Source organism: Sapajus apella, unplaced genomic scaffold, assembly GCF_009761245.1.
Source record: "Sapajus apella isolate SASKATOON/1434 unplaced genomic scaffold, GSC_monkey_1.0 scaffold70, whole genome shotgun sequence".
Taxonomy (NCBI): domain Eukaryota; kingdom Metazoa; phylum Chordata; class Mammalia; order Primates; family Cebidae; genus Sapajus; species Sapajus apella.
The window spans coordinates 3,039,924-3,112,012 of NW_022437010.1; the positions used below are offsets into that span (position 1 = coordinate 3,039,924).

Genomic DNA, 72,089 nt, shown 5'->3' on the forward strand with positions numbered 1-72,089 from the left:
AAGAACTTTACCCTTAAAGCTTAAGGAAGTAATTATGTCCTTAAATCTTACATTCAAATATCTTTTTTTTTTTTTTTTTTTTTTTTTTGAGACGGAGTTTCACTCTTGTTACCCAGGCTGGAGTGCAATGGTGCAATCTCAGCTCACCGCAACCTCCGCCTCCTGGGTTCAGGCAATTCTCCTGCCTCAGCCTCCTGAGTAGCTGGGATTACAGGCACGCGCCACCATGCCCAGCTAATTTTTTGTATTTTTAGTAGAGACGGGGTTTCACCATGTTGACCAGGATGGTCTCGATCTCTTGAACTCGTGATCCACCCGCCTCAGCCTCCCAAAGTGCTGAGATTACAGGCATGAGCCATCGCGCCCGGCCTTCAAATATCTTAAAAGATTAAAAGAAACAGCTGCAACAAATACCTCTTTGGACTTCATTTAATTGTATTTATTCAACTGTAGAAACTTTTTCTCTGGTGTACAGAGGACATAGAAATAGTTATTTCCACCTGTCTCTCTGTCATGAGTTAGTCCAGTATTAGTTATAAACAGAAATTGAACAAATTATTTACAAATTATTGGATCCTTTGTTTCTTTAAAGTGCAAAAATACAATATATTTTGAAAGCAGTTTTTATATTAATTATATATATATTATTTTATATGTTTATATATGTTATATATATTTAATGTATGTGTATGTTATGCTACTAATTTATTTGCAAAAACAATGAAATACATTTCATATGTTGATTTTAGATTTTTGCAAACTTTCTAGTATTAAATGTAGCAAACTACCTTTAACTGCAATTACAACTAACCAAAAATTTGTATGATTTCCACATATCAGGCTAATATTAAAATAAAATCTTTTACTTTATTGATTACTTAAGTCAATTTTTATAAGATTTAAAATAACAAATTTAACATATGATATAGCCAAATGAAATCTTTGAAAATAACTATAAATTTTACTTTATTCAATTACATAAATGAATTGAAATTTCCTTTCCGTAACAGCATCTTAGGCGAAATTTGCTGATGAAGATTTATTTTCTTTTAATACTTCTTCCCTTCAAATAGGTACCAGGCTGATTTGTCTAACCCTGGGTTCTGCTAAGCAGCAATTTTTTTTATTCCGAAGATGCAGAGAGGCTGTCTAATCTCTGCTGCAATATTGTCTCCTAAGACACCAACATGAAGCTTCTAGAATTTATGATACATTGTCCTGGATCAGCTACTATAATAAAAATTGAAAGCTCTTTATATCTCTGGAAGACTATGTCTATTGAATTCATTTGGAAACACAAAATCACTTTTAGACAGGAATTTACATTTCACTTGCTTTAAAATAATGTACTTCCAGTTGGCAAATGGTCATAATCTGTGTCCAGAAAATAGATGAACAACAACAAAACTCCAAAAGAGTAATTTTCATCTTTACTGTGTCCTGAGAAGCAGAACTCTCATTGGAAATAATGCAAGCAAGAGGAGAGTGCAGCAACATCATGAAAGTATTGAATGAAATACATCCATCATCCTAGAAGTTAAAATCCAACGAAAATAACTTTCAAAAACAAAGATGAACTAAAGACCTCAAAATATTGTGAAAATTAACTCAAAATCAATCACAGACCTAGATGTAGAGCCTAAAACTGAAAACTGCTAAAGTAAAAAAGGAACTACCTTTGTGACACTGAGGCAAAGATACATTATTAGGTTTGTGCAAAAGTAATTGCAGGTTTTCCCATAGAAAGTCATAGTCAAAACCACAATTACTTTTGCACCAACCTAACAGCTATGACACAAAAAGCAGAATCCATCAAAAATAAATAAATTAATACACATCAAAATTAAGAACTTCTCGTCAAAAGACATCATGAAAAGAATGATAAAACAAGCATCGGCATAAAGTAAAATATTTGCAAGCTGCATTTCTGATAAAATGGCTTGGATCTAGACTATACGAAGAATTCTCAAAATGTGATAATAAGAAAAGCTTACCATGTGAGGTTATGAATACATTAATTTGCTTGACTGTAGTAATCATTTCATTACATAAATATATATGAAAATATTAGGTTTTACATCTTAATTATAGAAAAATTTTTAAAAAGAAATAAAATAGTTGAAAAGTTTTGAAGAGAAAAAAAAATTTTATAAAATGGGCAAAATATTTTAGTAAATGCTGCACCAAAGAAGATCTACAGAAATCAATAAAGCATATGAAAAGATGCTCAATAAGTCAATAAGCATATGAAAAGTATTTAATATCATTAGACATTACAGAATTGCAAATTAAAACCACAGCATGATACTACTAAGCCTTTAAAATAGCTAAAATGAAAAAGACTGAACCAGTCTTTTGGTAAGGATGGGAAGCAAACTGAATTCTCATCTACTGCTGTTGGGAATGTAAAATGGCACAAACATTTTAGAAAATAGTTTAGCAGTTTCTTAAAAAGTTAAATACACAGCTATATGACAAAGCTAGTCCACTTCTAGGTATCAATGTTTACCTAAGAGAAATAGCAACATAGGTCCACACACACACTTGTAACATGAACACTCAATGGCATCCTGATGAGTAACAGCCAAAACCTGGAAATGGCCTAAATGTCCATTAACACATGAAACGATAAATAATATTTCATGCAATGGAATTTTACTTCAGCAATAAAAATAAATGCTTTGTTGATGAATGCAAAAACATGGATGACTCTTGAAATAATTAATCTGAGTTTTAAATGTGATATTATATGGCAAAAGAGATTTTTTCAACATCATTAAGGTTACTAATCAGTTGATTTGATTTAATCAAAAAGGAGATTGTCCTTGTAGGACTAACTTACTCTCATGAGCCCTTTAAATCTGGATCTAGCAGTCAGAGACACAGCAAATCAGAGTTTTGTAACACAAAACGGTTTTGACACACCTAACTTTGTACATGAAGCACTTGGTAAGAATCACAGGCAGCCTCCAGAAGTGGAGAGAGGCCCCTCAGCTGACAACCAGCAAGGAAACAGGGACTTCAGTCCAATAACTGCAAAGAACTGGATTCTGCTAACAACCTGAATGAGCTTGAAGAAAGACCCTATGCTCTAGATGAGATGACAGTCTTAGCCAACATCTTGATTCCAGTCTTATGAGACCCAGAGCAGAGACTCTAGTCAACCCATACGCAGACTTCTCATCTACAAAACCATGAGCTCGTAAATAGGTGTTATTTTAACCTGCTAAGTTTGCAGTAACTTGAAAACTAATACACATGGCAAGACTATGGCAAAAGAAATATTATAAAATATCAATACCCACCCACCAGCAATCTATAGAATGGAAGAAAGTGAAAAGTGGCAGATGCTGTTGGCATTTCACTTGTCTTGGCACTCATCATGCCAGTACAAAACCATAGCAATGAGAAAAAGAGAAACAGCCCCTGATAGCTGGGAGCTTGACAGGCGCTATCCAATAAGACACCGTCCTTCTGTTGAATATAATCAGTTTCACAGAACACCAACAGCGGACAAGTCCACTCCATGACAATGACGGATCAAAACAAACACAAGACCACTTGGTGATCATGTCTGAATCCAGAAAAAAACAAGAACATTGTCTAAACTCCCAAAATGAACAAACATCTATCTGGGCTAATATAAGTGAGAATGACTTCTTTACCAATTACAGTGTTAGCTTCCTTTTGTTCTTCTCTCCTTTAAGCTATGAATTCTAGTCTGGGCACAGTGGCTCATGCCTGTATAATCTCAGCACTTTGGGAGGCCAAGGTGGGCAGATCATGAGGTCAGAAGTTCGAGGCCAGCCTGGCCAATACCGTGAAACCCCATCTCTACTAAAAATACCAAAATTAGCCACGTGTGGTGGCAGGCACCTGAAATCCCAGCTACTCAGGAGGCTAAGGCAGGAGAATCACTTGAACACGGGAGGCAGAGGTGCAGTGAGCCGAGATCACGACACTGCCCTCCAGCATGGGTGACAGAGCAAGACTCTGTCTCAAAAACAAAAAGGAGAGAGTTCTAAAGATATCCAGACATAGGATGATCTATGTTTCCTGACGAGAGAAAATCCCAGAGCAAATCCCCACTTCCTAGAATCTCTTCCATGTTACCAGACATGAGACCAAATCTTGTAAATCCTTTCTAATACTTGCTTACTGAGATGCTCCACAGTTCCCCCACAGCATGCACTCTCACTCACTGTGATGAGTCAATCAACAGAGTGTTCCTCAACCACAGGAGGGCTCCTGGTATCCTACTGACCCTCTGCCTGGGTGCCTTCTCCTAGATTTGTTTGCTGGAATTGGGAAGGGTAGAAATAAACTGTGGAGAATTAACAGATTTACAAAAGGTCTTCATTCAATGGGAGGAGATAGAGGATAAATATCCAAGCTTCCTCACCCCTTAAGGGAAATAATTCAGAGGTCGTCAATGGAACGGGACCTCAAAATGTATGAATGGGCTTCAATCACCTTGTGGCAGGCCACGTCTTCCTAACGGCTGAACAGGCAGGCCTCTGTAACAACTGTTTCAGCACTGACTGAGTGGTGAAGTTAAACATTAAAGCCAAGAGAGCCGGTGCCCTTATACAAAGGCTGGAATAAAACAAAAGCCCACCAAGAGTTTTACCTAGGCTTCTTCTGGGCCTTGAAGCATGATGAGATAATGAGGAAATTCTTAACAGGACCCATTTCAGATTAAACAAGTTTTACTGGGGGTCTGAAGAAACTCTGCAGGCCTCCACAAACAAGTTTATTGGGGGTCTGAAGGAACTCCCCAAACCTCCATGATTTAGCAGGAGACAAGATAAGGGAATCATTCCAGCACCTGGACCCATTTGGATTAAGTAAATTTACTGAGGCTCCAGAGGAAGGTCTTCAGGACTCAGATCTTAGTTATAGATTAGAAGAAGTTAATCACTTATGACTTTAGATGAAGTCACACTTACACGTCGACATATAGCTTAGAAGGTAACCTCTGAAACACTTGATAATTTTGAGTTGGTCTGACAGTATTTTCTAGCCTTCTCCCTGTATCAGGTTACAGAAATAAACTCCCTTCTTTCCCAGTTCATCTACATCCATTATTGGGCCACAAGAATAGGCAGCCCAGCCCTCTGTTTGGTCCAGGAACAAACTGACCTTAAAATAAGAAGATTATCCTTGGTGAGCCCAGTGTAATCACAAGAGTCTTTAAAGTGTATAAGAGGAAGCAGAAGAGTCACTACACACTGAAGCCATGGAAGAAAGATTCAAATGGCTTTGCTAGCTTTGAAAATGGAAGGGGACAACAAGGCAAGGAATGGTGACAGCCTCTAGAAGATGGAGAAGGCAAGATATGAACTCTCCCCTGCAACCCCTAGCAAGTGATATAGGAATTAAGAAGATGTCACTTAGGCAGATAGCAGGGTATGGGAATCCTCAAGGGTAAGGCTTTTCTTTTTAATGAAAAGCAGCCCTAAATCATTTTGTAACAAAGAGCAGCCTGTAAAGTCGAGTTGCAGACATAGAATAGACAAGCAAGCTGGGAGCTTGTACAGGTGAATACTGGCAAGATGGCGGCTCCATTTTCCCTTCTCTGCCAGCTACATGTACAGTAAGGAACAGACAAGATACTCTATACTAGCTCTCATATACAAATCTGTTCAAGGGGAGACTTCATTTGCATAAGATTGAGTGGAGTGACCAGCCTTCCCCACATGCTATGTAAACACCATACCTGATTGAACCAATCTGTGAGCCCTATGTAAATCAGGCACCGCCTCCTCAAGCCAGACTACAAAATCTGTGCATTTGCTGCCAGCTGGTCTTAGACCCCTCCCTACAAGGAGAGCTGTTTTTCTTTCTCTTTTCTTCTGCCTATTAAGACCACTTCTAAACTCCTTGAGTATGTCTGTGTCCTAAATTTTCCTGGTGTGAGACAACAAACCCCAGGTACATACCCCAGACAACATAGCTGCTTCAAAACGAATGCAGCACTGTTGACCATTGGATTATATCCCAGTGAGGCTCATTATGTATGTATGTAAAGTATGTATGTACATATTTAGTAGAGATGGGGGTCTCTCTGTATGGCCCAGGCTGTTCTCAAACTCTTGTCCTCAAGCTATCCTCCTGCCTCAGCCTCCCAAAGTTCTAGGATTATAGGCATGAGCCACTGTACCTAGCCAAGACCCACCTTGAAATTCTGACCTGTAGAACTGTAAAATAAAAAAAAACTGTGTTGTTTTCAAGCCACTAAGCTTGCAGTAATTTCTTATTGCAGCAATAGAAAGCTGATACAGTTACTTATATACACAAGATGAACTAAAATGTACTAATACAAGTTAAACATCCCTAATCTGAAAATCTGAAATCGGAAAACGCTCCAAAATCCAAAACTTTTGAGCACTGACATGGTATCACAAGTGGGGCATTCCACACATAAGTACTTAACACAAACTTTGTTTCATGTACAAAATTATTAAAAATATTGTTGAAAATTACCTTCAGGCTATGTGTATAAGGTATTTATAAGGCATAAATGAATTTTGTGTTTAGACTTGGGCCCCATCCTCAAGATATCTTATGTATATGCAAATATTCCAAAATTTTTTAAATATCTAAAATCTGTGAAATGCTTCTGGTCCCAAGCATATTCAGATAAGGGATACTCAACCTCTAGTATGGATGGAGAAAAACAAATAGTGATAACAAATAATGAAAGTTTTATTGACAGGAAAAGAAAGAAGGAGGGAAAATGCTGTTTTGTGAAAGAAACTGAGTTCACACTTAGGATGACTACAGGGTTATATCACGACATCCAATGTCTACCAAGCAGTTTGAAAAAGGAGAATAAAGCAGAGGTAAGCAGTTAATTACATAGATATAAACATAGGAGACAAGTCTATAATCTTAAATTAAATTGATTTCCTGAAGAGGAGTTTATACAAAAGATCAGGAAAACAGAGGCTGAAACATGAACATTTTGAGGACAGGACAAGGAAGAAGTTAGGTAGGAGAACTGTAAAAAAAAAAAAACAAAAACTGTGTTGTCTTCAAACCACTAAGTTAGTGCAGTAGTAAAAAAGTCAAGAAACAACAAAGTTCCAAAATGCAGCTGGTTCTCAAAAGTTCTAATTGGAGCCATAAGATAAAGAACAGGCCTAACAAACATTTATTTAGGTTGAACAATTAATGTCATAAGCCCTTCAAGACTTCACAGTAAAGGAGTGAAGGAAGTTAAATGTTTATCTTATATAAAAAAGGGCTTTAGCAGTTCCCATCCACTTGCTCCTACAGCCCTGGGCGTCATTTTTATTTTCACTCTACACCCACCTGGCCACAGAATTTAGCCTTCTTTAACTTCATCTGAAATGCACCTATGCAGAGGCATTAATGAGCAATGCAGATTTACTGAAGCTTTTTAAGAATATGAAGTGGTAAAGTTATAAATCACAGTCTCCATAAAACAACTTAAGGACTCCAGTTAGATACAGAACCTATATTCTCCCAGAAGCTCCCTTCTTAGCCATACCACACTGGTGATTCTCTTTATTCTCTCCCTCCTTCTTCCTTTCTATTTTTTTTTTTTTTTTTTTTTGAGACGGTCTCACTCTGTCACCCAAACTGGAGTGCAGTGATGCAATCTGGGATCACTGCAACCTCTGCCTCCCAAGCTCAAGGGACTGTCACATGCTCAAGGGATCCTCCGAACTCAGCCTCCTGAGTAGCTGGTTCTACAGGCATGCATCACCATGCTCAGCTAATTTTTGTTTTGTTTGTTTGTCTAGAGGCAGGGTTTTGCCATGTTGCCCAGACTGGTCTTGAACTCCTGGACTCAAGAGATCTGCCTGCCTTGGCCTTCCAAAGTGCTGGGATTACAGGCAATGTGAGCCACTGTGCCCAGCCTGGATTTTCTCTAGCACTTTAAACTCCATCACCTTCCAAATGGTGAACAAGAATTAAATTGTTCTAAAATTCCATTGCCCAGAGTCGTAGATAGCAGTCATACATGCTACTAAGCACTTGAAATATGGCTGGTCCAAACTGAAATGTGCTGCAAGTGTGAAATACACCCTGCATTTCCAAGATTTTGTATTTAAAAAAAATGATGCTAAGATATCTCATTAACAACTTTTTATATTGATTGCATGTTGAAATGATAATATTTTGGTTGTACTGAGTTTAATAAATACATTATTTATATTAATTTCACCCCTCTTTTTTTGAGACAGCGTCTCACTGTTCCCTAGGCTGGAGAGCAACCCCATGATCTTGGCTCACTGCAACCTCTGCCTCCCTGGTTCAAGCCATTCTCCTGCCTCAGCCTCCTGAGTAACTGGAATTACAGGTGCCCATCACCACAGCTTGCTTATTTTTTAAAATTTTTAGTAGAGATGGGGTTTCACCATGTTGGCCAAGCTGGTCCCAAACTCCTGACCTCAAGTGATCTGCCTGCCTTGGCCTCCCAAAGTGCTGGGATTAGAGGTGTGATATACTGCACCCGGCCTCATTTCACCTTTTTAATGTAACTAGCAGAAAATTTAAAGTAGCCTCCATGGCTTACATTATATTCCCATTGGATGGCACTGTTCTGGAAGTAAAACGAACTTCATGTTAATAGGACTAACTCTCCAGGGAAAGCAGTTTAAGAATAATCTTCTAAGAGACTAATCAAATTACTCCTTACAAAAACAAAACAAGACCAGCCATGGTGGGTTATGCTTGCAGTCCCAGCACTTTGGGAGGCCAAGGTGGGCAGATCATGAGTCAAAAGATAAAGACCATCCTGGCCAACGTGATAAAACCCTGTCTCTACCAAAAATACAAAAATTAGCTGAGCATGATGGCAGGCACCTGTTGTCTCGCTGCTCGGTAGGCTGACGCAGGAGACTCGCTTGAACCCAGGAGGCGGAGGTTGCAATGAGCCAAGATCGAACCACTGCACTCCAGCCTGGTGACAGAGCAAGACTTAGTCTCAAACAAACAAACAAACAAAAACAAAATACAGAAACTTTGACCCAAAAGTGATTCAAAAGCCAGCTGTTCAACAAGAAAAATATTTCTCCATCTCATTACATATGCTGCCTCTTTATGAAGAATTTTGCACCACGCCAATTATCAGTGCTGGGAAAGAAGAGGAGTTAGGGCTGATGTCCAGGTGGCCCAGTTCTGTGAACCTCTATGCATTTAGGAGACAGAAGAGGTAAGCTGATAGGCCTAGAAATCAAGCAACTTACAGGGGAACTGAATCTATAATCAGCCTATAGCTCCCATTGCATCCTGTAGCTAATTCCCTTATCATTAACACAAATCACACTGTAATTACTTGTGTAATTAATTGTCTCTACCACACAAGGCTGTGAGCTTTGTGAGGGCAGGGATCCATGTCTGTCTTGTCATCCACCTATCCCCAATACCCAGTAGCATGCAGAGTAAGTGCTCAATAACTATTTACTAAATGGCTATTTAATGAAAATCAAATTAACTAGTTTTTCTGCTCAATGCATCTGGAACCATATATCTATCAATGAACTTCCAAGTTTGAAAATGCTATATAACCTATTCCTTATGGAAAAGCTAGAAAAGTGACAACTGATAACTATATATAAATAGATGATTTTAATGATAGTAAGTAATATTAATAAGAATATTAACAGCTAACTTTTACTAAGTGTTTGTCAGATAATAGGCATTGTGCTAACCATTTAACCATCTTTAAACCTCTTTCACTTACTCACCACCACAATTTACCACATAGGTACTATTATCATTCCCATTTCACAGATGGGGAGATGGAGACTTAGAGGATTTAAGAAATTTGCATGAAGACACTCAAACAGCAAGGGGTGGTACAAGGATTTAAATGTAATCAGACACTAGAACCTAAAGTCATGTGATTCTTCATAGACACATGACTAAGTAACGCGAATTGACACTCCTTCCTCTTTTAAACACTGTCTTCACTTAGCTTTTAGAAAACCATACATTCCTACACTCATCCTATGTCAATAGCTACTTCTTCTAATCTCCATTGGTGGTTTCTCTTTCTGTCCCCCCCAAGTCACAGGACTTGATTATCTAGGGCATCCTAAAAAACAAAAAGAAAGCCTTCCAAAAATTGCCCCTCTGGGAAATGGAAGGCAGACATTTATCCACAGTGCCCATTCCCCATTGCTGGGTCATTGCCTGGGGGTGTTAACTCCACCAAACTTTCCAAGGGCAAGGGGTGTGTGTTTGTGTGTGTGTGTGTGTGTGTCAGGACTGATGGCATCTCAACCCTATCAGAGCATTGTTCCTGAACAGGAGACTTGCTGATGTTTACAAAACAACGTCAGTGTTCTATCAGGCCAATTTCCTCCAGTTGATACAATATATGGTAGGATGAGTGGAATCCCATGGTCATGTGCCATTGTCACACCTCTTTTACCGTAAAGTGTGTCCTTTAGTTGGAGGCAATATTTTAGAAAATCATGTGTAATTTCCTCCAGTTGATACAATATATGGTAGGATGGGTGGAATCCCATGGTCATGTGCCATTGTCACACCTCTTTTACCGTAAAATGTGTCCTTTAGTTGGAGGCAATATTTTAGAAAATCATGTGTTTGGGCTGGGCGTGATGGCTTATGCCTATAATCCCACCACTTTAGGAAGCTGAGGCAGGCAGATCACTTGAGGTCAGGAGTTCACGACCAGCCTGGCCAACATGGTGAAATCACGTCTCTACCAAAAATACAAAAAAATTAGCCAAGCAGGGAGGCAGGCACCTATAATCTCAGCTACTCAGGAGGCTGAGGCAGGAGAATGGCTTGAACCTGGGAGGAGGAGGTTGCAGTCAGTGAGCCAAGATTGCACCACTGCACTCCAGCCTGGGCAATAGAGCGAGACTATGAAAAAAAAAGAGAAGGAAAGAAAAAAGGAAAGAAGGAGGGAAGGAAGGAAGGGAGGCAGGGAGGAAAGAAAATCATGTGTTTGTAACTCTATCAGATAATGGTACTGGCAGAGACACTGTGAACAAGACCCGTCATATCAAGAGAAGTGTCAGTTCCATAAGTACAAACTATAGCTCTTTCCAAGAAGGAAGAGCTTTTGTGTAATCAATCAAGCAACTCCTTGCTCTCCTTACACAATTTACCATCCATCTTTGCTGCTGATGGGCTGAACATCCAAAGAGGCTGTAGTCATATCAGCTTTGGTAAGAAAGAGCCTTAATTGTTGGGCCATGCACATGTCCTCTTCTTAATATCACTAAAAAAGTCCTTGTTGTCATCTGACTGCAAAGTAACCCACTTCCAGAGTTCTGAGGAGCTGCATTCTAGACTTACTTCTTACACCAAATTTCTTAGCTTCTTTCTCCTCAAAAGCTGAGATAACTACTTGTGTGGGGACAGGCAATTTGAGATTGACACTAGTGAGAAACAATGAGAGAACAGAAGGGAGGATAGAGTCACAATACAAAAATGTGTTGTTAAAGTTGCTGTTGTGAGAAACAAGAACTCATTTCACTGGGGCTTTCTGAAAAACACAGAATGGCCTACAAAACTTTCTTGCTCAAGTGTAAGGAGCAGGAGCATTTATCCATCAGCAACTGTCACCCCTTGGTTGAAGGGGCCCACATGTATTGACTTACCAGCACTTCAAAGCTGTGCAGGGCAGGAGCTGAGACAGTTACTGCTGGAATCTGGGAAGTCCAAAGAATCTCAGGGAAGAAATCAAAGAGGCCTGGTAAAGGTGGGAGAAGAGAAGCTGTCAGGGAGAAGTATGTGGAAGATTGCATGAAATTGCCCCCCACAACCAAGTCAAAAATGAGAAGTGATGCTCAGAAGGTGTGAGTCAAGACACCAAAGGCTTCTGACACTACAGGATTATTAATTTCTTAAAAATCTAAAACCAATTCACAGGGCCAGGTATGGTGGCTCACACCTATAATCCTAGCACTTTGGGAGGGCAAGGCAGGTGGATCACTTGAGGTCAGGAGTTTGAGACCAGCCTGGTCACTATGGTAAAACCCCATCTCTACTAAAAATACACAAATTAGCTCTGCATGGTGGCAGGTGCCTGTACTCCAGCTACTCGGGAGGCTGAGACAGGAAAATGGCTTGAACCCAGGAGGCAGATGTTGCAGTGAGCCAAGATAAGCCACTGCACTCCAGCTGGGGTGACAGAACAAGACTCTGTCTAATAAATAAATAAATATAAAACCAATTCATAGCTGCAAGTCTTTAATTTCGTTTACCACATGGTTATCACAGGAGAAAATGGAAAGTGTTGTAAGAGAGTCAATATTTATGAAACACCTACTCTATAATAAGTGCTACTCCAGATAGCCTTTCCTACGTTTCATATTTGACATGTAAACATATTTCACTGACATGGTAGTCAGAGAAGAGCCAGGTGACATTTGAACGGTGACTGGAAAAAAATGAGGAAGCAAGCCCTGTGGACATCTGAGAGGGCAGTGTTCCATACAGAAGAAACAACAGCTACAAAGCACTGGCGCTTGCTGTGCTTGTTTACGATTAGAAAAGCTCTGAAGTGTAGCTTGGATATGACCCATCAAGGGCAAGCTCAGTCTTAAAAGTCAGAAGAAGAATTGTGAACTTTAATCTGAGTAAAATGGTAAACCACTAAAACGTTCTGCACAGAGGAGTGGCATATTCTGTAACAAGTTATAAGAGGATCACTCTAGCTGCTGTCTAGAGCTATGATGTAGAGAAATAAAGGGAATGTAAAAAACCGTGCATAAGGTTACTGCAATTGTCCAGACATGAGCAGATGCTACATTGTAACACCTCTTATACCTTAAGTTGTTTTATACTGCCATTTCCTTCTCATGGAAACCCCTAACTTCTTCAGGGCAGGGAGCTCTTACGCATACATTATGTATATGACCTACACATATGCCCGTTTAATAGATGCATGATAAATAACCATCATATAAGTGGCCAACAGTAGTACTAAATCCACATTATACAGTGGTGGTATGGCATTACTGAAAGGCTTTGTCATTTACTGTCTCTTTAAGAAATTTAAGTTCTCTAAGCCTTAATTTCAACACTCCTAAATGTTGCTAACACCAGCCTAACAAGGTTGGTAAGAATTAAATGAAAATGTCTACCCAGACCCTTTGTTCTCACCACCAAAGTAGGTGCCTTGATTTATTATAAACCCTCACTCTCAATACAAAACACAAATGCTACCCTTTCTACATAGTGCCTGTAAAATTTGAAAATTGTACTTAACTGACTGGATTCTAACATATGTATATTAATCCAATTCATCCCTTTCTGGTATCTAAGACATGCTTTCAAAATTGTCCATCTGCGTTACCTTAGTACATTCCCTAAGTGTTCTCTGAAAACAGCTCATCCCCAAACCGTCTTGGCTTTTACATTATGACATCTCAGGGGTAGATGTGGCCCTAACGGCGGGGAAAACGTTTACAAAAGTATTGATGGCTGGTCCTCAAGCTTTGGGATTTACCTTCCAAGAATTAAGCGGCACTGTCAAAACAATGCTGGCAACATTTTTATGAGGTTGCAAGGACCACGGTTACCGCAGCTACACGATGAATTATAACGTCAGAAGCAACCCAAGCGTTACTTCAGACCATCTTCACAGGAGAAGCGGGTATGAATCAGGCAAAAACATGAAAACAGGTACTGTGATTTTGCCATCTCTCATTTAGTTGAAGTAGCAGGAAGCAGGGAGTCAAGGACTTTAAAATCTGGCTCCAACATTCTCCACCGGGTCGCGTTCTCAAATCTCAGCCCAGGGCCGCTGACGTGAAGTCGCCTCTCTCGTGGGCATCCAGGGCTCGGAGATACCCAGCAGCTGAAACCCGGGGGCTTCAGAGTCTTGGAGGCCAGGAGCAGGCAGAGCGCTGGTGGAATGATGAGATTCTCCACCAGGTCGGCGCTCACCGCCCTACTCCATTTCAGTGGGTGGAGTTAAGAGCTGAAGCGCGATCTTCGCACCGCCGGGCCCACCTAGGCAGTGCCCGCCTTGCGTCTCAACACGATAGAGCATGCGCGGCAGGTAGCGGGGCGCACCCTGGCGGCTGCGACAGGCAGGCTGGGAGGCGGGGCCGCGCGTCTGCGCACGCGTGCTGGGACACATAGGCGGAAGTGGCCCGCGGGCGCCGGAGTTGCGAGTGTCTTCCGGGGAGGCGACCGCCGCGGTGGAAAGTACAGGAGTGGGAGAGGAGGAGGAGGTAGAGGAGGTGATGGCGACGGACCTGGGGAGGGGGAGATGCTCCGTGTGGCTGGGACGCCATCCAGGCTGTGGTCACCATTCCGGTTGACGTACCGGCCTTGGGGTATGCGTGCCTCCGGGTCCCTGCCTGTGTTTGGGACCTAGATCACCTCTCACCCAGAGAATCTTGACACTGCCTATCTTCCTCATACAGAAGGAGCAATCGAGGAGTGAATGAGGTCGGGATGGAAGAAACGGGTGACTCCCTTTTTTTAAAGAGCAGAAACCGGCCGGGACGGTTTCCAGGGAGTAGCATCTGTTTCTTCTCGCCCTTTTTTCTCCCTCGGGCTGGCGAGAACTCCCTCAGGTCCCAGTCTGTGGACTTGCAGGGGTGAGGTAACCTCAAAGGGTCTTTTACGCTGTTCTCGAGGTCTCTGCAGAACTGTCAGTCACCTGATTACATCTAGACTTAACTGTATTTGTAGTTAACCATTTCCGGGTTCCGTGTTTATTAAATAGGGGCACTCCAGGGTACTCTCAATCTCCATGTGGCTTTCAGTAGAATGTGATTGTTCTTGCCGGGCTATTAAGTTTATGGCATAAACTTCCACAAGAAGTTCTGCAAGTTTCCTCCAGTCTTTGCAACTGAATTTTCTCCTCCATCTTTTTATTATTTTTTGAGGAATATTGAAAGTAGAAGGTGGAATGATTTGGTGTGCTAACAAAATCCTTTTAAAGTGTAGAGTATCTGCATTTTTTCAGCATTAGGGTATCAGAAGTCTAGAATTGTTTCTTAATTAAACGTTTTTCTAAGTGAATTGAGATAGTTTGGAACTTGGAGGAGGCAGCATTTCAAAATAATTTAGCATTATTTTTACCTAATTACTTAAAACATAGATTAAGTCTAATGTTAACTTTTTCTCTTGAAAAAAAAAGAACAGTCTTCAAAAATTATGTTGTTTCTCCACCTTTGTGTAATGATGTGTATACAAAGAAATGAGATGGAACCTTGTTTTTTTCTGTTTTGTAATCATACACCATAGGCCCTGATTGATTACGAAGCGCAATTAATCAAGGCATAATGACATGGCAAGATTCTTTTATTTGTAACTTTGAGCGTGGCAAAATATCGTTAGAGTCACGTTTTTTCAGATTAATGACACCATAATGACTTCTTTTTCCATATTCTACCTTTTTTGGTGTGGGACGTTTTTCCTTCCGGTTGGAAAACTCAAAAATAAACTGAAATCATTGTGACTTCAGCAGGTCATCGTAACTCAACATTGTCACTAGTTAATTTTAATTTTTATATATGCATTGTATGCCAGAAATGCTACCTTTTTATTCCATTTTAGCAGTAGAATATCTGTGTTGACTTTAGGAAGAGGCCTCAGACAATGATACACACCTGTGATTTTTGTTTTAACATTTTAATTTCAAGGATTGCTGTGAACTTCCAAAGTAAAGCACAATGTTAATCATTTAGTCTGAAAACTAATTTTAATTCCGTGCTTCATTTTTGCCCCCTGCACCACAAGGACTTTGGCCCATTTCTTTTTTAGATGATAGTTAATATTGGTCATTAATGTTTGAAGTGGAAGGGATATGGCAAACATTCCCCAATGATCACAGTTGTTGGGTATCAGGTCTTCATCAGTCACGCTTTCTCACCAGTGATGTTCTTATTAATACAACAGCGTTCTAAGTACAAGGCTTTGAAGGGCAGGTTTTATGAGACTGATAGGAAGCAAATTTATTTTCATGTTCATTTCAAATGTTTTGTGGGGAATTTCAGTAGAGATGTTAGTATTTTTGCACACATGTAGAAAAGACAGTGCTAGAAAGATTTAGTTCTGCACTTGGGGCCTAGATCTGCAGCACATAAAGTTGCCAAGAAGTGTATTAGAAGCGGTAAAGTGTTGGAAGGGGGCAGAATAACGTCAGTTAAATAAATGGTGCTTCTAAAGTATGATAAAGTCCTTCATTTAATCTTATATTTTTGTTATGTGCTAGAACATCATATGAAGATACCATCTCTTGCCTTAAGGATTTCATATGCTTTTAGGAGAAACAAGCATAAAAACAAAAAAGCTATACTATTATAATTTAGGTATTTGTAAAAATATGTATAATACGATATTAGGGTACAGGACATCAACTCATTTTTAATTTCAAGGCCTTCTTCATGGGTCCAGCATGATCAGACATCACGTTGAGCCATGTGACAGATGGTTCAGAAAGGGAAGAGTTGATTATAAACAAGGCTAATCTAGTAATTTAAGCAAGAGAAAGTGGCTACCTGGTGCGGTAGGGTCTGAAACACATTTTAGATGTAGTTATAAATGTAGAGTTAACAGGAATCTTGGCAAAATATAGAATGTGAGGAAAAGGAAAGACTCGTAAGATAACTCCCAGATTTCTGGCCTGTGGTTCATACTAGGTACTGTTAAGTAAGATTGGGAATATAGGAACAAACAGTATATTTGTTTTGAGTGGAAAATAGTCAGCTTTGGACATTTTTAATATGAGGTACCAGCAGAGTTTATGAGTAGCTGTATCAAAGAAGCATTTAAACATAGATCTCTGGATCTCAGAGAGAAGCCAGGGTTGGAAATTCAGGTCCATATTTCCAGCTGCACATCAAAGGGGTGAGTCAGCTTCAGCACACCATATACCCTAGCAGTATTTCTAATGAGTTGAATAATGACGGCTAACACACTATGGACTGTCATATGCCAGGCACTTTTACTTTTATTCTTACAGTCCTAACAAAAATCCTGTGATAGGCACATTTTTAACTCCTCCCACTTTTGAAGGTACAGAATCTAAAGCTCAGAAAAGTTAAACAAATTGCCCAAGACTCCTCAGCTAATGAGTAGCAAAGCCAGATGTTGAATTCATACCTGTCAAAATTCCAAAGCATAGAGAAAGCATTATGCTATACTGCTTTCTTATTATATTACCTATCATTTTATTGAGTCCGTTTACTAAATTACTGCTTGGCAGTTTACTAAATTACAAACATCTCAGAAGAAGGTGACTTTGGGAAAGCGTGACCTTCTGGAGAAATGTTTTGATGTCAATAAAAGGAAAGATATTTTCTAGAAGTTTTATGTATGCTGTATGTATGTGTAAATAAGCATTATTTGTAATTTTTTCCCACACTTTTTCTATAAGATTTTCAGTTTTGCTCATAAAGTTTGTCAATACCACCATCCATTTCAAAAATCGTATCCAAGCAGAAGGTGAGTGATTGCAAGCTGAAGTTTGAGGGAGGATTAGTTTATTTGGTTCATCTGGATATCAGGTCAGAGTATATGCCAGGTACCAAGGACTCAGAGACAAATAAGATATGAGTCTTGCCTTTCAGTTTCTCTTTTCTAATAACTGGGGGGATTAGGGATGGTGTCACAAAGAGGGGAGGTTAAAGCTGAACTTCCAAACCTGACCTTGAGAAAAAAGACCTCAAGCTGAAAGGATGTCATGAACAGAAGGAAGGGGTGTTTGAAAGTCCGTGGTGTATTTCAGGAATAAAACATGGGTGGTTTAGGGCTTTATTGAAAGTGGAGGGAGAGCAAACTTAGAGACATATGTAAGGCCAAGTTTATTTGAATGGTATACTATATTCATGCCCACACATTATAGAAAAGAGTAATTGTTAAAGTTTTCATCTCTTCTACATTCAAACACAGGTTTGACCAAATATTTAGGAGACATAATTTAAAGCATGGTTTTAAAAGAAAGTCACATCTCGAAGTTACCTGCAAGATTACATAAAAAGTCTTACAAATGACAACAATTGAAACATAATATGGGAGGCAAGAACAAAAGAAAACAAGGAAACAGAAGAGGAACACAGTAAACTTCATGAAACTGCATGTTACTATTTAGAAATATGGCAGGTGTCCTATATAATGTTGTGGTGGCTGTGTATTGTTAGTTACAAGTTGTTTTCAGATCCTTGACCCCTCCTTTGATTACTAAGGATGACCTGGTTAATCTCTGTAAATTGGCAAACTGGAAGTGATCACGAAGGGGTGACTAATTTTGGCCACTTTAAACCATCTTGTAACAGTTTAAAAAAAAAAAAAATTACCAAAGGAAAACTCACTGTCAAATTATTCTTATTTGTCTTCATCCGCTGAGTTTAAATTTTTATTCCCAATGGAATTAAAAATAGATGCATTGTTTCTAAGAAAATAACTTATTTTACATAGCTTTGTTCTATACTTTGTCATAATTCTTCAGTCGGGAGTTCCTCAGTCTTCACGTGGAGTTCATTATTTCCGTTTATATAAATCCAAAGAGAAATTGGTGGCTCCATAATTTTTTTTCAGACTGACAAAAAATGACATTTTCTGCAGCCTTTTGTATCCCAGAAGAACGTAAATTAAAATGATTTGCTCCAGAAGAAGAAAATGTTTTTTAACCTAAGAGATGCTACTGCTAAAGCATATTATACTTTCTATAGTCTCTGATAAATCTAGCTTTTTAAGGGCCTTAGTTTTGTTTTTTGTTTTTCCCATTTATTTTCTAGAGACTGTCTGGCTCTGTCACCCAGGCTGGAGTGCAGTGATACAATCATAGATTACCGCAGCCTCAAACTCCTGGACACAAGTGATCCTCCTGCCTCAGCCTCCCAAGTAGCTAGGACTATAGGCATGCACCACTATACGCAGCTAATTTTTGTATTTTTTTTTTTTCTTTGTAGCGAGAGGGTCTTGCTATGTTGCCCAGGCTGGTCTTGAACTCCTGGTCTGAAGCAATCTCCCTGCCTCAGCCTCCCAAAATGTTGGGATTATAGGCATGAGCCACCACACCTGGCCTTAGTTTTTTTAGTTGATTTTTTAAATGTCATTAGCAAATATATCTTAGAATTGTCTTAGTATTTAAAGGAGAATTACTTATTTTTTACTCTTCCACAAGTAAATATTGACTTTATTTTTGAGAATGGTATGCATAAACTATAGAGAGGCAAAGGCATGCTTGGTTCTTTGGTGAAATACTAGCTTTTGTTGCTGTGGAAATAAGTATAGTGTATACTCAGTTTAGTGATGTACTGATCTTTATCAGTGGTAGACAAATTGTTTGAAGATTGCAGGCATATTGTTTTTGGTGGTTTGGAACCCAGAATACAACAGTTAACATACTAATGTCCAGAGAGAAACAGACTTATTTGTATCATTTTAAAGTATGATTTGGAATATTATTTGGAGGATTGAACTTTATCATCTAAATGTTTTCTTTTAATTGCTTATTTCCTTCTTTAGGACTTGATACAGCAAGCAAAAGACAGAACAAGAATCCAGGGAAACAGCAAAGTTAACTCAGAAAGCACTGAATGCAGCAAAGTAACAATGGATCTCAAATTCAACAATTCCAGGAAATATATTTCTATCACTGTGCCATCCAAAACCCAAACAATGTCACCACACATCAAGTCAATTGATGACATTGTGGTTCTTGGCATGAATCTCAGCAAGTTTAACAAAGTTACTCAATTTTTCATATGTGTTGCTGGAGTTTTTGTATTTTACCTAATTTATGGATATTTGCAGGTAAAAATTATATGATTGTAATATGTTAATGATAATAATTGCAGTCAATATGGGCACTTACTAGTTTTATCTAAGATAGTCACAGGGTACTGGCTGATTCATAAATTTGAATTTTTTGTATAGTAGAAGAAAAGAGCTTCTTAAAAGTAAGTCTGCTGAAAACAGATCAAAATTCAAGAGGTAAATATTTTAAGTGGAGAGGAGGGACATGTAGAGACTATCTTGAAAAAGCATAATTACGAAAATTAATTTTTAAATATTTAACCAAATGTAAGTAATATTGGTGACCATGTGTTTCCAAGAGAAAGAATGATTCAAGTATTGGTTGATGTCTTCCAACATTATTGAATGATAACATAGTTTGCTCTTGCTTCTTGGAGCTTAGTAATAAAAAATCATTTTTGCAACAATATATCAGGATATTTTATGGCTTTCTAATGGTATCTCTTGAATCCTATAATATTTGAATCATTTCTTTTTTAAGCACCTCTTATGTTCTCATTCTTATTGGCTTTGTCTTCTGACTTTGCCAGAATCTCACTGTTCTGTGATTTTTGCTGGCACAAAGCATTTCTAACATTCCAGCAATTTGTCTCGTATTTACATTATATTTGGAGAAGTTGTATACCTTTGGCCAGGAGCAAATTTCTGACCTTCGAAGACATGGGTTAGATGGGTGAGAATCCAAGCTAGTGAAAACAGGATGTTGGAATGGGTTCTAATTTTATTAATGGTTATTTAATTAGTGGATATTTTCCCATAACATGAGAAAGCCTTTGTAATTTAAGAAAAGGAAAATGATGTATTTTCTTAAAACACAGATAATATTTCCAATATTCTGTAGCACCAAAAAGTTAGTGAACTTAAAAATTGTTGTGTTCTTTTTCATTGTCTTGTGGATGAAATATCAAAGTAAATTTAAGTGAATGCGGAATTGTGACTGTTTTTTAGTTAGCTTGCAAAGAATGCTATGAAGAATATTAATGTAAAACAAAAACATGAATTAAAAATTTTAATATTTATGTAACTGATATTCCACTAGTAGGTGATATAAAACTTGAGATACCACAATGAAGAGCAATTAAAAATAGAGATTAGAATTTCTTGTTGAGAAACATTTTTTTTTTCAGCATACCAATGTTACCAAATAGCTTGGGAACAGAGTTAGCCATTGCAATGGAAAATGAATTTGAAATTTTCAATGTAAGTTTCATTAAACAAATTTTCTATAATTAATAATCAGATATTTTAAGTTATAATTGGTTTATGCAAAGTTTTTTTAAATTACACAAACCCCAGCTAATTATGTTTATAACTTGACCACTTCATTTTGTGAAAACTGACATTGCTACTATTATATATACTTATATATCAAAATAGTTCAAAGAAAATGGTTGGGGTTTGGTAATGAAGTGTCTTTTATAGATATACCCATATTCATATATACACTTCATTTATTCAGTGTGATTTATTGATTAATTTGATTTATTCAATTAAAATTAAACCAGATAACTTTATTAGAATACATCTTAATGACTTGTTAAGAATGGCTTATTAATAACTGATGTAAATATTACAAGAATTTCAAAAAATAACATCAGTATGAAAGAGCTTCTAATCTCTCTAATTTACTTTTTTTTTGTCGTCGGAGGTGGGGCTTGGTTTCTTTAAAAATGTTGTGTTTATAAGAATTTATTGTGAGGAAATTAATGTGCTGCCTTGGACTTAACAGTGTTCATGTGTCTTTTGGCAGGAATTAATATTTTCAATGGAGAGTTTTAAGTCCTATGGCTGGTACCTTACTTTAGTGCAGTTTGCCTTTTACTCCATATTTGGCCTAATAGAACTTCAGCTTATTCAGGACAAAAGGAGGAGGTATGTGGTTTTCTGATATTTCACTTGTATTAGTTGAATTTTTTTTTTGGCATACTGAATATGCATGAAATGTATACTTCCTACTAACAAAACATCTAATAAGTATGATTTTTTATCAGTATTACCAACTTAATAATATTAAATATGTTGTATTCATTTATGCACTGAAAAAAATGAAGTCTCTTCTCAAATACAGTGTTACAAAATAAAAAATAATAGCTTTAGGCTCAACTGACAGTGTTATATCTTCTTAAAACGTGGTAAAATATTTAGATGTACATACTTGGTTTTTATAAATTTCACTGAAGTAGGTGCAGTTACTCATTTCTAATACAACTAACATCACAGTGGTGAAATGAAATCTGAGTTTCAGGTCAAGCATTCCTAATCCAAAAATGCTCCAAAATTAGAAAATTTCTGAGTGCCAATGTGATACAAGTGGAAGCTTCCAAACATAAGTACTTAACACACAAAATTTGTGTACAAAATTGTGTAAAATGTGCACTGTGGCTCCAGAACAGCTGGGACACAGGGCACCAACTTCCTAGGCTGCACACGAAACCATTTTTTCCTCCTAGGCTTCCTGGTCTGTGATGGGAGTGGCTGCCATAAAGACCTATGACATGCCCTGGAGACCTTTTCCCCATTGTCTTGGGGATTAACATTCAGCTTCTTGTTATTTACACAAATTTCTGCAGCCAGCTTGAATTTCTCCTCAGAAAATGGGTTTTTCTTTTCTACTGCATGGTCAGGCTGCAAATTTTCTGAACTTTGCTCTATTTCCCTTTTTAAATGGAATGTTTTCAATAGCACCCAAGTTACCTTTTGAATGCTTTGCTGCTTAGAAATTTCTTCCACCAGATACCCTAAAATTATCTCCCTCAAGTTCAAAGTTCCACAAATCTCTAGGGCAGGGGCAAAATGCTGCCATTCACTTTGCCAGTCCCTTGTTATGTCTAAAGGTGACATAGCAAGAGTCACCTTTTCTCCAGTTCCCAACAAATTCCTCATCTCTATCTGAGACTACCTCAGCCTGGACCTTGCTGTTCATCACTGTCACCTTTTTTGCCAAAGCCATTCGGCAAGTCTCCAGGTGGTTCAAAACTGTCCCACGTTTTTCTGTCTTCTGAGCCCTTCAAATTCTTCGAACCTCTGCCTGATACCCAGTTCCAAAGTCACTTCCACATTTTTGGGTATCTTTTTAGCAACGCCCCATTCCTGGTGCCAATTTACTGTATTAGTCTTTTTTCATGCTGCTGCTGATGAGTTACTCAAGACTGGGGAGAAAAAGAGGTTTAATTGAACTTATAGTTTCACCTGGCTGGGGAGGCCTTAGAATCATGGCAGGAGGTAAAAGGCACTTCTTACATGGTGGCAGCAAGAGAAAATGAAGAAGATGCAAAAGTGGAAATCCCTGATAAACCATCAGATCTTGTGAGACTTATTCATTACCATGAGAACAGTATGGGGGAAACCATCCCCATGATTCATATTATCTCCCACTGGGTCCCTCCCACAACATATGGGAATTATGGGAGTACAGAATTCAAGATGAGATTTCAGTGGGGACACAGAGCCAAACCATATCAAAAATGTTCTATAAAATTACCTTCAGATTATGTATATAATATATATATGAAACATAAATAAATCTCATATTAAGACCTGTGTCCCATTCCCCAAGATATCTTACTATGCAGATGCAAATATTCCAAAATCGAAAAAAAAAATTTTTGAAATTTGAAACACTTCTGGTCCCCACCATTTTGGATGAGGAATACTCAGTCTGTATCTGTTTTCATACTGCTTTTTTAGAATGTGAAGTTAATGTTATGTTTTGTGGGATATGCCCCAGCTAACATTGCCATATGCTGTCTGATAGCTGAGGTTGCATTCTTAAGCATTAGAGAAACACATTTTATTCCTTTTCATCAAGACCAAATGTGCTTGTTTGACAACTATCATTTCAGTTAGCAACCATCTAGATGTGAGAAATATCTTGATATATTTTTAATGGCGTATAGAACAATATGCAGTGGAACTTAGTCTCTGATTTTAAACAGAAAGTGATTAGGAATTTGAATATAAAATTTTCTTGGATAATGTAAGAAGTGTACGCATTCTGTCATACTCTAATATGTGTATATATCATGTATCTATGGGGCAGTTTAAATGTAATAACGGCTGTAATACCAACATACTAACCTTGATACAAATGTTTAATCCTTTAGTGAAGATTGCAAAAATTGTGCAGCTTTTTTTTTTTTAACATAAAATGGTTTTGAAGTTTGTATCAAAGTAACTACAATTAAAAATATTTAAATCTATATTACACATTTCTTCGTGGGTCTCATTTTGCCTCTCAACCTGTCTTTATTGCCGATAAATTATTATAGCAATTATTGTAAAAATATTTGAACCTTAGAATATCATCTTCATTATTTTTATGTTCTATCATGATTCTCCATGATAGAATTATGGAGGCAAGGTGATGAAATCCAGCTTCCTCATTTTACCAATAAGAAAACAAAGACCTAGAAGAGTACCGGAAATAGCCATAAGTGATAGAATACAAAGTAATTAAATGTATCTGTCAAGACTAATACATAAGGAAGCCTTATGATGATTCACTACTTAACTACTGGGCCTCTGATTGAAAAGACACTAATACTGTCCTTTGTATGTGAAAAATGATGCAATGAAGATGCATGTCCTAACTGTAAGATTTCAGAAAGAAACACCTCCCTGTCAGATACCCAGATGAGGGGGAAGGGGGCCTCAAGTCATGTTTATCCTTTTAAACCATGTGACCATAACATATTTAAACATCAAATAATTTGTTTTCGATTTAAATATAAATGAAAGAATTTGGGAAGAGAATTTATGTATTTATAATAAATGTAATTATGAATTGAAACCTTTTCCTTCCAAGGTACAAGAAAACATTTTTTTAAGTCTTTAAAGGTATGTTACAATAAAAATATGCCCAATCATGTATTTCTGAATTTATTTGTGCAAATACATCCATATCTGAATTTATTTAATGGTGCTGCACCCTGAAGTACATTGTAAATTCTAATATCCTAAATATACTGCTTATTATTTTTCACCAAAGAATACCTTTTAACATTAATTACTGTAAGTTTTTAATGAAGGAGAGCTGTCAGATTTGTCTTGAACAGATTTTTAAAGTTAAAATTTTCTCCCCAGCTGGGCGTGGTTTCTCACGCCTGTAATCCTAGCACTTTCGGGTGTATCACTCGAGATCAGGAGTTCAAGACCAGCCTGACCAGCATAGTGAAACCCCATCTCTACTAAAAATATAAAAATTAGCCAGACATGGTGGTGGGTGCCTGTAATCCCAACTACTCGGGAAGCTGAGGAAGGAGAATCGTTTGAACCCAGGAGGCCTCGGAGTGTGCAGTGAGCTGAGATTGTACCACTGCACTCCAGCCTGGGCAACAAGAACAAGACTCCATCTCAAAAAAAAAAAAGTTTTCTCCCCATGTCTAAGGAAGCAAGCAATTGAAGAATTAAATAGCATCCTGGAGGCAGGCTGATCAATTCTAATTTCTTCATTTTACCAATGAGAAAACAAAGACTTGGAGGAATGCTGGGAATTTTTTTAGCTCCCTTTGGAGCTACTTTTGGATTTAGTTCTCCTGAGTTTCAAGGTGGCTTTCTTTCTACCTGTGCTGTACTGCGTTTCTACTCATTCTTTTTAATTTTTCTGACTTGAATTTTTATTTTCTGCCAATGATTTGCCATTTATCTTTGAGGCAATCTGACAACCATGACTTGTATCATTACCTGGAGAAGTGGTCCTCCACCATCACTGATGATATCCCAGTGAAGGTCCAGTCCCATGGACAGCATGAGCACGTTTACACTGATGTATGGGCATGCCAAGTTATTTCCATGTGGATTTTCACAGATGACTACTATATTAGTAGTTAAGTAGAAAAGAAACCTCAGAATCAAAATGTAACTGATGCGTTTTAGTTGACTTTTTCCAGTAAATTATTTTACCTTATATCTAACCATATATAAGATGAGGAATTTTGATTTCAATGTGAACACAAATTCTAAAATGGAAATTGCATCTATGCAGCATTATTAATATGAATAGAGCCTCATTTTGTTCGTCATATCAGTGTACAAGATTATTAGTTTAGACCATTAAATACATGGTCAAAGTGAGCGTATGCTCACAGAAATGGCTCAAATTCTGAAGATGCTAAATTAAGGCTCTAGATAGATTGAAATCATGAGGAGGGAGTCAGATACCTCATCTTAAAGTTGATTATTATAACATAGAATACAGAGAGATGATCTATAAGATAATTGTTATAAAAAATATATCTAGGGTTTTAAACCACATAAACTTTTTCTAGAGAAATTATTCTGGGGTTATTCTAGCAGAATGAATAGATGTATTTTTCCTAATGCTAGATGGAAACATTAGAAAACAACAATTCAAGAGTTAAAAATTAACAGTTTTAAAATTGTTAAGGTGTCTTTTACCGTCATGGAGGCCAACATTAGCTGGGCGTGGTGGCGCATGCCTGTAGTTCCAGCTACTCAGGAGGCTGAGGCAAGAGAATCACTTGAACCCATGAGGCAGAGGTTGCAGTTAGCTGAGATCATGCCATTGCACTCCAGCCTGGGCAACAGAGCGAGACCTTGTCTCCAGGCGCCTGTAATCCCAGCTGCTCAGGAGGCTGAGGCAGGAGAATCACTTGAACCCAGGAAGCGGAGGTTGCAGTGAGATGAGATCACACCATTGTACTCTAGCCTAGGCGACAGGGTGAGACTCCGTCTTAAAAAAAATAAAATAAAAAAAACTCTTAATCTCTAACTTTGGTTAAGATGGTTTTTATTTGTAGCCAGAACTGCTGTCAAAGAAAACCTTTTGTCAACATTTATACCTTCAGTAAAAATCTAAACCCTTTTTTTACATAACTGAGTGGCCTCGTTTATGGTTGACTAAATCAAAGTAAATTGTTAATTTTACTAACTTTTTTATACAAGAGTATTACGATTTTCAAATAGTGATATTTTTACTGATATTTCCAGAAATATTAACCAGAAATTAGAAAAGTAATTAGACATTTACACATTGTGAACACATTATATTTCAGTAGTATGAATTGGGTCCCAAAATGAAGGTGTTAAAAATTGTCTTTTACAGAATACCAGGAAAAACCTACATGATAATAGCTTTTCTAACTGTGGGTACTATGGGATTATCAAACACTTCCTTGGGCTACCTGAATTACCCTACCCAAGTCATCTTCAAGTGCTGCAAATTGATTCCTGTTATGCTAGGAGGAGTTTTTATTCAAGGTATAGTAATGATATGTTTTTATACTATTTAAAACTAATAGGCTATGTTATGGCATCTAGCATTAGGAAAAACATTAAACTTCTGTTATATTTTCAATGAGCATTCTAGATATTATGACAATTCTGAATGATGTCTTACCAAAATAAGTTATTAAAAACACTGATCTCTCTCTGATACGCCTTAGTATCTGAAGTCAGTAATTTGGACTTAGGGAAAAAAAAAAAACTTTGTTCTATTATTTTATTTTGGAATCTACCACATTTCCAGCAATATCATGGTTAAATGTTGAAACCCTAACTCAAAAGTACCTGGAAAGGTCCCTTTTTTCAGTTCCTTCATGTTTCTACTCTCCAGGGCTCCCACACTTCACCTTCATTGTACATGGGCATTTCTCATATTGAAGTAAAGCTTAATCTGAGCAGAACTGCATTTTTACCAATCTTGCTGGCTTAGTGATTTGTAGGGCCCCAGCTAAGTTACAAGTTTTGTGGAAATATGAGTAAAAGAAAAGGCAGTAATAGTAACAAGTAGTGGACCTATCATATTAATTGTCATGAGGAATATTCATGTTTTAATAGTCTAGTGTTTCTGTATCACGGAAATTCTTATACAGCCTGATTTCATTTATGCATTAGATACCATTCCAGAATAAGCCTTTAAAAATGAAAGTGTTGTCAACTGCTTCATGTATCATGTCAGGATAACTTCATATAGGAAAAAATAATTGACCCTAATCCCTATTAAAAATCATATTTAGGCTGGGCGCTGGGGCTCACAGTTATAATCCCAGCACTTTGGGAGGCAGAGGCGGGTGGATCATGAGGTCAAGAGATCGAGACCATCCTAGTCAACATGGTGAAACCCCGTCTCTACTAAAAATACAAAAAATTAGCTGGGCTTGGTGGTGCACACCTGTAGTCCCAGCTACTCGGGAGGCCGAGGCAGAATTGCTTGAACCCAGGAAGCGGAGGTTACGGTGAGCCGAGATGGCATCATTGCACTCCAGCCTGGGTAACAAGCAAAATCCGTCTCCCAAAAAAAAAAAAAAATCATATTTAGTGTCCCAACTGACTAGGCACATATAATATTGTCCTTATAATCCTTACAAAAATTCACAGTACATTTTATTTTTAAAATAAGGATATATTAAAATAATTTAATTTTCACCTGCCTGGAAGTTACCTCATCATTATGACATTTGCAAACTTAGAGTCATATAACCAGAATCATTACTTTGGTTACTTTGTAAACTTAAAAACTAGAAGAAAATTCATAACCTTTTATTATGCATAAAGTAAAACAGGCACTACATTTCCAGGAAATTTTTTAATGTGTGTAGGTGTTCATTATTCTTGCTGTCAGTTTTTGCTGAAATACGTATTTTAGTGTCACTATTATACCAGATAAAGTAGCTCTCGCTTCTAACTTACAGGGACATATTAGCTCCCTTTGGTAGTTTTCAGAAGCCCTCTTGTGACTGTCTTCTGCCTTGACTTAACTGTTTACGTTTTTGGCATTGGATATAAAAAAAAAAAAAAAATCCCTGCTGTACTTAACACAGAGCTAACACAAAGCTGGTTGGATATTTGCATAATTAAGCCAACTTACAGTTGTTTTATACAGGAAAGCGTTACAATATTGCAGATGTGTCTGCCGCCATATGTATGAGCCTCGGTCTGATATGGTTTACCCTCGCTGACAGCACAATTGCACCAAATTTCAACCTGACAGGTAAGCAATTTATTTGTATTCTTACTTTACAGGCATTTTAGTTTAGAATACGAATTTCTAAAATTTCTTAAGGATTTTAAATGATAGTATAACAGCTGCGATATTCATATCTAATCAAGCTTTTGGACTTTCCATATAAGATGTAACAATATTACAGCTCTGTAGATAAAACTGTTTGTTTTTTAGTGTGCTTGCATTTTGACAGGGCAGGAGGCTATTTGCCCAGTCAAAAACTTTGATAAGCAGAATTGGAAATGGACACATGAGTTATAGGAGAATAACAATAGTAATCATTTTCAACTGTCATTTGAAAAAAAACTTTGCACTTGCACATTTACATGTCACTGCTTTAGCTAAAGAAGGAAAGGTATGCTGTGCTGTTATAGTTAGACAGTTTAGTATAAATATAAACATTACCTTAAAGGAGCGAACATATGAAAGGATTCTGCACTCTGTGGTACACTTTTAAACAAAAACTCCTTGGAAATCTTGGAAAATGTGTGCTATGAGTGTGTTTGTACAAAAGAGAAAATACAGTATTCTAGTCAGGACCCATGCTCAAAGAAAAAGGCCTTGGCAGCTTCATGCATGTTTATGTGATTTAAATGAAAGATTTTAGTAATAATAAGGTTTTTCAAAAATAACTTTACTCTTCATCTTTTTTTTTTTTTTTTTTTTTTTTTGGTGGTGGTGGTTCTTTTCTTTAACTGACTAGCCACCAATCCCAATGGATAGATATCCTAAGAGTTTCTTCTACGCTTATGGAACTAGTGGAACTATTCCACTAGTGGAATATTTAGGGAACTGTTATTTTATATGCTATTGAAATGTGATAATGATGACAGCACTAACTCAGTTTCTTTTTTAAATGTCGTCCCCTACGTATTTGTTACAACTGATGGTGGATTATAATATTCTGAATTACCAAACAAATATAGTTGAAGATATGCTTTTGTTTTTTAGACCGATAAAATTTCTCATAAAACTTGATTAGTGTTCATATGTTTAAATAAGGAGTTTTTTCTGTTTGTTTGTTTTTTTAATACCTTCTTGAAGGTGTGGTGCTTATTTCCCTGGCACTATGTGCAGATGCTGTCATTGGAAATGTTCAAGAGAAAGCTATGAAACTTCATAATGCTTCTAATTCTGAAATGGTAAATACTCTAGTGCTTTTTCTTCAAATTAGACAAACTTAAAAAATGGTGATGTACCTAATTTGATGAAATAGTTATCATATCAAAGACTAGCATTGCATTTTTAAACTAGTTTATCATTTTTATAAAAGTAATACATTCAAACATTCTAGGAAGGTAAAAACTAAAACTACAACTAGCACTGCTGCTTGTTGTATAGTTGACAGATTTTTTTCTCATGGATTTAGTTTTCTATGTATTAAAAAAAATCTTTTGTTACATTATTTCTCTCCTCTCTTTCTAGTGTGTAGTATTTTTCCATGTAGAAGTTTGTAATTTTTATACAGCCCAATTTGTCTTTTCTTTGCTGGCTTCTGGCTAAGTATCATGGTCGAAAATAACTTTCCCAACCCTGAGATTTTAGAACATTTCATCCTTGTTGCCTACTAGTTTTGCGATTTCCTTTATTATTAAGCCCTTGATCCAATCTAAAACTTTAAAAAAAAAAAACAAAAACTTTTCTTTCAAATGACTACCCATTTTTTCCAATACCATTTATTAAATAATCTACTTTCAGCTCATTTTAAATGCCCTCTTTATCATAACATACTCTAGTGTAGCATTCAGAATTGTATTTTGAATTTATTTTTGCAATAGTACATATAATGACAGCAGCTTTATCATACATTTATTATCTGTTAGGACTAGCTACCATTGTTCCTTTTCTTTTGCAGAGTATTACTACCAGTAGTTATTCTGGGGTGTTTATATCCCCAAATAAACTAAAAATTCCATTGGTATTGTGATTGGTATGGCATTGAATTATAAATTAATTTAGGGAGAATGGCATCTTGATTATTTCAATCAAGAATAAGGTATGACTTTTCTTTTACTCACGTGGTCTTTTTTTTCCAATGTCCATTAGAGTTTAAAGTTTTCTTCATGTAAATCCAGCACATTTCTTATTAAAGGTATTGTTAATAACTTATTAAAGTTTTATTTCATCTTTTTGCAGTTATTGCAAATAATGTCTTTCTGTGTTGTACCTACTTTTTATATAGGAAAATGTGTGTGTGTGTGTGTGTGTGTGTGTGTGTGTGTGTGTGTGTGTTTGCATTGATTTTATAACCAACCACTTGCTGGATAGAAACAGCATACTAAATTAAAGATAGACAGAACTATTCTTTTCTGTTATTTTCTTGACACAGAATGGGACAACTTAAGTATTCTCTAATAACAGGAAACTGGTTAAGATTTTTTTTGATCATCATCACTACTCATTGTAGATAAGGTAAGGAGGGGCACAGAGAGAATTGAGGGAATGTAGGTGGTTAGTTGATATAATGCAGTGGTTATGATGGTAGACTCTGCAATAAGATAACTCAGTTCATATTCTGGCTTTACTAGCTGTCATTTGGGGAAAATTACTTAATATCTCTAAGTTCTAGTTTCTTCATCTGGAAATTGGATTATGATGACAAGAATGCCCATCTTCTAGGGTGGTTGTAAGAAGTAAATAGAATAGTCCATACCAAGCTTCAGCACAGTACCTGCCTGACACAGGGCAGCTATTTAGGTTTGCTGCTGCTGCTGCTAATTCTGTTTATGAAAAGCATAGCAAATTGGGATTAAAAGGTTGGTTGGAAAATAGAGAAGTTAAGCAGTAGATATGCCATATACTGATTATTTTCATTATATTTTAATGTCTTTTAGAAACTTAATGTTTGTTTATGTTTTATAAGTAGCTTTAAAGCTTTTTGTTTTGTTCATTTAAGGATACTTTTTTTGAACTCTGACAACGAAAATCTGGTTTGATTTCAGTAATTAAGCCTAGAAAGAAATGAATATGTAAGCATATATGAAAGGATTAGTATTAGTAGGTGTTATTTTGTACATAAAATGAGGCATAGACTTACAAAACATTATAGTCAAATATTATTTCTGGAAACTTGGACCATATTGAAATGATAATGTTTCTTTTAAAATGTTTGTTCTGCAAACCTAATTGTGCCATATAGTTAAAACCCTTGATCTTCCACTTTGAGTTTGATAGTACTTTTTTCTGCTTTATTTTTATCTGCTCTAGGTGCTGTATTCGTACTCAATCGGTTTTGTGTACATTTTACTGGGATTAACATGCACTAGTGGATTAGGCCCTGCAGTAACATTTTGTGCAAAGGTAAACACTAATCACATTTTTTAAAAAAGATAAACATCTTCTGTTAAATAATTTTCTCTATATTTCTAATTTTCCTTGTTCAAAAGAGGCTATCATACATATACCTCCTTTAATATGACATATGCTAATCAGAAATTAATTTCAGAAATGATTGATATTTAAATTCATTTTAAGCTTTTATAATGTAGGAAAGTTGAGGATCTTTAATTTCCACATTATTTTTTCATTAAATCAAAATAAGAATATTTGCTTGACTGCATTGTCAAACAGCTTATTGCTCAAAAAGTTGATTAAAATCTGTAGTTTTATTTTATTTCTAATACCTCGGGGTTTGTTTTACATTTTTCTGACAGGCTTTTTTATTTGTTGCAGAATCCAATTCGGACCTATGGTTATGCGTTCCTTTTTTCCCTTACTGGATATTTTGGAATCTCCTTTGTTCTGGCTTTGATTAAAATTTTTGGTGCACTTATTGCTGTCACAGGTAGGAGAGACTTACTTGCTTTGATTATGAAATAAGCATTTACATTTTCTCTGATGCTCTTTTTCAAAACATAAGGGCAACATCTCCTTTACATTAAAAAGAAAATTAACATATTTCACCAACATATTCTTTGGCTTATGGTGTTTCTTTAGAATTTGATCTTAATTTCTTATTTTGAAATTGAACTTATACATTTATCAGAATAGTAACATTAAAAGAACTTTCTATAAAATTATGATGAGATGAAAACCTCCAAGGAAAGTACCGCATCTATATTCTTTTAACCTATAACTGAAAATTTCAATTTTGTTGCATTTCAAGTATGAGAGGTACACTTTAAACAAGCTTTTTAGGCCTTTCATTTGTACATTTTCTAAGACAACAACCAGATTAGCTTCCCTTTCCACCAGTGACCACTATGCGCCTGCTCCATGCTTGGTCTTTGCTTGGCCCTGTAGAAGAATCAGTTGTATTTGTTCTGCTTTGGAGGAGTGTACAGCCTAGTCAGAGGAACAGATGACTCAATATGCCACCTGTGTCATTTGCCAAAACTGTAAGGTACAGCCTTTGCCTTAGAGGTCCAGGCAGTTTTTCTCTCTCACATAAAAGAAAGCCAGAGTTGGTAATAATCATAGCTAATATGTACATAGCCTTAGTATGTGCCAGACACCATTATTTTAATCTCACAACAGTCCTATAAATTAGGCACTATGATTGTTCCATCTTACGGATGGATAAACTGAGATACAGGAAGGTTAATGACTTGACTCAGTCAACCAGAGGCAAGTTCCAGCAATGGCAGTCTGGCTGCACACCTGTGCTCTTTACCGTACTACCACCTCTAAGCTGGTACGGTAACTCTGTGGTCGTGAGAAACCTATGCTCCTTCTGTCCACTGCGCTATCTTCATCCTGATGCTATGCAATGGGATAGAGTAAGAGAAGATGAAAATCCTAAAAGTTCTGGGGTACATGTGCAAATCGTGCAGGTTTGTTACATAGGTATACATGTGCCATGGTGGTGGTTTGCTGCCTCCATCGCCCCGTTGTCTGCATTAGGTATTTCTCCTAATGCTATCCCTCCCCAATTCCCCAATCCCCTGCTATTCCTCCCCTAGCCCCCTGACCCCCAGGCCCCAGTATGTGATGTTCCCTTCTCTGTGTCTGTGTGTTCTCATTGTTCAACACCCACTTATGAATGAAAACATGCAGTGTTTGGTTTTCTGTTCTTGTGTCACTTTGCTGAGAATGATGGTTTCCAGTTTCATACATGACCCTGCAGAGGACATGAACTCATCTTTTTTATGGCTGTGTAGTATTCCATGGTGCATATGTGCCACATTTTCTTTATCCAGTCTATCATTGATAGGCATTTGGGTTGGTTCCAAGTCTTTGCTATTGTGAACAGTGCCACAGGAAACATACGTGTGCATGTGTCTTTATAATAGAATGATTTATAATCCTTTGGATATATACCCAGTAATAGGATTGCTGGGTCAAATGGTATTTCTATTTCTAGATCCTTGAGGAATTGCCACACTGTATTCCACAATGGTTGAATTAATTTACACTCCCACCAACAGTGTAAAAGTGTTCCTATTTTGCTACATCTTCTCCAGCATCTGTTGTCTCCTGATTTTTTAATGATCACCATTCTAACTGGTGTGAGGTGGTATCTCAATGTGGTTTTGATTTGCGTTTCTCTAATGACCAGTGATGTTGAGCTTTTTTTCATGTTTGTTGGCTGCATAAATGTCTTCTTTTGAAAAGTGTCTGTTCATATCCTTTGCCCACTTTTTGACGGGGTTGTTTGGTTTTTTTCTTGTAAATTTGTTTAAGTTCTCTGTAGATTCTGGATAGTAACCCCTTGTCAGATGGGTAGATTGCAAACATTTTTTCCCAGTTCTGTTAGTTGCTGGTTCACTCTATTGATAGTTTCTTTTGCTGTGCAGAAGCTCTTAAATTTAATTGGATCCCATAGATGACTATTTTTAAAGAATAACCCCTGCCTCTACCTAATCATAGTTTCCTTAGGAAAGCCTTTATTTTCTGCCAAACCACATCTCTCTAGGACTTACTCTGGCTTCATAATACCATGGCCTCCATCAAGTACTTATTACAGTTGTACCCTAACATTTAACTGTATTAATTATTTAATGTCTGTTTCCCTACAAAATTAAACTCCGTAATAACAGGAACAATGACTTTTGTGTGTTTGGCTGGTTGGTTGGTTTTTACTTTCCATTGTTGTCTTGGCACCTCTCACAGATTCTGGCATATAGTCAGCTCTAGTTTTTTGCTCCTACAGTGACAACAGGAAGAAAAGCAATGACCATTGTACTTTCGTTTATATTCTTTGCTAAACCATTCACATTTCAGTAAGTACTTTTTAATTAAACAATGTTCTCAATTTGTAAATACTGTGTTTCACATTTTCTCTTAATCTTAATTTCAACTTTTCTACATTTTCTTTTTTTGTAGTAAGTGTGTTAATTTTTATATAAATGAATGTGTGTGTGTGTGTGGTTTTTTTTTTTTCCCTGTTACACTTTATAAAGAAACCTTTTCATCTTGACCTCTTATCTATCACGGTGTCTTCTGCTATTTTGGAAATGTTTATAATTTATTATTTTGAATTTTTCATTTTGTATACTTAAATTGCCTAACCAGAGCCCTGTGCAAATGTGACCTGTTTCTATTATGAATGAATGTGAGTGATGTGTATGTTGTTGAGTTTAAGGGATTCCCTTTGCCGTACTGCAGATATATAAATTATATATTTATAGCACCTGCTTTTAAAAAGTATTAGTTTATTTGATGCCTGTTTCCACAAAGGATTTAAGGTAGAGAAGTAACCTGTAAGTTATATCCTAAAGACTTACTTAGCTTGTATTGTGTGTGTGTGTGAAAGTGTTTACTATCATATTGTTTTTACTATTTGTTTGAAATTAGTATCATTTAAACTTATATTGGTCAGGATTGTGAAGTTTCCTACCAAAAACTTAGCAATCTATAAGTTTAGAGGGAACCATAAAATTAATTTCCATCAATGTATTATTATTTGTCTATCGACTAGTTTTTCTTTCTGCATGTACTAAGTATAATATATAATAGTATTATACATAAATATAATTATAATGATTCCCCTACTTTCTCAGGGATGTTTCTCTTTTTATTTCTTTATGTTCTACCCAACTAAGACAACGAGTTGGACAGCTGAGTTTAATTCCCGAAATGGCCTTTGGTAGATATACACATCCAGTGCTTTAAGTATATTATTAAGACTTCTGGTAGGGATTGTACTTTGAATATTATACCCAAAGTTAAAATTAACTGTATCTTATATAATATTTTATAACGTGTCTTTCTCTATATATACTTAATGTATTAATAAAAGATACAGAATTTAATCTCATCTAAGAATACTATTTTTATTTTAATGCTATTATTGTAAGCTTCTAATAGCAGAATTTTACTTCACTGAAGAATTATTATGGAAAGACTACCAATTCTATGGTTAACAGTAAATTGTTACTTTGCTCATTTTAATGTTTTTTTCCTTATTTCTTCCTCTTAGGTATGTATGGTCTGGTCTGTTAGTTGTCCTTGGTATATTTCTCAATGTTTACAGCAAAAATATGGATAAAATAAGACTACCATCACTGTATGATTTGATAAACAAATCAGTGGAAGCAAGAAAGTCAAGGACGTTGGCACAAACTGTGTAGACAGTGATTTGTTCTATATTAATTTTAAGGGAACAATCATCAATTAATTAACTTGCCAAAGGGACTGATAAAAAACCAAAGGATCTGGAGGCATTGCTATCCTGTTTGTGGATAGATGACATATGACGTTGTTTGTGGTGTCAGCCTTTTCTTCAGAGCACTTATTTGACTTCTGAAGCAATCAAGAGAGCTGTGTCTAGCACACTTTACAGTTAAACGTCAATATGAAGGATTGTACTTCCTAGCAGTTTATTGAGAATTTCACTGGAAATGGACCATGTATTGCAAGACTAATTGGCTATAATTTTGACATATCAAAGAAATTGCTATGTAATAGCAGATTGTTTTATATTCATTCCATTTTGATGCTGTTATTTAAATTGATTCTCTGTTATAAGAGTAAACCAATGAGTTGTCTGGACAGAAAACATTCATTATAAATAAAATTATTCTGTGATCTTTTTTCAAGATGGGTTAATAGAATTTTGTTATAAAGAGAGAAATGGAGGTTGGAGTAGGGCTTAACATGAATTTTAAAACTTAAGAGTTTTTTCTCATTTAAAAGTATTCTTTAGAGCAGGGGCTCCCAAACCCCAGGCTGTGGAGTGGTAGTAGTCCGTGGCCTCTTAGGAACCAGACCATGCAACAGGAGGTGAGAGGCTGACAAGTAAGCATCACCACCTGAGCTCCACCTCCTGTGAGATCAGCAGCAGCATTAGATTCTCATAGGAGTAGGAACCCTATTGTGAACTGCACATGATAGGGGTTTGGGTTGCACGCTCCTTATGAGAATCTAATGCCTGATGATCTGAAGTGGAACAGCTTCATAGTTTTATCCCCAAATGATCCCATGCCCCAGTCCGTGGAAAAATTGTCTTCCACGAAACTGATCCCTGGTGCCAAAAGGGTTGGGGACCATTGATTTAGAAAAGACATGCTTTAAGTTTTATGTAGAATATAGGCAAGGTAGTAAAAATAGACATCATTCTGCACCATGTAAGTATGTGTCATAAGAAAAATTTGCTACAGTTTGCCCAAGTAATCTCAAAGGATTAATGATTGGATTTTTGTTTAATTGAAGAAAAGGTAATTGACATCTCAAAATTATAAGAAAATAATTATAAAGTTATCCTAGTTTTTTCCATAAAAGTGAGATTTGGTTTGGAAGTTTGAGGACAAAGTAGGATAAATTTAAGAAACACAATTAGAATTAGCAAATTCGGACAATATTTTCTCCCTTAGCACTCAGACTGCTATAGTAAAATACCATAAACAGGTAGCTTGTAAACAATGGAAATTTATTTCCCACAGTTCTGATGTCTGGAAGTCCAAGATGGAGGTGCTGGCAGATTTGGTGAGGGCCTGCTTTCTGGTTTGTAGAAGGAGCCTTCTCACTGTGTCCTTATATGGTGAAGGGGCAGATAAGCTCCTTTGGGTGCTAATCCCATTTTTAAGAACTCTGCTCTCTTGACCTTATCACTTCCCAAAAGGCCCCACCACGGAATACAATCACTTTGGGAGTTAGGATTTCAACATATAAATTTCAGGTGGACACAAACATTCAGACCATAGCAATATTGCATGCATAGTTTTGAGTCTAAATTCAAAGATTTGGGTACTTCTTTTTAGTATTGATTTTTAGAATTGCTTCTATTCTATTATTTTAAAATTCTGTTATTCATTTTTCAATAGAAATCATACTGGTTTAAAAAGCTTAGTGCTATTGGTGAAACTGTTTATATTTTGTGAGTATAATATACTTAATCTCATTCTTAAAATTCCATTGTATTTTGATGGCTACTTTAACCTGTTATGTGTGTATGTGGAGACAACAGAGCCTGTATCATGGAGGGGTCCAGCATGAGGAATTCTGACTGGTTTTCATTTGTCTGTTCGCTAAAATACAGTTGTTTTTTCCCAAGAGGTAATCATTTTAAATTTTCATATCTTAAGATAGAAGGGATTTTAATTCATACCTCATTATGCTACCTTAAACTTTTAAGAAAAAAAAAAGGATTTGTGCTTTAAAGAAAAGCTTGCCAACTTTCTCAAATCTTTGATAAAATATAAATTTGACTTATCAAAGCATTATTTTGCCTTTACACTTTCCTAATATCTTACCTCTGTCTCCCTATTACCAACATCATTCCACTCTCCAATTAGCAATTTAGCACTGTTTAAAAATCACTACTTGCCAGTCTTACCCTTTAAACTCCATTTCTTTTATCATTTGCCATTAGTTGGAAGTAAACTATACCTCACTTATTTGTAACGAATAGTCTGAAATATGGAATGATTTCTGTAGTAAAGGAAATCAACATTTGAAAGTATACTGAGAGTGGAGGCCTCATGAATGGGAATAGTGCCTTTATAAAAGAGACCCGAGAGGGCTGTCTTGCCCTCTTTACACTATGTGATGATACAAGAAGTCAGCCATCTGCAGCCCGGAAGAGAGCCCTCACCTGAACTTAACCATGATGGCACCCTGGTCTTGGACTTCCAGTCTCCAGAACTGAGAAATAAATTTTCTGTTGTCTTAGACTCCCACCTCATGGTGCTTTCTTGTATCAGCCTGAACAGCCCAAACTAAGACAGTGTGTTAGGAAGCATTTCTGAGTAAAGAATTCATGAGATCATTTGATTGGGCCATTAGTTAAATATAGGTAAATGTGTTTGATTTAAGCAGTATGCAGACAGAAACTGTTTCTTCAGGTGTATTTACATTAAGTACCTTTCAAATAGTACGTACTCAGTAAATGTCTGTCATGCAAGACTAATCAAAGAACAAGTACCAATAGACCAAAAATATTTTGGAGAAATGATATTCTAAATTCTGAGACAGAAAATTGTGCAAGACTGGCCTAGCCTCCCAGAAAGAGGCGAGACTGGCCTAGCGTCCAACCTACATCTTTCTCCCATGCTGGATGCTTCCTGCCCTTGACCATTGGACTCCAAGTTCTTCAGTTTTGGAACTCGGACTGGCTCTCCTTGCTTCTCAACCTGCAGACTGCCTATTGTGGGACCTTGTGATCATGTAAGTTAATACTTAATAAATTCCCCCTTATATATTTATATATGTATATATGTGAGTGAAAATTAAAATATTTTTATATTTATATATTTTTATATATATATATATATATATATATATATATCCTGTTCTATTAGAAATAATATCCTATTAGTTCTTTCCCTCTAGAGAGCCCTAATACATGTGACATTTGACCTAATTCTGGGTAGTTAGGATCAGAATTGTACTGCAGACATTATGCTTGTTAACTATTACTGAAAAACTGTTAGCATTGTCTGAACTATTATCAAATGCTTTTAGTTTTCCCAAGTGTTTTTTTACCTTAAACTTACTTTATATTTTAGATTCTGAACCCACTTTACATTCTAGATTCTTATTTGATCAGTAAGCATAGAATTTTTGTAAAACTTGACCAGTAATGGGCCAGTAATGTGGCTTAGCACACTGTAAATATGTATGCATTACAAAATCATATTTGCTCTTATATAAATAATTGCAAACACTAGCTTCCATGTCCTCATGACCCATCACCCTCCTGGTTACATCCATGTGTTCAAGCCAGGGACGCTCTCCCAAGCCTTGGTATATGGTTTTTATTGGAGTTTCACTATGTAGCCCATTGGATTGATTAAATCATTGGCCATGTGACTGAACTTTATCTTCAGCTTTCCTTCCTTCCCCAGAGGTTGGGTTGGTATTGCATGGCTCAAAGTTCCAAACCGCATAGCTCAAATTCCCAAACCTACGATCACATCATTAATCTTTCCAGCGTGGCCAGCCCCAACTCTAAAACTAACTACATGGTTATCAAGTCATCAGGTTATGCATTTTGGCACTCAAAACCTTTGCTGTGTGTTTTCTTCCTAATGAAACACTTGGTAAGTTTTCTCAGTTATGCATTTGAGCACAAATATTTAACATTTTCACTTATTCTGCTTTATTGTGCCTATCGAATATCCCTGTACTTGCCCATTGAACCAGCTGTCTTAACATTTGTAAACAGGTAATGTAGCCTCACTGATATGACTGCTGTATTTTTACTATAACATCATTTATTCATTCATCTTCACTGGGCCAAATGTGAGCCTGGCCTTATACTACTAGATGCTGAGGATACAAAAAGAATAAACTATAACCCCCACTCTTGAAGAACTTCCAGTCTAGGGAAGATTTGCTATGATTGCTATATAAAAACACATCACATTAACCCTAAGTTTTCAGAATATTTCCACATGGCAGTAGTGCTTCTAAAACCACAATGTACATATGAACCATCTAACGATCTAGTTTTAAGAAAAAGGGTTTAAATTCAGTGGGGTTGCGTGGGGCATGAGATTCTGTTCCAACACACTTCCAAGTGATGCTAATTCTGTTCCAACACACTTCCAAGTGTTGCTGATCCATGGACCATACTTGGAGTGTCTTGGGTGTAGCATACAAACTTTCAGAAGTTTTCAATATCAGGATATCTGAAATTATAAGAATAATTTTCATCCAAGTTGTTCCATTTGCTTTTCAAACTTCATATTCTCTGTGGCCTGACCCTAGCAAACTGAACAGCAATCTTATGTTGGAGAGTTGCTGGCATAAGCAGAAAGAGTTTTTTAATCATTGTAGGTGTTTGAAAGATTTAATATTCATGACTTTCTCCATAAATGTTACCTTTTTAAAAATCTTCATGAAAGTAAGATAAACCTGTAATTCTCTCTCAGTCATGGTCTGTTGTTTTAATTTCATGGCATGTAGTTAAGATAGTTTTTATGCTATTTTGTAGTGACACTATGAAGAAAATGTTCATGTCAGTGATTTACTGCTGTTTCAGAATGAACTGTGAATTATAAGGGGTTAGGGAAGTAGATCTTAACACTTAAGGGATTCTTCTGAGTCTTTAATCACAAAAATGTGTTTTATTAAATATCTTAATCCTATGATAACCCCCCAAATTTCTAAAACACAATTAATTAGACCATTTTAATCAGTTTTTACACAATTGATAAGATTTAAATAGATAATATAAGTAAAGATATGCAGATAATTCACAAAAGAAAATGATAGCAATAAGAGTTTTGAGTTTGATTATCATAGATCTCATTATAGGGCTCTTCCCTGTATTAGTTTTCTCCTAGTACTAGTTACAGTGAAAGAAATGAAAAGATCAGTTAAAATGTTTATTGTGTTTCATTTCTGACTCAATAGTCTATAAGCACAGGAATTAACTGGAGTACCTAGGAATTGATTTTTTTCATACATTCCAAAATTCATTGTTACATATCTTAATTGTAATTGTTTAGAATATTTTTGTCTATAAACGAAACATTTCATAAATACAGGTAATCGTCTTTTCTCTAGTTTCTAACTATAATTTAATTGATGATGTTGGTCTATAGTATCTGTGTTAAGCAACACAGAACCATAACATCTCAGGACTGTTTGGATACTTGGGCACCTATCTTTAAATCAGAGAAGACATTTGAAATGTCTGCTCTTAAGAAGGTCTGATCTAACAAGATGAGGCTGGGGGAATTTACTGTAAGATGCCTACGAATCATAGCCAATTTGAGTCATGTGTAGCCAGTTTGAATCATATAGATGTCCATCCGTAAACAACTAGGAGTTATGCTGGATTCAGGAGACGCATAGAACCAGAAGAGTTCAGTTCCACTGTTTATACAGGTAATTATTGGTTAGGCCTAACTAGGTCCATGGCTAGGGGACCAGTAAGAGTGTAAGATTCACAGGCTGATAGTCATACACTGAATTAAGAGATGTATTGTTTTAGGTGTTCCAGCCGTTTGGTAAATTCTGCAAACTAACCTTACTAACATACACTTTATTTGTTCATTTATTTCTTAGCAGTGTGCCATTCTCATAAAACCAAAGCATCGGTAGTGATTTTTTTTTCATAATTCTAAGGGCTTATCTATTAACACAGTTTCTAGGAACATCTAATAGTTTGATTATTTTTTTCTCCTCTACCTCTGGGACTCCTATGCATGTTGGCAGTTCTGCTTTCATCTACATACCCCTAAGCTATTCTCTCATGGTTTCCATCTCTGCTGTTTCTAGCTGCTTCTGAGAGAGCTTCTTGCTCTGATCTTTCAGTGTGCTAATTTGTTCTTCATCTGTTCAGCCTGCTGTTTATCCCATTTGTCGTGGTGGTGTTTTTTATATTTCAACTCTTATGTATTCAGACCTAATATTTCTACCTGGACTTCTTAAATGACTTATTGGTTTTGCTTTATGCTACCAGTATTATTCCTAATTGTGTTATCATTACCATGGTTATTCTGTTTCTGATGGTAGGTATTTGTCTGTTGTCTTTATTTTTTTAACAGTAATTACACACTGTAGCATAGCCATTGTCAGTTTCTCTCCAAGCCTTCTCACTGCCTTCTGCACCTCGCTGCCTTTTCTGCTTCTAATCCATAACTCCAAGGTTAAGATGGCCTCAGTCTCCCCAGAACATCTCACTTTTGGTATTGGGTTTTATTTTTTTTTCCCTAGTATTCACATGTCTGTTTGTCTGAATCAAAATGTCTCTCTTCCTCTGTCTCTCTATCTCTGTCTCCATCTCTGTCTCCTCTCTCTCTCTGCCTCTCTCTGTCTCTCACCCTCTCTGCCTTCCTTTCTCCCTACCACGCCACCCTCCCCCATCTCCTATCTCCTAGGATTGGTTTTGGAATAAGCCAGCAGCGTATTGTAGCTTACCATCTTGACAGGAGCCAAAGCTAATTAAAAGAGAATTTCTCTCAACTCTTTGTCTTAGTGATTTATATTACTAATGATTCTCAGATTTGCCTTTCCAATACAAATGACTTGGCTGCTATCTTTATTCAATCTATTTTAGAAATATTGGTTCATTTACCAATTTTAATTGGTAAAATTTAAATTTTGGCAGTAAAATTTGTAATGTTTTATTACAAATCTAATTACTAACTTAAATGTAATTTTGAAATATTTTACTAACTTAAATACAGATTTCAAATCTTCTAGGAGAAGACTAAGTAATAGAAATGTAAAACAGAATTCAGTCCTTACAATAACCAGAAATATATTTTTCATATTATGATCAATTAGGTAAGATTGTTTTTAATACATATGCATAATTGTGATTTGAACGCTTTACCATAAAGCTTTGATTATTTGAGATGATACCAATTAGTATACTTTGTAAGATATCCCAATTTTGCTGTTGTCTATTGCATATTATTTGTACAAAATCCTGTGAAACAGGCAGGGAAGAAGTAGTGTGTATTTTGAAGACATGGAAACAGACCAACAGACCTCAAGAATACAAATGGTGTACCTAAGGTTCACACATAGTAAATGGCCTAACGCACCTAAACCAGTTTCTTAGACTCTGATGCCTCACTGACAACCCACCATTCTACAACTCCTGCTCTTTCCACCCTCTACAGCACCAGGTTAGGACTGACATCCTCGCCAGCTGTTTGTGCCCTTTCAGAATCCTGACACTGCCTTCCTTCTCAGGCCCACTTAAAGGGAGCAAGATTTTATCCAAGGAAGGACTTTTGTGGATAAGCCTGCTGTCATATCTACTAACCTGCCTAAGCAGATTAGCAGCTTCACCCAGGCTTTTGGAGAATGCACAGACAGAGGTGAAAGAAGAAGGGATTTCCTGCCTGCCATCCCCAGTCAGCTAGATCCACCTGTGCATGAGTGAGATGACAGCCTATTTTATAGGTAGACACTTCAAGTCATCTACCAGCAGGTAATGGGACTCAACCATAGAGAGAGGTGTTTAGGGGCAACTGGGAGTGGGAGATAGAATCCAAGGACCAGTCAGGATTTTACGTTGAATTGAAGTGAGATACTTTGTAAAGGAGCCAAGGCAAAATGTAATCAAGATAGAGAGGATATCACTGGAAATACAATGCAAAACAGAAGCATAATCATGGAGAAAAAAATGTAGAGAATGTAGGCTCCTAAGTCAGAGAAGAAGCAAAGGGAATCTGATTTGCTTAGCTGTGAACTCCTAGGTCATTTTGTCTCTCCCAGCAAGAGATCCAGTTGGGACTACAGATGGTCCCCAATTTACTATGGTTTGACTTATGATTTCTTGGCTTTATGATCAAGATTGTGTGAGAGTGACACACATTCTGTAGAAACTGCTCCTCGAGTACCCATGCAACCATTCTACTTTCACTTTCAATACAGTAGTCAATAAATTACACAGAATATTCAACACTTTATTATAACATAGACTTTGTGATATGTGACTTTGCCCAACTGTAGACTACTGCAAGTATTTAAGCACATTTATGGCAGGCTGGGCTATGCTATGATGTTCCATAGGTCAAGTGTAGTAACTGCATTTTCAAAATAGGATATTTTCAACTTACGATGGGTTAATGAGGATGTAACCTATCATAAGTCAAGGAACACCTATAAACTTAAAGCTGGAGCAGAGATTACAAATAATTAACAGTGGAAATTTTTAAAATATGGAATGTAAGTGCCCAATCAGAAATTGTGCTTAGGGATTTTATGTGACTCTCCTGTGTTAGCTGGAAATGTCACCACAATAAGAAAGAGGAGACTCTAGAATTAGGAGGCAATACTTCTGAATTATTGTCAGTAATGTGATAAGAGTTAGCATAAATTGCTTGATCTTACTGTGCTTCTCTCACAACACTGAAAACGGGGTGATTAAAAATGCCTCCTTCATATAATTGAGTTTTCTTCATTATGATAGTTTTGTTAATAAGTGGTATGTAATTTGAAATTGTAACATTCAAAACGCAAATTCCATGATCCTAAGCCTACCTAAGCATACAACTTTGCTTATGAATAGACATGACCATTCAAGTGATGTGGCTATAATACAAGAAGGCTTTATTATGCCCTTATGAACAGACTTTTCCTGGATGGCCGAGCACTATCATAAGGGGTCCAGCTCTGTTTCAATGTGACATTGATACAGCTCCACTCAGTAGTTCCATCTGAACTAACTCTTTCAGAAGGGTTAATAGCAACAGTCCACGGACCCACTTGACCTCTCCACTTAATTTTGAAAAGTATGAATTATCCACAATTGTAGCAACTACTGAGAAAATTATAAGCTTTCCTTTCCATTTTTTTCCTATGACACCATTGACCAAATATGTATGGAGCAATTGGCAAGTCTCATATACATATCTATGTATATGAGATAGATTATATATCTATCTCACAGCTCCTTCACTCAGTTATCTCAAAGTTTAGTGAGAAGCAGGCATAGGGTTATGGCATGTTAATTTCTATAATGTGAATTGTGCATGAAGTGTAATAGGACTATTCTTTAAGCAAGTCCAGGTAAGACGTCATGACAATCTAAATACACAGGCATTGAAACTGGTGAAGATGGAACCAATAATAGGGATATCTAAGGATAATTGATAGCAGGGGAATGAGGGAGAGAAGCCATCTTAGACTGACTTTTGTGGTTCTGACTTGGAAAACTGGATGAATCTTACTCGCTGAGATAAGCAATTGAGAAAGACTATATTTGTCGGTGGGGAGAGAGCGGGTTGAAGCATAGTTTTGGACATGACTGAGTTTAATGTCTTGCTTTGGAACCTCCAGATGAGCAATTTTGAAAGCAATGAGAATATGCAGTTTCAGGGGCCTGGGAATCTGCATTTTTGAGTCAGTCATTTGTTTATGAGTTAAAATAATGAGCATGAGTAAAATTGCCAATGTTGTTGTTTTTTTAAGTGAAGAGAGTGTTTACAAAGACTGAGGAACACTGATGTTCCATGGTGAACAGAGCAACAGGGACCTGCACAGGGACTGAAAACAAGAGGAGAGAGGAGGAGAGCGTGATTTCAAGGAGCCAAAACGGGTAGAGCCAAGTCAAAATGGAGTAAGTTGTCAGTGCTGTTTTGGAGATGCATGAAAAATGTTCTAAACACGATTAGCAAAATGATGGATTTGTAACAATTAGATTTCTTTACTGACCCTAGATTCTTTATAATACAAACAGATATTTACCGTATTCTAATTTTTTCTTCAATTATAAAATAGAATTTTTGAAAAAGTCAAAAATTTATTTTATACTAATCATGTGAATTCAAGATATTTAAAAAGAATATGGACTTTCCATACAAATAGATGTAATTTGAATTCCAGCTTTATAATTAACCTGGATCAAATTGGTTACCTTCTCACTTTCTTCATCCAGAAAAATGGAATTAGCACACCTTTACAAGATGATTTTGAAGATCGAACAAAATATTGCACATAAAAGAACAGCCCATTTTTTAAAAACATTATATTTTAAGCTAAATATCTATTTTAAGAAGTTAGGAAAATATTCAGGAAATGAAGCCCAAAGAAAGAAAAAAAAGAAGTATATAATAAGAGCAGGAATTAATTAAATAGTAAATAAAAACATACAATAAAAAATTAAGGCCAGGCACAGTGGGTCACCCCTGTAATCTCATCAATGTAAGAGGCCAAGGTGCAAGGAGTGCTTGAGGCCAGAGGTTTGAGACCAGCCTTGGCCGCATAATGAGACCCCATCTCTACAAAAACATCGGAATTAAAAAAAAAATCAGCAAGGCACAGTGGTATATGCTTGTAGTCCCAGCTACATGGAATAAGTCTGCAATAAGTTGTGAGTGTGCCACTGCACTCCAGACTGGGTGACAGAGTGAGACTCTGTCAGAAAAAAAAAAAATTAAAAAGTTGATTTTTTTTAAGAATTAAAATTAATAAACTTCTGGCTCACCTGATCATGAAATTAAGAAGATCAAAATGTGCAGTATATCTGAAATGAAAAAAGAGGATATTACTGCATGTTCTGTGAACATTTGGGAAGAAGAAGAAAATATTTTAAAGCACTTTATTCCAATAAATTTGAAAATTTACATAAGAACAACTAATTTCTACAAAAATGCAGTCTACCAAAGCTGACATAGAAAGACACAAAATTTGAATAGTTCCATATCTGTAAGTACCTACAAAAAAACTAACTGTAGGCATGATACTTAATAATAAGTTATAGAAAGTGTTTGCTTTGATTTCAGAAATAAGTGGCTATTCCTGTTATTAGTACATCTATTCAACATTGTACTGGAGATCCTAGCCAGTACAGAAAAGCCAAAAAATAAGGAAGAAAAAATAAAAACTAAAAGGAAAAAAATTTTATTCACAAATGACACAATTATGTACACACAAAATCTGAAACAATCTACAAATACACTATTAAAATTTAAAAAAGGATTTAGCAGAGTCTCTCTATATAAGATCAATAAGCCAAAAAAAAAAAAAGTGATTTCTATATACCAGCAGCAAACAACTAGAAAAACTGAATTTTAAAAGTGATTCTAGGCTGGGTACAGTGGTTCACACCTGTAATCTCAGCACTTTGGGAGGCCGAGGTAGGTAGATCACCTGAGGTCAGGAGTTTGAGACCAGCCTGGGCAATATGGTGAAACCTTGCCTCTACTAAAAATATAAAAATTAGCCAGGCGTGGTGGCAGGTGCCTGTAGTCCCAGCTACTCAGGAGGCTAAGGCAGGAGAATGGCTTGAACCTGGGAGGCAGAGGTTGCAGTGAGCCAAGGTCACGCCATTGCACTCCAGCATGGGCGACAGAACAAGACTCTCTCACACACACACACACAAAGGTGATTCTATTCACAGCAGTATCAAACATTATGAAATTCTTTGAAATATAAGATGTATACAGTCTCTACCAGTAAACTATAAATTATCGAGCAAAATTATAGAATCCCTGTGTAAACGAAGGTATATTCATGTTCATCTATTGGCAGTTGCAATATAGTAAATTGTCATTCCCAAATGATTTATGGATTCAGTTTAAGTCCCGCATGCCTGTGTTTGTATGTGTATATGAGAAAATAAACAAGCTGATTCCAGAATTTATAAGGAAATGAGAAGTGCCAAAATGGCCAATGATCTCTTGAACAAAATAAGTACCACCACATATCAAGACTTGTTATCAGCCCCAGTAATTAGTGCCGTGCACTATAGGCAAGAAGAGACAAATAGACTGGAGAGCTCAGAAACAAATGCACACATGCAGGGACATTTGATTTGCCTCAAAGATGGGACTACAGAAAAGTGGGGAAACTTTTTTTTCAATAATTTATATTTGATGAGTTAGATATGAAAACTATGGAAGTTGGCCTAAACTTATAAACTACATATGAAAGGTGAAACAGTGGCTTTCAGAAGATACGAAAGGCAAAACAGAGGCTTTGTGGGGAGGGGAAGTTATTTTAAAAGGAGACAAAAAGCATTCATATAAGGGAGACTGACAAAGTATATTGCATTAAAAATTAGTGAATTCATCTAATCATGAGAAAACATTGGAGAAGTTCAAATTGTGGTTTATTCTCAAAATACCTCACCAGTACTATTATAATGTCAAAGTCATGAAAAATATGAACTGAGACAATTGCCACAGATTGAGGGAGACTAAGGAGAGTGACAGCTGAATGCAGCATGGTATTCTGGATTGGCTCCTGGAACAGAAAAAGAATAATAGTGGAAAACAGGTATAATCTAAATAAATTGTGTTGTTTATGTAACAGTGTCATACCTATATTAATATCTGAGTTTGATAAGTGTTAGCTATGTTTGATAAATGGTTATGGAATGGGTTAACATTAGAGGAGGCTGGATGGAGGATATATTGGGGCCGTCTGCACTCTTTTCTATTCTTCTGTAAATCTAAAATTAATTCAAAATAAAATTTTAAAAGATTATATTTATCACAAGATACCATTAAGAAAGTAAAAAAAAAAAAAAAGCCACAAGTAGGAGAAGAAATTTCCCATTCGTATAATCAAAATGAGCTTGTATCAAGAATATATAAAGAACCTCTACAAATCAGTAAGGACGGCATAATACGAAAGTTAGGAAATAACTTGAAGCGTTTTACAAAAGAGGATAACCAAATAACCATAAACATTTGAAAAGATGCTCAGCCTCATTATGCTTCAGTGATAAAACAAATTTAACCCCAAGTAAAAATCTACTACAGCCTTACCAGAAAGGCTAAATATTGACAATTCTTATATGCTGCTATTAAAAGTGCAAATTGCTATAACCAGTTTAAAAAACTATTCAACATTATCTGACAAATTTGAATGTACATCCAATGACCCAGAAATTCCACTCACAGGCACATACAACAGAAATGTAGGCACGTGTTTATCAAAAGACATATGAAAATATTAGTGGCAGCATCATTCAGAAAAGCAAAAACTGAGTCACCAAATACAGTAGTCACCTATGGTACAATGGGCTAAAAAAAATATTTTGTGCTATATGCATGTAATTGAATGAATAGGAAAGACCACTACTCACAGCAACAAGAATCTGACTTACATAATGTCACATGAAAAAGCGTAAATACAAGAGTATAAACGATATGATTCTGTTTACGTACATTGCAAAAAAAAAAAAAAAGCAAAGCAAAACAACAATGGTTAGGGAATGCATGTTTTGACAGTAAAATTATCAAGAAAATCAAAGAAGTGATAACATAAAAGACAAGTGCATTTTGGGGGAAAGGAGAGATTAGGGATGGGGAAGGCTGGCCTGAGAAGGTTTGTGTGGTATGCCAGTGTTTTACTGGCCTATGTCGTCTACACTGGTATGCCCTTTGAGAAAAATAATTGAATTGTGTGTGTTTTATTGGGTAGAGTTTTCTGTATTACATCCCACAATAAGAGTTTTCTGAAAGAAGAAGTGGGCTGGGGAAAGAAAACAAACATTCTTTAGAAGAACTCAGCAGCTCTCTAAAAATGGAGAATTTTAGGTTAACCTATACTTATTTCTTCGTCTTAAATCTTGTTTTCCTCTTCCAGGAAAAGATCGATTCCTTCCTTTTGGGCTGCATCAGACATTTTTAATAAAATATGAGATTTTCTTTTAACAGCACTTTCTCTTAATTGGAGTAATTTTAACAAGCTGAAATTGTGTGCTGGAAGAGGTGTTCTTCAGTTAATGACAGTAGCAGCTGATTAAATGGATGTCACTTACACCCACACATGCCTACCTTCACATACATACTTATTTTTTAAACACCCCTTTAAAGACAGTATATTTGACTTGAAGGGATATATTCAGTCATTAGATGCTTTTTCATCATATGCTACTTTAAAATGTTTTAAATGTTTCCCATTTAAAAGACAGATCTGAAACACTAGACTTATCATTCTTGGGTTTGCAATTGAAGTATAAAATCTTGCTAGAGTTGCATCCATTAAAATAAAACAGTCTTGGAAATTAAGCACTAATTTCCCCTTCAAATGGCCATTTCAGTTTTTTTTTTTTTTTTTTTTCTTTCTAATTACCACTGTAATGAAGTGGCCAATATTATGGTAGGAAGTGATTTCAAAGGCAGCAATCTCTTATTATGAATTATAGAATTTATTTTCCACCCTAATGAGAGTCGGCCTTCGTTATAGAAAATGCATGTGCAAACCCAAATAGTTTTGGAATAACAAATCATACTTCAGCTCAGAGAGAGAGTAGGCTTTCAAGTATTTCACTAAAGATGAAGAGGAAAACCATATTTTCACTACAGGATCATTTCTGACCACTCAAATCTGTTGTTCTCTGCAGCAGACTTTCAGCATATTAAGACACTGCTATATTAACATCTGATAAGGACAACTGGTATCAAGATAGATATGAGGAAAAGCACTCTAAAAGTATTCCTTTTTTTTTGTTATTTGAAATGGAATCTAGGCTGGAGTGCAGTGGCATGATCTCAGCTCACTGCAACCTCCACCTCCTGAGTTCAAGCAATTCTCCTGCCTCAGCCTCCTGAATAGCTGGGATTACAGGCGCGCACCACCACGCCCAGCTATTTTTTGTATTTTTAGTGGAGACAGATTTTCACCATGTTGGTCAGCCTAGTCTCAAACTCCTAACCTCATGATCTACCCGTCTCAGCCTCCCAAAGTGCTGGGATTACACACGTGAGCCACCATGGCTGGCGGAAAAGTACTGCCTTTTGTTAAGCTGTTAACCTGACCGCAGAGACTTCGATGGGTCCTGCAATCCACTCTCCTTCTAACTTGGGCAGTTGCCCTTTCTGTTTCCTGTCAACGTGAGCTTTGACCTAAATACCTTGCTTTCATTTGTTGAAAAGGAAATTCTTTTTTAACTTTGATCATATCCCATGTATACTTTCAATTTTTCTATGTCCCTTTGAAATTATTTCCTGTCAAATGACTATAATGTGCCACTGCTTCTTGCCTGTGAGTTGGGGCACAGTAACACCAACCAAGCTTTTTGCAGCTTTGTTAAGTGGGTATTTGATTATTTACCCCAAAATAAGTAGTGATAAGCATGCCTCCCATTCTTTGGTATCAGTACCATCAAATTTAAATGGGAAGGGCCTCTAGAAATGAGTTGATAAAGTTATCCATCTGAAAAAACCCATGTGGGGGCCTGCAATTTAAATCACTGGAGTTTCTCTGATGGCAAAATACAGAAGATGATCATGCTGACCGTTTCAATTGCCTAGATTGTATATCAGATTATTTTACCTTCTCATATGTAGGAAAATGATAACCTCTTACTCTGATGTCAACAGTAGCAATTTGGTCATAGACAAGAGAAATCAATTTTCCTCATGGGCATTTCTGGGTCTAAATTTGGACCCACATGTGTTTCCCAAGGGTCTTTCTTTATCCTGTAACTTTGGTTGATCAACGATGTATTCACTGTAAGTAAATGGGAATAGAAAATGCAAACTGGATCTTGAAAAAAAAAGTACTACCAACTTTAAAATTCAATCTGTAAACACTTTCTGACTATGCTAAATAACTCATGTTTCATAAAGATATTGTTTCTTCATTTTCAACAAATAGAAGCCTGCTTAAAAAGATGACGGAAACTTTGGCTCAAAATACAATGATTACTGTCTGTATTGAAAAACCATACAGACAGGCCAGGCGCAGTGGCTTGCATCTCTAATCCCAACACTTTAGGGGGCCAAGGTGGCCAGATCACTTGAGGTCAGGAGTTTGAGTCCAGCCTGGCAAACATGGTGAAACCCCATCTCCACTAAAAGTACAAAAAAAAAAAAAAAATTAGCAGGGCATGGTGGCGTGCACCTGTAATACCAGCTACTTGGGAGGCTGAGGCAGGAGGATCACTTGAATCTGGGAGGTAGAGGTTGCAGTGGGCCAAGATTGCACCACTGCACTCCAGTCTAGTGACAGAGTGAGACTCTGTCTCCAAAAATAAAACATAAAAACTATACAGATAGTAAAAAGATGAGGGTGGCCAGGAGCTGGGTGGGGTGGGGGAAGTAAGGAGAGGATGGATAGGCAAAGCACAGATGAGACTATTCTCTGTGATACTACACTAGCCGGTACATGACACATACATTATACATGTGCCAAAACTTGTAGAAGTACAACCAAGAGTGAACCTGAAAGTAAACTATGGACTATAGTTAATAATATATTGATATTGCTACATTAGTTTTAACAAGTGTACCACAGTAGTGAAAGATGTTAATAATAGAGAAGCTATGTATGGGTGGGAATGGGATGCATATATGGAACTGTATTCAATTTTTCTGTAAATCTTAAACTCTACAAATAAAAACTATCTTAATTATTTTATAAAAAGAAGGGGATGAAAACATCTACACAGCAGGTAAGGAATACCCAGTTCTCTTAGTGGAGAAATGGGTGTAAACCCTCAGCCCCAAAACTTGCCTCAAAATGGTATGAGTTAGGCATACAATTGAAAATCTTGCACATATGAATAGACCTAAAACAACAATAACTTTTTTGAAGTTTTACAATTCCTATATTCACCTCGATATCATAAAAATAAGTAGAAAAATGATAAATCCATTCCCTGTGCACTTAGGTAGTATTTTAATAAATGTTAGATGTTCTCCTTAAAAATTATTTGCTTGATCATTGTGAAAAATTCAGGGAGTAAAAAGTTAAAAGAAAATCATATTAAATATTAAAAGATATACAAATCCATAATGAGAAGGACATTAAAGGCAAAGCTCTAACACACCAGCACTAAGAGGTTGGGCGGAGTGAGCAGCTTAGGCATATAATTGCAGATGATTAACGGCAAAGGATATTTAGATAGCTGCAGGTAGTTCAGTGCCGCTCAACTCAGATTTCAATTAGGATTCAGCTGCAGATGGAACGAGGGAGGACTTGGAGTTTACATTTGGCTCTGAGAGTACAAAACTATTGCAGGGCCTTCAGCTGGAAGTAAAATGATTCAGCAATATCCCTCAGAAATGAGACAGGGACAAAGCTGAGGGAGACTAGCGAGGACATGAGCTAGAATAATGCAGATTAGACCTGATGAGGGTTCTATTGAAGGGATATCCAGAAGAGAAGACTATGAGAGAGATAATGCAGGCAGAACAATAAGACTGGTTGGATACTTGGATGCGAAGAGGGAAAGCACTTGAACATGACTCCCAGCTACCGTTTGTGTCATTGGGAATTTAAGGGAGGGTGGGCAGATGGGAAGGGGAGAGAGCAGAGTACAGGGAAGGCAGTGAAATTCAACTGGGGCATGTTGAAATTGAGTTCTCTGTGGGTCATTCAGACAGAACTGTCCACTAAGAAGAAATGGAATCTGTGATTCTGCAGGACAGAATGGTCTGTACCAGAGATGAAGTCATCAGTCTACAGATGGTCATGGAATTGAGTGAAAGCAATCACCCAGCGTCAGGCAAGGCGTCAGAGCCCCAACATCAGAATGATCGACTGGCAGGTTGGTAAGAAGAATTTACTACTGACAGTATAGTACTGAAAAAGGAAAGTTTTATTAGGTAGAAAGAACGTTGTTGAAGAGTGCAGCTGCAGCAGGGTACCTCAGCAAGAGAGGATGGAGTGCAACACAATGGATTCTTCCTCAGGAGTATTTACAGACCTTAAAGCAGGAGCTGAAGGGTAATTGGAACTATATTAGCCTCATAGGTCATGATAAATGATTACATTTGTAGACATTTTTGTGTCAGCAAGGTTTGCACAATGGGTTTCAGCATGCATGCATTCTGGAGATGTATAGAAACTCTAGTTACTTATACATTTGTGGAGTAAAGAAGCTTCGAACCAGATGCTGGCTTTAGATAATAGAGAAGTGTAATTTATACAGGAGATAGAAATCATTTAGGCAGGTAGTAAGTGCAAGGTTCTTTGAACTGACTGCACCAAGGACTACACCATAGTCAAGCCATGGTGACCCCTGTGACCCACACACACTCCTCCAGATGGCCTCCTGGTGCCAAAAAGTCAAAGGTAACAAAAACTGCAAAAGGAGAATAGCTAGCCCATGCAGTGCCTGATTAACTGACCTTGTGACATTCCACCATTGTCCCTGCCTCAACTGATAAGTCGGCCTTTGTGACCCTGGACCCTGTGGCCTGATTAACCAACCTTGTGACATTCTACCACTGTTCCTGCCTCAACTTATAGATCAATCTTGTGACATTGGATCCCATGACACCCACCTCCCCTGGCTTGCAAAAAAACTGCGCTAAACTGTAACTTTCCATTACCTATCCCCAACCTATAAAACTAGCTCCTATCTCACCACCCCTCTACTAACTATCTTTTCGGATTCAACCCACTCACCCCCGAGTGAATAAACAGACTTGTTGCTCAAACAAAGCCTGTTTAGGTGGTCTGTTCATTCAGAGCATGCTTAACAGTAAGGGTAACAGAGTCCTTGGCGGAATGTCCCTTTTAACAAAAAGAAGCCCTGAAATCATTTCTTTTCTAACAAAGAGCAGCCTGAAAAAATTGAGCTGCAGACAGAGATAAGCAAGCTGGAAACTTGCACTGGTGAATGCCAGCAGCTGTGTCAATAGAAAATAGCTACCTGAGGGCGAGGCATGTTGAACATGGAGGCTCCATCTTCACTTTCTTTGTCACCACGTGTACAGTAAAGAACCAGGCAACATGGCGCCAACCCAGTAGAAAACCCATCTGCATAATAAAAGATTAGGGTAGGGAAGCCAGCTTCTTCGGTGCTATGCGTATGGGACAACTGGTCCAACCAGTCCTTCATGCCCTATGTAAATCAGACATTGTCCCCTCAAGCTCATCTATAAAACCTGCATTCTACTGGGGAAGCCACAACCCATTTTCTCTGGGACCATTCTCTGCACAGAGAGCTCTTATCTTTCTTCCGCCTATTAAACTTTTGCTCTTAACTGCACTGTTTGTGTACTGGCATCCTAGTTTTCCATGGCCATGAGACAATGAATCCCAGGTATTTACCTCAGACAGTGACACCACTTCATAATTACTTGTAAGTTCCTCAGATAAGGAGTTTTGTCTGTGAGCCACCTGCTTGATGGTCACCAGGTGATCTTTGCTGTCCTCACCGAGGAGATGTCATGTATACCGGGAGGGGAGGAGACCTAAGGACAGAACTCAGGGAAACAGCCTCCAATGGGCAAGCAGAGGGAGGTGATCCTCCAAGGGGCTTAAAGAGAACTGGAAAGAGATAGCTGGGAGACTGGTGCCATGGAAGGCAAGAAAAAAGGATTTTATATTCTGGTGAAGAATGTTAAGTATTTTGCTTCTTCGTTTCTACAGTATTTTTTTTTTTAATTATAAGAAAAGATGAAATCAGGTGCCATATATCTTCTATCTTTGAAATAGTAAAAAATGTAGCTGAGTTAAATCAATCTAATGATAATGGACTGCCAAGTAAGAATTAATTTAAAGATTGTTGTATTCAACTTCTCAGCACTAGAGTCTAGAGAAGAAATACTGCTGGCATCTCCTGGTGTGATTTACCACACCATCATAGCTTATGTATTTCTGAACTTCTGAGAGAAAAAGTAAAGCAATATAACGTGCACTCGCCTTAGAGTCAGAAGGCCTGAGTTTAAAATATCATTCCTGTCACTTAACAGCTGTGGACAAATCATTTAACCTCTCTGAGGTCCGATAGGGAGATGGCAAATTCTGGAAATTAAATATGTTGAATATAACGTTTTAATAATTCAGTTTGTATTTCTCAACTCTTGTAGTCATTGCATACTTGCAAGTACTAGAAAGTTTGATGGCATTCTGGAGATTAGCTAGTATTTTCTTTTAGCATAATACCTGTTTAGAGGCAGCACAGAGGTGCCTCTGAGATCATAGAAGTTCCTCCCCTCTTCATGAAGGTTCTGTTACAAACACATGCAGAGGCCAAATGGCTGAGAAACTCTTAACTATGCCCATTTTAAGTATAATAATTGGTGTGCAACTTAGCATTTTAATTAAATCCTGTTTTTTTAAAATTGAAATTTCCCCAAAATTATCTATAGGATTGTTGAATGTTTACTTCCTTTTGTAGGTTTTCTGATATATAGTAGAAACATAACAATGGTCTTCCTCTCCCCCATCAACCCCAGTCTGTCAATATCTCACTGCAGCTGGAAGGTGACCTCCACATTATATCCTAAACCTGTGTAATAAATAATAGTAGATGTCTAAAGCTCATCACAAGAGCAGATGAAGTGGTACATAGCACACTGTTCTTTTGGAATTTCCACATTAGGGAACTCTGGCAGACCATTTGTTACCTTAGTCATTTGGAAGGGTGAAAAAGATAATTTGAATCTTGGAAAGGATCAACCTGAAAGCAAAGCACACTTGACACACCAAACTGGAACTTTGTTTTTTATTGTGTTTTTCTTTTAGACAGGTTCATCGAGATTAGGCATAATTTAGTAAAATCACTCTTTTCCACATAAGATTCTATGGATTTTGACAAACACACACAGCAGTGTAACATATAGTCCTATCACTACAAAGGACTGAGTACTGTAACATCCTCATCCCTTTGTAATCAACCTTTCTACCCAATCATCTCCTGGAAACCAATGATATAATTTCTGCTTCTAGAGTTTTGCCTTTTCCAAAATGTCATATAAAGTAGAATCAAGCAGTGTGTCCAACCGTTTGAGCCTGGCTTCTTTCATTTAGCATAATACATTTGGAATTCATCCATATCACATCAAGTGTCAGTGGTACATCCCTTTTCATTGCTGAGTAGTATTTCATTGTATGAATGTACTGCAGCTCATCATTTTGCCTGTTGATGAACATTTTGGAGTGTTTCCAATTTTGGTGATTACAAATAAAGTTGCTATAAATGTTTATGAATAGGTTTTTATGTGGACATATTTTATTTCCCTTAAATACCTAGAAGTGAGATTTTCATGTTATGTGTTTAACTTTATCAGAAGCTTTCAAACTGTTTTCCTGAGTGGCATTCCCTTCAATTGTGTGTGAGGGCTCCAGTTGTTCTGTATCCTTACCAACACTTGATATTATAAAACTTTCATTTGTTAACCATTCTGATAGGTATACAATGGTATCATTTCATTGTTGTTTTTGTATGCATTTTCCTAATAAATATGTTGTTGAGTATTTTTCATGTGTTTATTGTCCATCTATATATCTTTCTTGGTAAAGTCTTTGTTCAAATCCTTACCTATTTGTTAACTAACTTGTTTTCACATTATTGATTTTTAGGAGTTCTTGATATATTCTTAAATCAGATACATGTTTTGCAAATATTTTCTCCCAGTGTGTGGCTTTTCATTTTTCATAAGCATGTTCTTCAAAAGGCAGAAGCTTTTAACTTTAATTTTTATGTGATCTAGTTTATTTTTTTCTTTTATAGATCATGATTTTTATCATCTCCAAGAAATACTTTCTTTACCCAAGACCACAAAGATTTTCTTCTATGTTTTCTTCTAGAATTGTTTTTTAGAAGATAATTCTAATTATCAAATAATTTAGATATTATTTAACTTTTATATTTAGGTCTATTATACTTTTTGAGTTAATGTTTTTATATAATGTGAAATATGGGTCAAAGCTCATTGTTTTGCATATGGATATTCAGTTGTTCCAGCATCATTTGTTGCAAAAACGTTCCTTTCTCACTAAATTGTCCCTGCATTTTTTGTAAAAATCAATTGATTATACCTACAAGGGTCTACTTCCGAACTCTCTCCTCTGTTTCATTCATCTTCCTGTCTTTTTACCATCATTGCATTGCGTAGTTACCATAGCTTTATAATAAGTCTTAAAATCAGGTAGTATGAGTCCTTCCCTTTTGGTCTGCTTTTCCAAGATTGCTTAGGCTATTCTAGTTCCTTTGTCTTGTACAATTTAGAATCAGCTTGTCAATTTCTTTTTAAAAATTGCTGCTGAGATTTTACTTGGGCTGCAGTTGAAATTACAGATCTCTATATTTATGATTATAGATTAATGAGAATTGACATCTTAATATTAAATTTGCCAATCCATGAATATTGTATAAATGTTCATTTATTTAGGTCTTCTTTGATTTCTTTCATCAATATATTATAGCTTCCAGCATATATATCTTGCACATGTTGTTAGATTTATACCTAAATCTTTCATGTTTTGAAGGCTATTATACATTGTACTTTTTGAAATTTTAATTTCCAATTGTTCATTGCTGGTATGTAGAAATGCAATTGATTTTTCTATATTGATTGGAGTTTGAATTTCAGTTACAAGTTTCCAGTTTCCTCCTGGACATTATATATACTAGAACAGTGGTCTTCCAATATGATTGATCTTCAAAGTGGCCTGGAAAATCATATATGTACAAATAAATAGATTCCCAGATCTCATCTCCCACAGGTTCTTGTTTCATAGTTTCCTGGAACTGGCCTAGGAATTTATATTTAAAAAGCTTCCTTGGGTAGTTCTGTCTTTGGTGGGGTTTTGGAATCACTGTTAAGCATTTATGAAAATCAATTCATTAATAAGGCAGATATGGCAAGTAACATAATTCATTTCTTGTACTGACACTACTAACCTATACTCATTGGGCATTTCCAGTTGGATTTCTGGTGATAGATTTGTAATGATATATGTGTTCTAAAACTTAACCCCTCCTTTTTAGCCAGTGGCACATATTTGTTGGAAATTGTACCAGGTTACTAACTGGGGTGAGAAGCTCATTAAAATTCAGTCTGCGCGGCTGAGTGTGGTGGCTCATGCCTGTAATCCCAGAACTTTGGGAGGCCAAGGCAGGTGGATCACCTGAGGTTGGGAGTTTGAAACCAGCCTGACCAACATGGAGAAACCCCATCTCTACTAAAAATACAAAATTAGCTGGGCATGGTGCCGCATGCCTGTAATTCCAGCTTCTTGGGAGGCTGAGGCAAGAGAATCCCACGAACCTGGGAGGCAGAGGTCGCAGTGAGCCAAGATTGCGCCATTGCACTCCAGCCTGGGCAGCAAGAGTGAAACTCAATGTCAAAAAAAACTAATAAAAATAAAAATAAAAAATAAGTCTATGGCCACACTTGGCTAGATTATCACAATATTGAGCAAACTATACAGTATTGCTTTGGGGAAGGACAAATACAAGGACTCTGGCCGAAAAAAAAGTAATAAAAGTTTGGTTAAATTCTGGATTGATCTGCCAAGATGAAGTCTGGTGATAAAGAGATTGTTGAATAAAAGTGCTACAAAGTCACCTTTAAGTAGTTTTGGTGGGTGCTGGGGGGCCGAGTGAGTGGGAGGCGAATTTATCACCAGGGCATTGTGTATCTCTTAGAAGAATCCAAGAGCAGTAATTGCAGATTGACCTCCCAGGGACCAGAAGAAAGACAAAGACAGCCATCAGAATTCCAGGCAGATCCTGTGTTCCTTCTGTACCTATGAGTGCTTCTTGCCTCTCTTATTTTCTTTCCTGAAGAGCAGCTTTCTCTGCTCCCTTTCAATCAAGGATGTCCCGAAATGAGACCCCAGCTTTTAAGTCTACATGACTCCAGAAGTCACATAGATGTCCAACTCACTAAGAAGCTCAGAAAAGAATTGGTCATATTTATATTAAGAAACCACCCATTAATAATATTGACTGATGAGGGCCATGGTAAATGATCTTCGGAGAAAGAAAACAATTCTCTGAGAAAGACATTCACTAAGGCATGCAATTTGATTAACACCTGCCTTAAATGGATGCCATATGTGGAATCTCTCCTCTACAGTATGAATGATAGACATATAGAAATATGAAGTATTTGTCTGTGATAACAAGGCATGTCCCATGTAAGAGGACATATTTTGAATTGTCTAATAAGCTAAAAACAGCATTTGCTAAATAAAACTCTAATGCTGGTGAAGAAAACATTCTATCCTGAACACATAAAGCTTAAATTTAGTCTATCCTTTTTAACATGAGCATTACAGAAACAGTATTGGGGTAATTTAAACTATTTCTAAATAAACAAGCTAACTACATAATGGCACCATGGAACTCAGGCCATTTACTTGGACTTTATGCTATATTTTTCTTCCTCACTACTTCTCAGATTGTAGTGGTTTCCAGATTGTACTTGAGAGTTTAATAAAGTTGTGCCTAACGGTTGACATTATGGAGCTACCTGCATCTCAGAGGGAAAGGTTTTCGTGTGTTATACAGAAGTGTTCTAGAAACATTGGAACCAGTGTATACACTCTCCAGAAGTAAGTCCTAGAGTCATTGAAATCAGACTAAGATGTGGTCTTATAGTGATCTATACCTCACTTTACAGAAGAGAAGATTGATAATGCAAACTGTCTAGATCTTACCTGAGTTATCGGCAAAACTGGCCTGGGATTTCTGATTCTCAGCTGAGCTGCCTTCTGTGACAACACATTTTCCCACTTAAAAGCTTTAAACACCAAGCCTATTGTTATTTCTGAAGAAACAAGTCTGAACAGGGTTTCCTCAGCTCTCACCTTGCTTCTGATTCCTATATTGGTCTAGCTGTATTTTTCTCCTTTATTAAACTTCTCTGTCTAGGAGACCCAGCTTAGATTTTGTATCCACTGCTTTTTTAGAACGCTACTTTATCTCCACAGAATATTTCTATGTTGCTGATAGTTTTATAAATGCACCTGGGGTTTACAAGTGATACATGGTGTAAGGATTTATGTGACTAAAAATATTAAGATATAAATGCAGCAGCAGAAGAAAATGTCTTCGACTCTTAATAACATAAGTTGTGGTTTACCTCTTCTCAGAGTTGACATTGATGAGTAGCTGAACTGAGTGGTTCCCCCTATTCCTCACCGGCAAAATGTATGTGTTGAAGCCCCAACTCCTACTATCTAGAGATCGGTGGGGTCTGGGAGAAGATGATAAAGGTTAAATGAGGTCATAAGGGCATGAGCTTAATTTGATAGGATTGGTGTTCTTGTAAGAAGAGGCAGAGATATCAGAGAGCTTTCTCCCTTCTCACTTGCACACAGAGGAAAGCCCATGCGAAGATCTAACAAGAAGGTATCTCAGGAAGAGAGGGCTCCCAGAAACCAGCCCTGGCACATTGACCTTGAACTTTCATCCTCCAAAACTGTGAGAAAATAAATGTCTTTTGCTTTAGCTACCCAGGCTTTAGCCACCACAGTATTCCATTATGACAGCCCCAGCAGACTGATACAATGAGCAGGACAGTACAGTGTATTATAAAAATGTTCTCTAAACTCACAGGCAGGGCACCTTTAATGAGAGAGATAAAAATCATCTTCAGAACTGATACTATGTGTCTTTTAAAGTTTATCATTGTTCTCCAGCATCAACACTTTTAAACATTGAGTGTAATATCTCTATTTGCATGTCCTTCTTTCTACCATAAAACATATTGCCAGATTTTTCTAACAACCTATAACAAATTGACTGTTGACCTCTTCTATTTATTTCAGAAATACTATTTACTAACACTTTCCCATACTACCACCTTTTGTATTGTTTTTTCCTGACAGTTTCTTTGGAGAATTTCATCAAATATTGTGACATCTCAACTGCTTTTTCTAAATTCTTTTTTTTTTTTTTTTGAGATCAAATATTGTTCTGTTACCCAGGCTGGAGTGCAGTGGTATGATCTCAGCTCACTGCAACATCTACTTCCTGGGTTCAACCGATTCTTGTGCCTCAGCCTTCTGAGTAGCTGGATTACAGGCATGCAACGCCACACCAGTTTTCGTATTTTTAGTGGAGACAGGGTTACACCATGTTGACCAGATTGGTTTTGAACTCCTGGCCTCAAGCGATCCACCTGCCTCAGCCTCCCAAAGTGCTAGGATTACAGGCATGAACCACTGTGCCTGGCCATGCTTTTTCTAAATTCTTAAGTACTATGTTTTTTTAAAGTTCTATAAATTTTACATTATATACACTTTTTAGGCAGTTTAGATTATTTTTCATTTTACCTTAATCATTAAGATACCCTGAAAGTAAGTTTTCTGTCTGTTTCACAAGCCTGTTAGAGACTGTAATGTCCCATCTTTCATCAAATCCATCATATTCAGCCCCCACTCCTATGTTGTAAGAAGATCCATATTAACAATATTTATGTACTTATTCCTGTAATATATAAAATCTCTAAAACAGTATATTTCATTTTCACCAATAACTCCTAAAATAATAAAAAATTTTGCCACTAGTTACATTATCCATCGCCAGGGCATTTGTATGGAAAAGCTTTAAGGGCATTTTACAGGCTGATAAACTGAATGGCAAGATTGTGAGAGTTTATTTTCAGAATCATGCTGTAGGGTCACAATGAAATAGTCCATTCCTAGTCTCTCTTGTACATTTCCAGTTTCTATTGCCTTATTGTTAAAAATATCCAGATATCCTTGATTGATTGAAATCCAGAAAGGAAGACTATGTTCATGGACTTTTCACAGTTCTATTGCCAGTTTAAAGCAACTCTCTAAGATTTTTTAATCTATAAGTAGAGACTTAAAAAAGATTTTAAGTACCAGTTGCAATGTTCACATTTACTTTAGTACAAGTTATTTTATATAAGGAATTTAAACACATCAGAAATTGGGACAAAATCCATTACTTGAGAAAGATTGTAATTCGTTGAGCTTATTAAGGGCATAACCTTAATTTTCTGCCTGTCATCATTTAGTGATGTTTGCTGAATCAGAGAGTATGACTTTGATTGCCCCTATTCACACAATCTGGTGTGATAATTTTGACTGCATATTATCATGTACGTGAGACTCATGCCAAATGAGTCTCTCTCTCTCTCTCTCTCTCTCTCTCTCTCTCTCTCTCACACACACACACACACACACACACACACACACACACACACAACCAAAACAAGAACACACACCTACAGTGATGTCACATTACCTCCCAGGTCGAATCCAAACTCCTCGTGAAAGACAAGCAAAGCCTTCTCTTACCTCCTCTCATCCCCTGCCCCCCCCCTTTTTTTTCCCTCCACAGAAGCTTGTGCTCCAGCCAGACCCTCTCCCTTCTTGCTGTTCTTTGAGTGTGACATTCGTTCCATGTCGCTTTCAGAGTAAAATCAGAATTCCTTAGTATGATTTGCCAGCTTCTCCCCAGCCTTGGCCCTGCCTGTGTCTCTAGCTTCATCACTCACTGTCCCCTGGCACATAAACCTCCCTCCAGCCAAACTGAGGGCCTGGAGAAGTGTGCCTCTCTCTTTTCTTTCCACCCCACCCTCACCAAATGATTCCCTCTGCACGGAATGGCCTTCCCTCCTAATTGCTCTTGCTAATCTCTTCTTGTTTTAAGATTCCTTCTAGGTGCATATACTTTTCATTGTCCTCTTGGTTTTTCCTCCACTGTGTCATATACCGTTCCTCTGAGGTCAATTAGCACACCATTTTTAGCTCTAGCATGGCATTTGTCCCACTGTATATGTGACCTTTAACTCTAGAACAGGGACCATGTCTCTTATCTAAATGATGAAGATGAATGGAATGGTACATGTTTATTGAACTCTTATGAATAATGTGCCTTCATTTATATTTTTCCCTCTTGCCTCAAATCCTTTTGTCAAAGCATCCCAATCTTTTTTTTTAATAAAAATCTCACTCAACTTTTATTCCTCTATAAAACCCTTTCTCTTCTCTCTTTTTTCAGAACATGTGACTTTTACCTTTATTCATTCTCTCAAAGTCGTTGATAGCCAAATCAGACTAGAAGATTTTCTAGATAGAAGTTGCATCTTTGTACTTCTGCACTGACTCATGCCAGTCATATAGTAAGTTTCTAATACTCACTGATTAATTTGCCTGAATGGGGAATAAAACACTCTGGAAATAAGGCAAAAGGTTAACTTTTTCAAAAGAATAATGACCTGTTCAGGGTCATGGCACCATTTTAAAATAAAATAATTCCCTTTGTTTAATAGAAGCACTATCATCATCATCATCGTCATTATTTTCCAAATAAAACACATCTATCCTGAAGCTAAGAAAAGCAATAAGACTAGTGACATGCTTTGAGTGCATTTATTAGTCAGAACACTGTTCTATTACATGCTCAAGTCTTTAATATGCATGAAACAATATTCTCTGATGCAACAGATGATTAAAGAAATATATTAAAGCATTCATTCTGAATGAAAATACATGGACAAGGTAATTCCCAAGGCTCAGAGCAACTACAGGGAGGAATATAAGCTGAAGTAGGTCATTTCTCCCCAGAGAAATTCTATGGGGATTGCTTCCAATTTTGAGTTTTAAATCTAAGAAGTTGCAGCATAGAGAGTTGAAAAATAAGGTTTCTGGCTTGTTCATATGCAAGCTCCAGGTTTTGCTTTTTTTACAGGGGTAGAGAATGATGGTGAAAGGGCCTTTTCTCTTCTATAAAGACCACTCATTGACAACATCACGGCATGGCTGGTTTACTATCAGAGCTCCAGGAGCCTCCTGTTTGCCATGCAAGACTACCACCTAGCTATGCTTATTGGCTAAGCCTCTTGACCTTTCCGGTTTTTCAATCGACAAATAAAAATTGTATATATTTGTCATGTACAACATGACATTTTGAAATATGTATACATTGTGGAATGGAACGGCTAAGTCGAGCTAATTCACATATGTATTACTTCACATACTTAGCATTTTCTGTGGTCAGAACACTTAAATCTACTCTGTTAGCAATTTCCAAGAGAGCAATCCATTGTTACTAACTATAGTCACCTTGTCAGCCTCTTGACCTTTCTGAGCCTCAGGTTTTCCCTTTTACATAGGAACGATAACATATTTTCTTATTTCACATTGGAGTAGAGCTGGAAGTCGAATAAGATAAGGAGTTAAAAATTTTCAAAACAAATTTAAGGGAATGGTATTATGATACATTTATTCCCACAGCTTGAGATACCACAAAATGAGCTTACACATAGAACATCTGTAATACATCAGGAGACCAGGTGCCAATATATGTTGAATGCAGGCTGAATGCAAAATCTGCTTTGCTTATCTAGAGGCAGAAGTGTCTTTATACACTAGCTGGCAGCCTTGACTGGGAATATGAAGTTCTGAGTTGTACTCTTCTTTCAACCAAACAGTCAACAAGTATATATTGATTCACTGGTAATCACAGGCAGATACGCTGCGCACTGAATAGAATTTCACCAGCCTCCAGAATCATAATACATATTTGAAGACGTATGGCATGTATGTGTGTCAAGTTCAGTAAAAACCCACCCACTGCAGTCATGCAACAAATCCAGGAGGCTGGAGGCTGCAGCACTTGAGCTGGAGCAAGGGAAGACAATGTGGCAGTTTGCTAGGGCTTCCCTAACAAAAGTTAACAGTACTCCCCTATTCCAGGGAGATGCTTTCCAAAACCCCCAGTGGATGCTGAAACCAAGGATAATATTGAATCTTATTTGCACTGTTTTTTATCTGATCACCTATACAGCTCCCAAGTGACTAACAAGAGAGTAGCATCAATGGCATGGAGACCCAGGACAAAGGGAAATTGACATCCTAGTCAGGACAGAGAGGAACGGCAGCAGATTGTGACATGCTACACAGAACAGTGTGCAATTTAACACTCAGGTATTATTTATATCTGGAAGTTTCCATTTAATATTTTCAGACCATGGTTGCCCACCAAGGAAAGTGAAATGGCAGAAAAGGGGGGACTACTGTACCACAGTCAGGGTGTTTAGTGATCCTGTCTCCAAATACACTCACACTCTGGAACTGCGGGTTAGGACTTTAACATATGAATCCTGTGGGACACAATTCAGTCCAAAACAGACAGGGGTAATTCAGATACTTAGAGGGAAAGGAAGGAAATATTCCAGGCAGCAGGAAGGTTCAGTTGCATAAAGGTGCATGGGTGTGTAGGGACAGTGAGTGAACCAGCGCGATATAACTCCAATCCGCAAAATGCTTCAGTTACCAGAAGACGTTGTTTCACTTAGTCAATGTTAAGTTCTGTGAGAAAGAGATTATTCTTTACAAATTGGAAAACTGAGATTTGAGTGGTTTGCCTCTCACCAGTGCCCTTTAGACTTAGAGTGCAAACAGATCATCCGGGGATCTTACTCCAATGCAGATTCTTGCTCATTAGGTTTGGAGCAGGGCCTAAGAATCAGCATTTTGAGTCAGCGGTTTAAGCAATGTTGATGCTGCTGGTCTGTGACCACACCATGAGTAGCAAGGACACAGGTAGGGCAGAGTAGTGGAAGGGTGTATTTTAAAATGATATGACAAGAACAGGCCACCAGTTTGGACTTGAACCCTGTGATATTGTCACAAATCATGAGTTAGCCTGTATCATCTTGTGAAAATCAAACAGTAGTGATACTTTCCAGACTTATAGAAAAACAAATGAATTAAGTGACAGGATTGTCTCAATTAAAAGTTTTCAGACACAACATATTCTTTAAAAATTTAACACTTTTACTAAAATAAAAATCCAAGAGGCAGAAAATTTCCAGACAAAGAAAATCTAGACCAGCTGTGCTTAGTTTGACAACATGTTCTTAAGAGAGAGATGCTTTTGTCTGTACTTTTTATATTATATGCAGTAGAAAATGTTCCTCTTACAAATATTATTCTTAATGTACTTAATGGAATTAAATATGTCAATATATCACTCTATGAGGCTCTGCAGCACCCAGACGTAATTGCCACCCATAAGCTGGCAATTACTCTGTAAGAAGCCAGGTTCCCCAAACCACACCTTGGTCAATAAACCACACCTTGGTGAGGTTGATTGACCAACGTGTGGTTTGGGGAGCCTGATTGTGGAGCCTGACTGTGGGAGCTTATATAGGATGAGCGAGAGGAGGAAGAGAGGTTGAAAGCAAAAGAATTCAGGATGAGGTTATGAAGTTCGGAGAAGAGGATGGAGGCTGAATCATCCAGCTTGGGAGTTCAGTATTCCAGTCTTTGATGTCAAAGGCATGAATGAGGTACCACCTGCTCATGCTTATCAAGAAGGTTCAACTAAGAAACTGGGCTAGTCACGGTGGCTTACACCTGTAATCCCAGCACATTAAGAAGCTGAGGCAGGAGGATCAGTTGAGCCTGGAAGTTCAAGACCAGCCTGGGCAACATGGTAAGACTGTGTCCCTAAAAAAATTTAAAATAAATTATCAAGGCATGCTGGAGTGTGCCTGTTGTTGCAGCTACTTGGGAGGCTGAGGTGTAAGAGTCACTTGAGCCTGGAAGGTCAAGGATACTGTGAGCCATGTTTGTGCCTCTGCATGCCCGCCTGGGTGACAGAGCAAGTCCTGTCTCAAAAAATAAACAAAACAAACAAAAAAAGAAACTGACATTGGAGAAAATGGCTTAAGAAGATTTTAAGATGCATTACCAATTCGTGGTCGGAACTAACCTGGGAAACAAATACATTGAAAATATTCTTATAAGAAACTATAAATCTACTTTCTAAATTACTATTTCCGTAGCTGTTTTAAGACAGGCTCCACAGAAAAAGAGAGTGGGAAGATTCAGAAGAGGCATCCATGATCAATTAAATTTGGAAAATGTTAGATATCATAGCCCCTCTTTAGAGATTTGCCATGCACATTTGTTTATTAAAAGTTCTGAGAGTCCCACTATTAAAACACATATACACTAAAAACCCTGTTGCGCTCTAAGTCAGCATTTCTTTAACTGACCAGATAACCCTGTTTTAATAAATACTCCACTAATATCAGGCTCAACTAGTATTCCAAGGAACACATCTTAGAAACACTGTTGTGAATCAACTAGCTAAATACATACTTTTGTTCTTCGTAGTTTGTAAACTCTTACCTAATTCCTCTGCTTAACAGTTTGGGAGGAAAATTCATCATTGTGCACAATTTTGATGAAGAAAGGAGACTGCAGAGAATGCTGACTTTCTGCTCAAACTCATGGGTCTTACAATCCTCACACTGGCGATGCATCCTTCCTTTGAACTTTCAGTTGGTCAGTTATTTCATCATTTAACCCATAGTTACTGTTTACTTCTGAGTAAGGCATTGTTCTTGGCACCTTGGTGGCATCTAATATAGCAAAGTCTCTGTGCTTAAAAACATAAGAACAGAGAGAAGAAGTCTATAAATAACTCTAACTGGGAGCCTAAAAAGGAAAGAAGAAAGTTGATGTGGTTTTGGAAAGGGAGAGAGCACAGCCAGTCAAAAGGATCAGAAGAGGCTTTATGTGCAGGTAGCCCATGAATAAGAAGGTTTTGGCAGATGGGAGTAAAACAGGGTGAAAGTAAAGGAATAGTATATTTTGTCATCCAAATCTACATGCTTTTAAGAGTGAAAGGGGGTGCCATTGATGGTGCCATTGACTCCAGGAAAACAGGCATAAGCTGGTCACTTCAGGCTAGGGAGAAGAAATAAGTCAGTTCATTGGCAGAGATCCTCGGGAGGGCAGAGAAATAGGAATTGTCCAGCCAGGCTGAGACATCTGGCCCCCAGCTGCTTCCAGGGCTCATCTTCTACCCTCAGTATGAAAGGATAGATATGACAGATGTTGGCACCTGGTTGTATATGAGAGGAAGAAAAAGTGGGGAATCTAAAAGAATAGTGAAACTGCCTTTGCAAAAATTGTGATAGTGAGAGAAATCTGACATAGAAAAGTTAGGACAGTGAAAGAAATCTGACCTAACTGACTCCATCTTGCTTCTAACCTCCAGGCATTTCTTGTTCATTCCTGAGTGTGTGCTAGGCTATGGGAGAAGTTTAGGTTAACCTTGAAATAAAGGTAATAACAGCTTCTTTACAAAACTAACACCCTCCTTACTGAACGACCAAAACTGCCTTTGTAAAACTAACAAATTAGCTACAAGGTTAGAATTATGGTTCAGGAGCCATGTAGCCAGAAGTCACAAGGTTTGTAACCTCCCCAATTGCTCTTATAGATGACATCACTATTGTAAAATTTAAGATTGGTGTTTGAGATCTTTTTTAGACCCTGCATTCTGATGACCAGCTGGCACCACCTGGTTTGGTAAACTGGCTCAACTGGTCTTGTGATACCAGCCAGGAATGAAAATAGTAAGAAGACAGCTTCGACCCAGTATGATTTAATCTCTAACCCAACCAATCAGCATTTCCCATTCCCTAGCCCCCTGCCTGCTAAATTGTCAAAAAAAAAAAAAAAAAAAAAAAAAAAACCCTAGTCTCCTAAATTTTCAGGGAGACAGATTTGAGTGGTAACTCCTAACCTTCCATTTAGCTACCTTGTGACAATTAAACTCTTTCTTTACTGCAGTTCACTCTCTTGGTGAATTAGGGTTATCTGTTCAGTGGTCAAGAAGAACCTGTCAGGCAATTAGAATACCAAGACAGAATCCTCCAAACAGTGTTCCTGAGAAATGCTTCTCAGGAAGACCCTTGTTCCAGATGTTGGTCAAATCCATGGAGAAACACTGTAGTCTAGTATTCCTCTTCACAGTCTTTAAATATGTGTTTGACAGTGGACATTTTTTAAAAAAACAAATGAACCTATGAACATCTTACTGGAGCCCCCTTTTACCAGTTGGCAAGAGCTGACAGTTAAATTTTTATTAATTCAGTGAGCCACAATTATTAGTGGCTTGAAATCAACCATGGTGGGGCTGGGCACCACAGGATTCAGCAAACTCCTGCCTGCCTGCCTGCCTGCTTTTGTATGGCTGCAAGGTATGAATGGTCTTTACATTCTTAAATAATTTTAAAAATTTAAAAGATTTTTTGGGGGGATATGTTATATGACAAAATTATATGAACTTCAACTTTCAGATCCGTAGCTAACACTGTATGGGAACACAGCCATGCTTATTCATTTGGGCATTGTCTGTGGCTGCTTTCCCCTGCAACAGCAGTTGAGTTGTACTTGCAACAGAGACCATGTGGCCTGAAAACCTAGAATATTTGCTATCTAGTTCTTTACAGAAAAAGTTTACCAACCTCTGATTTACACTGTGGAAACCAGCAAATACTGTAAATCAGGGCTTTGGGGGTAGAGGGTATTTACCAGCACACCTGGAATAGAGCTTTTATTTTTTTTTGAGACGGAGTCTTGCTCTGTTGCCAGGCTGGAGTGCAGTGGCATGATCTCAGCTGGCTGCAACCTCCACCTTCTGGGTTCAAGTGATTTTCCTGCCTCAGCCTCCCAAGTAGCTAAGACTACAGGCACGCACCACCACGCCCAGCTAATTTTTTGTATATTTAGTAGAAACGGGGTTTCACCATGTTGGCCAGGATGGTCTCGATCTCTTGACCTCATGATCCACCTGCCTCAGCCTCCCAAAGTGCTAGGATTACAGGCATGAGCCACTGTGCCCAGCTTCTTCTAAGAGTTTTAGCACAGGTGGTTAGGGAGATGTGAAAAGGATGACTTGGTTAGGGAACAAGGAAGCATCTGGCCTGGATCATGACAAGACTGAGCTACTGGGGCAAGTGATAAAAATTTTGGAACCATGCACACAGATGTGATTGTCAAGGAAGTGTGGGCGAAGATCTGAGGGCAAAGCTGTGAGTGAGACCCAAGTTTGGGGAGTTCAAAGGTGAAATAAAATGGTACAAGGAAAACCAGGCTATGGTCAGCATGTGAGAAGTATTTGAAGGAAGGATGAGAAAACCCATCTGACTGGGTAATTATGTCTTTTGTGTGTGTGTGACTTGAGCCAGATTTCAAGGCCACTAAGGAATAGTGAAGACAGAGTCAAGAAGCATGAAGTGAGTTAGCTTAAAGGAGAAGGTAAGTTTTTTAAAAACAAAATAAATAGTATTTGATTGTGGGAATATCTGAGTTGGCCTGAAGTCTTAAAGGAAATAGGCAAATTGTTAACAAAAAGGAACACTTGAAGTAAGAGAGGTGAGACAGTTGATGGAGCAGGTCTCAGGGAAAGTGGGGGCAAGACGAACATCAGTGGTGGTGGAGGGGATGTTGGAAAGCAAACACTTCTTCCTCTAAGATGGGGGAAGGGAGAGAAGGAAAGAAAGGCAACATAAGCAAAGCTGAAAGTGGAGAGGGTTGAAGTTGAGAATTTCCGTATTATCTTAAAGAAATGCCAGGCGAGTGATTTTTCGGGAGGAAAGATGTGAGAGTACAGCTCGGAGCTCCAAGTGAATGGAGAGGGGGACAGTGGGCAGATAGATGTTGGCGAAATCCATGGAGAAACACTGTAGTCTAGACCTCCTCTTGACAGTCGTTAAAAATGTGTTTGACAGTGGACATTTTTTAAATAAAATGAACCTATGAGCATCCTACTGGAGCCCCCTTTTACCAGTTGGCAAGAACTGACAGTTAAATTTTTATTAATTTAGTGAGCCAGAGTTATTAGTGGCTTGAAATCAACCATGGTGGGCTGGGTACCAGAAGGATCAGCAAACTCCTGCCTGCTTTTGTATGTGCACCCCGATATTGTGTTATCCATTCCGGATACAAGCCTGGTTCTCAACCAACAGGACAACTTTGTACATCCATCTCTGAAATACCATCCTCCTTTGGGGAAAGAGAAGAGGAGAGGAGGTATGCAACAAATGCTTGCTGATTTATTTTCAAAGAAGGAAAAATGAAGCCTTCAGGGGTGTAACCTTACCTACCCATCATTCAT

The 72,089-nt window shown here is 37.3% G+C and overlaps 1 protein-coding gene and 1 long non-coding RNA gene across 7 annotated transcripts; both read left to right on the forward strand.

Moving 5' to 3' along the window:
- The first annotated feature begins 14,075 nt into the window (after positions 1-14,075).
- SLC35B3 (solute carrier family 35 member B3) lies at positions 14,076-36,678 on the forward strand. 6 transcript variants are annotated; one of them, XM_032250000.1, is made up of 10 exons: positions 14,076-14,300; positions 19,447-19,734; positions 21,488-21,609; positions 26,801-26,955; positions 28,580-28,687; positions 29,744-29,841; positions 31,907-31,999; positions 32,372-32,483; positions 34,791-34,860; positions 36,060-36,678. In XM_032250000.1, the coding sequence occupies exons 2-10, from the start codon at positions 19,534-19,536 to the stop codon at positions 36,208-36,210; spliced, it is 1,110 nt and encodes a 369-aa protein (XP_032105891.1). In that variant the 5' UTR covers positions 14,076-14,300; positions 19,447-19,533; the 3' UTR covers positions 36,211-36,678. The 6 variants fall into 6 exon arrangements, with proteins under 6 accessions (XP_032105891.1, XP_032105890.1, XP_032105893.1 ...); XM_032249999.1 differs by having other exon boundaries at positions 14,085-14,204; XM_032250002.1 differs by having other exon boundaries at positions 14,269-14,415.
- Positions 36,679-39,264: 2,586 nt separating this feature from the next.
- On the forward strand, positions 39,265-57,657 carry LOC116531297. The gene is made up of 2 exons (XR_004260356.1): positions 39,265-46,106; positions 53,826-57,657. It is a non-coding gene; the product is annotated as an uncharacterized LOC116531297 (long non-coding RNA).
- Positions 57,658-72,089: the final 14,432 nt, after the last annotated feature.

Coding starts and splice junctions, on each gene's coding strand:
- SLC35B3 (XM_032250000.1), top strand. CDS start 19,534: ATGGATCTCAAATTCAACAATTCCAGGAAATATATTTCTATCACTGTG. Junction 19,735..21,487: donor TAATTTATGGATATTTGCAG/GTAAAAATTATA, acceptor GTCTTTTGGCAG/GAATTAATATTTTCAATGGA. Junction 34,861..36,059: donor GCTAAACCATTCACATTTCA/GTAAGTACTTTT, acceptor TCTTCCTCTTAG/GTATGTATGGTCTGGTCTGT.